We start from the raw sequence: 71,575 nt of genomic DNA on the forward strand, positions 1-71,575 counted from the left end.
AAGTTATTCTAAGTCGATCGGTATACTTTAAGGTGGGTGTTAGACTAATATTTTTGGGCGTTACAAACATCTGCACAAACGCATAATACCCTCCCCACTATGGTGGTGTAGGGTATAAAAAACGTAAGCCACATATCTTAAAGTGTGCTTTGAAAAAAATAGTTATTTTTTCATAAAATATATTTTTAGTGTCATTGTAATTCAGATTTGAAAATTTTGTTTCAACATCTCAAGTAGTTTTTATTTATAACGTTTTTTGCTTCTCCTATAAACTTATGAAAAGTGTTGTTACGTTATTTTGCATTTTAGGTGACGATATACAAGTTTGTCATTCCGTCTGTAATTATTTTTAAAATTTAAAAAAAAAAAAATTTAAATTTTAAAAAAAATTTAAATAATTCGAAAAAAAAATTTTCCAAAAAATGAAAAAACAACTTTGGAAAAGAAAAAATTTTGTTTACCTAAAAATATTTAAATATTCGGCACAGCCGAATATACATACATATATCTCTTACTTGTTTTTTCATCTGTTTGTGCTTTGTATTTAATACTTAGGTTTAACTCACCAATGATGCTCAGTTAAACCGAGATTATATAGTAAATAAACAATAAGTGAGAAACACAATTTTTAGTTTAATTTAGGTTTAAACGAAGAATGTAGATTATCTTTATCCCAGAAACTAGCTCTAAGAAGAAGATAATTTTATCTGGCTGTGTGAGTTGAGAAAATAAGTTTGAAAAATCAAATTAAAAATCTTTTATCTCTTATGGAATGATAATTTTTGTTATGTTTTCCTACACAAATATTTTTCATCAGCTGTTTGAATGTACTTTCGGATTTATTAAAAAAAATATTGAACCGTCAATATTGGCCACTTAAACTAGGAAATAAAACAAAAAAACAACATTCGTAGGTTAAACATAATTTAATCGCCAATCTTAAAGTAAAAACCAGCATTTTGATATTTTTGGCTTTTAGTTTAAACTTCGTAGTATTGCCATAGACAACGCATTAAGTGTTTTGCAAGGGAGGATTTTTACAAAAATGAGTAGTGTAAATGAACATCAAAGCAAAAATTCATATTAATTTTGTTTTATTATAGTGTTAATTAATTTTTTTTTTTTTGGAAAGTTTTGTAAATAATTTAAAAAATTTTAAACAAACTTAGATTATTTAAGTTTCTTTTTAAAATTTTAATTTAATATAAATCCACTATAAGTTAAAAACAAATTTAATTAACCATTTAACCATTTTTTTTAATTTAAGAAATATATGTTACATTTTTTCTATTTTTAATTTAAACAAAACTTCAATTTACATGAAACAGAATTTAAAAAATATATAGTTTCTCAGAAATTGCTTACAATTTTGAAGCGAAAATGAAAAAAATAAATAAATTGAGTTAATTTTAAATGTATTATTTAAACAAAGAAAATCCTTATTTGGAGAACCTTATTAAATAAAATAAAAACAAACAAAAAATATAATTATAAATTAATTATTAATAAACAAAAATTTACCTAAAAATAAACTAATGATTTTATTAAACAATAATATTTGAGACTAGTTTTTAGTGGTCCAAATTTATTTAATGTTTAATTGCAAGGTACCTTAAGCCACTTACTTTGAATAAAATAAGTAAAGCGAAATGATGGCAAAAAAAGTAACGCGTGATGAATTAAGTGAAATGCAGACTAGCCTAAGACGAATTCAGTAAGGCATCTTGTAAAGCATATTTTGCCTATTTATACCCTACACCACCATAGTAGGGAGGGTATAATGCGTTTGTGTAGATGTTTGTAAAGCCCAAAAATATTAGTCTAAGACCCACCTTAAAGTATACCGATCGACTTAGAATCACTTTCTGAGTCGATTAAACGATGTCCGTCCGTCCGTCTGGTCGGCTGGCTGTCCATGTAAACCTTGTGCGCAAAGTACAGGTCGCAATTTTGAAGATATTTCGATCAAATTTTTTACATATTATTATTTTGGCCCAAGGACCAAGCCTATTGAAACTGCCTGAAATCGGTCCATTATTTCACCTAGCCCCCATACAAATGTCCTTCCGAAATTGGACTTTATCGGTCATAAATGTTTAATTTATAAATGTATCTCCACAATTTGCGCTCCAAATAAGTTTTATATATTATATAAATTCATGCCACCAAATTTTGTTACGATCGGTCCATAATTAGTCATAGCTCCCATATAGACCCGCTTCCGAAAATCACTTTAACGTGCATAAATCACTTAAAAATTTTGGTATACTCACAAAATTCAACATAGTAAACTTTCATATAGACACAAATCATACGACCTAATTTCATGGTGATCGGTCCATAATTGGTCATAGCCCCCATATAAGGCCCACTTCCACTCAAAAATATAAATTATTGAAATTTTAAAAGAAAAATGTTTTTGCTCTTTTACTTAGGGTAGGGTATTATATGGTCGGGCTTGACCATACTTTCTTACTTGTTTTTATTGTTTATATGTAGCAAGGATAATTTATACAATGTGGATAATTTATTCGAGCGTATTCATAAATTTTATATACATACAGTGAGTCACAATGCAATGGAAACTTTTTTTGAACACTTTACGTAATTTCAGTTTTCAAAAACATTTATCTTACTAATATCAATTCAAATGTACTACGTTTTCTCTTAAAATATAGTAAATGTCAGCATTAAATTCAAATATATCGATTTTAACGGCTGATTTAAAGTTGCATAATGCCATAGACTAACATAGATCCGAATCAGCTGTTTTTAGCAACATGGCGGAGGCAAACAAAAAAAATTTACGAAAAATTAACAAAAGAAAATGTATAATAAACCACGGTAGATTTAAAAGAGGGACAAACATATAAATTTATTTTTCTATATCTCGTCTCACACACTCATCGATTTTTTACTACATTTTATTTTTTCTCTCGCTCTAAGATCTGCCTTAATGGCGGAATTGAAAAAAAGTTTAAAAAAAATGTAAACAAAACCATACGGTTCGAAATTACTTGTTTGACAGCTGTCAATGGTCTCTTATCTGTAATAATCTGTGCATAATGCTTTCAAAGAGCAGTGCCTCTCAAACTGTAACATATCTGTGGGTATTATCAGTACACACTTAGATGGCAAATGAAATTTTAAAATTATACCAACAAGCATTAAAAATTGTACTTTTTTGAAACTGATTGTACCAAGGTGCATTTAATAAGGTGCCATCGGCAGCACAGCTGATTATAGAAATAGCTCGCACAAATGTCAAACTACATATATAAAAAATATTCGCCTGTATGTCAAACTCTATATATAAAAAATAAGTGAATTCGCCTGTATTTATTTCAATTCGCCACTGCTGTCACCTTGTTAAATACGCCTTGGATTGTACCAAATCACATTTTCGTAAATCTTAACAATAATTTTTTCACTAAAAATTAACCCCCATATGCATAAACAGTTTATAAATTTATCAAAGGTTTATTAAACAAAATTTCCATACAAAATGTGTTTTATAAACCTTTGATAAATTTATAAACTGTTTATGCATATGGGGGTAAATATTTAAATTAGAACAACGAAAAATTACCATTAGGTCTCTCTTTTTGGAACTTTTATACCTACAATCCTTGATTCTTATGTCACTCAGAAGGATATCAGCTAAATTTTATATCGATATGTTGAAGAGTACCAATTTCCATTTATCATCTTGAACAACCGTCAAGTTTGAAGACAAACTATTCTTTCAAAATGTAACAAACTGTTTACCCAGATTTAGTTCATTGTTGTATGACTGTATGAGTCAACGTTTAAAATTTTATCAAAATTGGCTTAATAGGTTTAAATTCTATTTATTTTCAGGCATTCTTCTCTTTTTGATATTTTTCCCCCATTGAGATAATTGTAAACAAATAAATTTTCATATTTAAAAAAAAAATATTTTATGGAAAAAGTACGAAATAATAATGAACATTTTTATTAAGTTTATTAATAATTTCGGGTTGACTGTAAATGATGTTTTTCGCTTTAAGTTTTTGTTTTGTTATATTTTTATTTAATTATACTTATAAAATATATTGTTTCCATTGACAAATTTTATGTTTCAGATGCCTAACAATATTATTGTTTAACAATGTACTGACAATGCTTTTTCTGACAACTTTGCAAGACAGAAATTGTAAGTTCACACAGTTCTTAGATATTTTCTGAACATTCTTCTGACAATATTGTAAGATCTGACAACCGTTTATACATATGTAGCTTAACATTAATAATAATAATCCACTGAAGTAATTCCTTTTCTATTTCAACAACTATTTCAAACATTGCTATAACTTTAAACAGCAAACTTATTAACATTTTATTCGTTAATGCAAGTTTTTACTAAGTCAATTTGTAATACATAAAAAAATAAAATTAATTTTTTAAGCTAAAAATAATTTTAAATTGTACCAAATGAGGGATTGGTGTACCATGGTACTTTTCATCTTCGAATTGGACCAAAACAAAGTACCAACTTTGCCATCCCTGGCTTAAACAGATGTTTTCTATATTTACATCGTATTGCCAACCTACTCAATAAAAATGTAAATAAACCAACGAATGAGAACCAAGCACATGTTTAGTAATTCATAAAAATATTTAAAAAAAAAATAATTTCTACCAAAAAAAAGGATATCGTTAAAAATGCCCAAAGAACGCACTGAGAAAAAGTCACGCATACACAATGAAGTGCAAAAACAAGGTAATTTCTTTTAAATATCGTTAATTGTGTACATTACTTACAAAAGTCTATCTGTTTTAGGTATTGTTTTCAATAAGGATTTCGGCCAACACATATTGAAAAATCCCTTGGTTATTACAAGCATGTTGGAAAAAGCTGCATTGCGACCAACAGATGTGGTGTTGGAAATTGGTCCTGGTACCGGTAACATGACAGTACGAATGTTGGAGAAATGCAAGAAAGTTGTGGCTTGTGAAATTGATACCCGCTTAGCCGCTGAATTACAAAAACGTGTACAAGGTACACCCCTACAACCTAAACTACAAATGCTTATTGGTGATTTCCTTAAAGCAGAACTTCCATTCTTTGATTTGTGCATTGCCAACGTGCCCTATCAGATCAGTTCTCCCTTAATTTTCAAGTTATTGCTGCACAGACCTCTTTTCCGTTGTGCCGTTCTTATGTTCCAGCGTGAATTCGCACAACGCCTGGTGGCAAAGCCTGGTGATAAACTCTACTGTCGCTTAAGTATAAATACCCAACTTTTAGCTCGTGTCGACATGCTAATGAAAGTTGGTAGAAATAATTTTAAACCTCCACCAAAGGTCGAATCAAGTGTGGTGCGTTTAGAACCAAAAAATCCCCCACCACCAGTTAACTTCACCGAATGGGATGGTTTGACACGTATTGCATTTTTGCGTAAGAATAAAACATTGGCTGCTGCCTTCAAAACAAATTCGGTCATGGAAATGTTAGAAAAGAATTATAAATTACACTTGTCATTAAGAAATATGGTATGTTGTCCATTTGATGTTGATATATTTGCTGTTTAAATCTAATTTTGTTTCTTTTCCCAGCCCTTAGATGAGAATTTCTCTATGCAAGATAAAGTTATTGCTATTTTAACTAATTTAAACATGGATAGTTCTCGTGCACGTTCTATGGATTTGGATGATTTTATGCGTCTTCTATTGGCCTTTAATTCGGAGGGTATACATTTTAATTAGAAGTTCTTCAATTAGAAGTTTTGTAAATAGGTTTAAGTCTGAATTTAGTTAAGAGTTGTTTGAAATAGATTCAGAATTATATCGTTTACGTATTTAAACGTAAACAAAATTATAAATGCATAAAAATTGTGTTTAGCGTATAGTTTATTTAATAAAGTCTTTATATAAAAAATATTTTAAACCTGTTTTAATTTAAAAGAAAACCAATGTAGTACAAATCATATTTTAAAAAGCTTTAAAATATGAACAGCTTGACAAAGTTCATATTTTAGAGTACCCTATGGAAGTAAAACGTATTCATATTTTGGTGTAATTTGCGACCCCATAAAATATATGCGCTTACAAAAAGAACTGTGTATGTGTAACTTTTCAAAAGATTGTTTATTCCACAATCTGAAAGCCTTATTTATCGTGCATTTACTCACTAAACCGTTTTAGAATATCTCTATTGGTTTAGGAGTTAACAAAAAAAGATCATGCTGTAAACCATACAGAAACAAATCTAAAAATGTTTAATAAATGCCTGTCTTTTATCAAAAAATAATTAAATCGTTTATGGTATTAATGTTGTGTTAAATAACAATGTTTTTTCACGTTATTATCAAATATGCCTTAAATAAATGTCGCTTCAAAAATAAATTTTGAAAAAAATTAGAAGAAACGATTTTTTACATTATTTGATACAAATTAGAACATCTAATCAACTTAGTAAAGTGACAATCTCTGCAGAATTTCAATAAAATCAGCAGAAAAACCTTTTGGCATAAAAGGTGTAATAATTGAATAGTGTATGCCGATGGACGTGATATTATCGCTTTATATACTTTATTATCTCCCAGTATATTGTAGAGAGTATAATTATATTGATTGGAATATGAGATTGTCAGAAAGAATCTATAAAATGGTTAGTAAAAATTAAGTTAAAGTTAATATAGGAAATGATATGCTATACTTGCTTATATGCTTAAAACTTGCTGTTGTACACGCCACTCAAATAACCCAACAAATAAGATACAATAGACTCTATTCTGCAGACATTGAACAGTTATTAGCTGAAAAAAGAAGAGTTCGTCGAGAGTGGCAACTCTACAGATCCCCTCAACTTAAAACGGAGCTTAGAAAATGTCGCAAACGCCTTAGTATGCTTCTTCACAAACGCAAAACTGACTCAATTAATAAATATCTGGAGAACTTAGATGCAACCCAGTACTCAAATTACTCTATGGCGAGCTACAAAAAAATTAGCAGACCTCCTCTACGTAATTCTAGTGGAGGCTGGGCGAGAAACGATACTGAAAAAGGAAACCTGTTTGTTAGTCATCTAAAGAATGTATTTTCCCCAAACGAGTCAAACGACATAATAGAGTTACCACCTACATTACCCCATATTACTGCAGCTGAACCACTTCGTTTTGAGATTTCAGAGATTAACAAGGCTATTGTTGATTTAAACTCCAAAAAATCACCTGGTATTGATAAAATCAGTAACAAGATGCTCCTCGAGCTACCCCAAATTGCATTAAGAATAATCCTATTTATTTTTAATGCTATATTACGCCTTGAATATTATCCACTAGAATGGAAGGTTTCTTTAGTTACAATGATACCTAAGCCGGCAAAAGATCACAGTAAAGTAGAATCATATAGACCCATTAGCCTATTGTCAAATATATCTAAGCTATTCGAAAAACTGTTAATGCTGTTAACTCATCAATTCGGATTTCGAGAAAAACATAACACCATAGAACAAACTCACAGGTTGGTAGAAATCATATCCAAGAAATCATATCCAAATATTGTTCTGCACTCTTCTCGACGTTTCGCAAGCCTTCGACAAAGTATGGCATGAAGGATTATCGATAAAAATAAAACAATATTTACCAGTGAACACTAGGGTGGCCCTTAATAAACGAAAGTTGGATTTTGGCCATTCTCACCCTCCAGTTTGGTGAACATTAGTAAAAAAAATCATCCTGAAAAAATTTTAGGTAAATCGGTTGGGGATAAGACGTGCCGCAAGCCCTCTGAAGTTTTGAGATGCATTTACAAGGGGAAAAAATGAATTTTTTTCAGTTTTTGTAAAAATTTTGCCATTAAAAAATTACTTTTGTAATTTAATTTAAAAGAATCGAAATGTGTACGTAATTGTCGTTCTAATGAGACATAAAAAACAGATATCGGTCAAAAAATGTTAAAGTTATTAAAAATTCGGCAGGCCACTAGAACAAGAAATGTAGGAACAAAATTAACATATTTTGATAAATATTAAAATAAAAGCTCATTTTTACTTAAAATATGTCCATATATACTTGTATATGAGTTTTAGTCTTCGTAGGATGCCGTTAACCTATTCTTAAGTATGAACAAAAAAATAAAATTTTTTTAACGGAAGTTTCAAAACTCCATTTTCAAATTTTTAAAAATTTTGTTAAACTAATTTCAGAATTGATCATCTCATTGTGATTTATTAAGAATATAATAGGGAATAAAAATGTGAAAAAATTATGAAAATATCTCTTATAGTTTTTCCGTACCTGCGATTTAAATTTTGAAATTTTCGAGAAAAACCAATTATTTGGCAATTTTTACTCGAATGAGCTTTATTTCCTTACTCTTATGAATTTTAATCCAAATTTATTCAGAATATTATAGTCCTGATAATTCTAAATATACTCTGAAACTTCTACTAAAATCGGAAAACCTTTAAATCGTGAAGGTCAAAGGTCAAATTTTTCAATATTTGGAATTTCTCTTTCAGCTTATTGAAGCAGGCGTACCCCAAGGAAGTATACTGGGTCCCTTCCTATATTTGATATATGCCTACAAACAGTCGAACCCACATATCAACTTTTGCTGATGACGCAGCTATACTAGCCATTCATGAAAACCCCCAAGAAGCATCTGTACTTTTACAAGACCACAAAGGTGGTTAAAACAATGGAGAATAAAAGTAAACGAGCAAAAATGTATACATCTCACTTTCACATTGCGTAGAGAATCGTGCCCTCCAATCCTAATAAATAATCATATAATACCTCAACAAACTGAAGTTAAATATCTAGGTCTGCATCTAGACCGACGTCTTACCTGGAAAAAGCATATAGATACGAAATTGACTCAAATGAAGTTAAAATTACTACAAATTTACTGGCTAATTGGTAAAAACTCGAGATTGAGTTTAGATTGCAAACTTTTGCTGTACAGCTCAATAATAAAACCAATATGGTGCTATGGAATTCAATTATGGGGCACGGCCTCAGCTTCTAATATTGAAAAAATTCAAAGATTCCAAAATAAAATATTACGAATGATAACAGCAGCGCCTTGGTATGTGAGAAATAGTAACATTCATAAGGACCTAGGTGAAAAATGAAATAAAAAAACAAGCGGAGTCATATTTGAAAAATTAATGAGAAGTAATGGCTACATCCGACTAAGAAGAAGGAATCCAACAGACCTGCGCTGATGATAGGATCTATAAATTAAACATAATTGTTCGTCCAACTGTGGTGGGACGTAAATAAAAAATAAAATTTAGATTTAAGATTTGAACAAATTATTGATAGTTCACATTATTTTGTGAAGATACAATAAATAAAATATGAAAAAAAAGCTATACAAAATATTATAACTTCTGAAACAAACACGATTGATAGATACATCAATACATCGGCTTAGGTTATATTTGGGAAAATTGGAAAAAAACAAACACATTTTTTACCCTAAGATTAGTTAAGATCAAATATTAAACTCTTCATATGTAAGTAACTTGATTATTGTTTTTATTTATTTTTACAAATTCTAATTAAAATAATTAGTTTTGCCTAAAATCTTATGTAAATAATATGTGTATGCATGTATGTATTTGATTTGTTGTGTTGTGTTCAATTGCCAATAAATATTCAATATACAAATTACTTGTTAACCTTAATGCTTAAATACATTTTGCCCTGAATTGTCTGTTTAACAGGATTGATTTTCTTTAATATTTGCGTCATAGTCTCGACCAAACGATCACTGGATACACCGGTTTTCTTATTTTTGAACTTTGTTAATAGTTCTGTAGCCGTCATAGGTTTACGCATGAGATAACGACGTACAGCTTCTTCGGTGATGCCATAATCACTGTAACCACAAAAAAAGAATACATAAGAATATTTCAGTCTACATAATTATAAAATAAAATTTTCAATTGCTTACTCTTTGCTATTGGAAGAAACAACGCCCGAAAATGTAGATGGCAATGATGGTGTAGACATTTCAGATTTAGGTCTTTTTGCTGGAGTACTAACAGGACTATTACTATTCTCCGAAGCGGTAAGATCGCTTGGCATACTGTTCATTTTGCGTTTATTAGCATCATTGTTAAATGTAGGAGTGGCAGAACGAGAATTATGATTGCTCGTGGGTTTGGAGTTGTCTTTCTTCTTGGATTTGTTGTCATCTTCAGAATCACTGCTATCAGAACTAAAGTCACTTGAGGAATCTGCAAAAAATGTGTTAATTTGAAAATCTGTTTTATTATTAAAATATATACTGAATTACCTTTCTTTTCATCTTTGGCTTTAGTTTTAGATTTCTTTTTATCTTTGCTTTCATCCTTTGCTTTTTCTTTCCTTTTCTTTTCTTCATCATCCTTATCGGACTCATCTGATTTATTTTCTTCATCATCGTCTTCATCTGATGTTAATAGTTTACGCAAAGCATCTTCTTCAGCCACTGATTTCATGTCCTTGTCTAATTTGGCCTCCGGATCCGGCTCACTGCAAAGAGATAAAGTTTAATATTGCTCACAACAATTTCATTTTGACATACTCTTCACTAGATTCAGTATCGTAGTCCATTTCACGACCCTCTTCATCACCATCATCCGACTCCTCGAAAGCCTCATCGTCTACATCGCGTTTCTTTTTCTTTTTTTCTGGTCCCTTGCCTTTCTTACCCTTCTTTTTGCCCTCGTCGTCGCTGTCTTCCTCTTTTTTCTTTTTCTCCTCCCCCTCACTTTCCGAATCGGAGTCTTCATCTGAATCAATCCATTCATCCATTTCACTAATTTTGAGTTCCTTTGGCTTTTTACCAGCACCCTTAACTTTGACCTCTTCGGGGTCTTTTTCCTCCTCCTCATCACCCTTTAGACGTTTGCGCAACATAAGTGAAAAATAGTTCATCACCTTTTTGCGACGGCCGAATTCCTGTTCAGCTTCCTCGGCCGATAGGGACTTGTAACGTTGTATGGGTTGGAAATTATACCACTCATTTAAGGGATATGCCTCAATGGCACCATCTGGCGCATGAGTGAATACGTAAAATGCAGCATTTTCGCTAACCCCACCTTCTCGTATACCTTTAAACTTTTTCCCACTTTTTCCACCAACCTTCAAGATCCAAGGTTGCGCTTCCGGTCTATATTTCTTAGCTATTATACCGAACTTTTTGCGACGCACTTCCTCGCGCAAATCACGATTGTATTCTGAACCAGCTCCAAATTTGGGCATATCTTCTTCGGCCCCCCTAAACTCTTTCATATTATTTTCTCGCTCCAATTTCACATTACGCCATTGAGCGAAATCCACATTGAGTGTAGCATTGAAACGCATGACATGATGTCTTTTACGTAAATTTTTTGGTACACGTATATTGAATTCTTGCACATTGGCTGGAGCACTTGCTGCAGATGATGCTGGCGCGTTGGCATTTGACGAAGTCCCGGCACTTGTTGAAGGCTAGCATATGGATTAAAAGTTATTGCTATAAAACTTATTGAAATTTATGTATTTTTTAACTTACTGCAGCTTTGGAACCCGATGACATTGTTATTATTTCTATATGTAGATATTCTTAATAATTTAAGGCTAAAAAACAAGAAAAATTACGAGACAATTTATTTTTACTTTCGAATGCAATTACAAAACAAGTGTTGCCAAATCGCGAAGACATTTATACGAATCCAATATTTTGTTCATGGTGCATGTTGATAGCCAGAGATGGAAAAGCTAACGGGATCGTACTTTTCTTGATACTATTTCATTTCAAAATTACTATAGTACTATTGGCATACTCATTTGATTTTACACATATTGCTATAGATATTGTTTAAAAAAGTATTTTCTATAGAAAATATTGTGTATAACAGTATTTACAAATCAAGATCAGGTTCATATGATTTGTATTGCCGGCCTTTGGCCGTATGCTCTGTGGTATATCGGCCACAGGCTTCGCTACAATTAAATTTATAGTATACTGTCAACAGGCATCTATTATTCCCCTTTTCCCTGCGATGAAACAGCTGATTTTTTTTATTCAGTTTGAATTGTCAATTCACTTGTGGTTGTTGTGGCGAAAAATACAACAAACCCAAAAGCAAAAACAACAACAGGCAACTTTGACAGTTCACCTACTTTTTAACAAAAACAAAGTACCTGTTGTTTTTGTATTGTTGTAGTGATGCAGTCACCTTTCTAAGTGTGTCCTGAGGCAGACATATGAAGTTTGTTGGCGAGGGGTTGAAGAGGCAGAGCAAGGCGAATTTATAGAAGGTGACGACAGAACTACAACAAATACAACATATACAAAACCAACAGGTACTTTGTTTTTGTAAAAAGATAAGTGAACTGTCAAAGTTGCCTGTGGTTGTTTTTGCTTTTGGGTTTTTTGTATATTTCGCCACAACAAACACAAGTGAATTGACAGTTCACATAGTGCTTATCTTATCTACCCTTCAGGAGACTCGCGAACATAGCCTTATCTTGAACTTGTTTACGTTTTTAGTGCAAAATGAGTACAGTTTCTTGACATTGGGATAAGAACTGAATTTTTGTTAACTTTTTTTAAAAATTGTTTAGGAGGTAACCAAGGTTAAACCACCTATATGTCACTACTATTCTCTTATTCTAATACTATCGTCATTGTCTATATCTATTGAAGGGAATCACAATGGACCTCAAGGTCTCCGAGTGGAAGTGCACATAGTGTCAACCCCTTCCTAACCTAACTGAGATTTGGTTAGCAATGGCAGCACTGAAGAAATCGCTAGAACTTCCGCTAACAGCAAAAATACGTTTTTTCGCGCTACATTGGTATAAAAATTGCTGAAAAAATAGCTAGATTACCATCACTGCAGTTGACAGTGCCATTTTACATTGGTGGATTGAAATAATTTTCTACAGTATTTGATGGTTTTTTTTATTAGAAAATTAAGGAAAACTAAATAAAATTCTTTAAACAATACTCTAATGAATTCTTACGGTTTGTATAAAATTTGAAGAAACCTTTTTACCAACATTTATTTACGTTTTTTGCCCATAACCAACCAATTTATGCATAAAATATGCTGCCGCTAAAGCAATTTCTATCCTCGACCCAACAGACAAAAATCATCATGCTCATTTAATTTTTCTTAATTTTATTCATGTAAATATTGTCTATTTTTGTTAAAAACTTTATTTTTTATATTTTTAGTTTTTGTGTTACAAGTGTAAAATAAGACAAACAAACAAAAAAAACAAAACAAAAATCATACAATCATAAAGCAGTAGTTTGCCAAAGTAAAAATCTATCCAAAATAAATCAAACACCCCCTCAAAAACAAGGACAACATACAAATTCTTTATTACACAAAGCTCATTAGAATTTTGAATAAAAATCAGGAAAAAATATATAAATCAAACAAAAATTTAAACAACACCATTTTATTATAAGCCCAGTGAGCATTTACAAAAACAACAAGCAAACTGAAAGGGCGCAAGCAAACCCTTCCATGCAATATGGCCAAAATGTATGGAAAGGGTAAGAGTAAGTATAATTTAACACTAATATACTACATACATTAACTACGTATTGCTTAGAAATTGAAAAATAAATAAAATATTGTATTTATATTGTAGACTAAAGTAGAAAAAAAAGTACAGCTTAAATGAAAACAAAATTTGTATGATCAAAATTTTGGCCCGCTTTTTTGTATTAATTTTTGCTTTTCCTTTTAAACAAATCATTCATTAATACAACCTCCCTTTTGTTTCTTTGTCAACTATTTTGTTAATAAGTAATTTTTTCTCTCGTTTATAATGTGTAGCTGCCATAGAATCTGAGGAGCAACAGAAATTACGTTTCCAAGTGGAATTAGAATTTGTTCAATGTCTGGCCAATCCGAATTATTTGAATTGTAAGTAAATGTTTCTAATTTTTTGCTCTCCATCATCGTAAACTTCACTATAAACAATACCTAAACAATTTGGTATAATTTACCCCCACGTTGAAAATTAGTTTTAGATGGAGGGCAACAAAAACAAAAATGATAATATTTACAACAATTTGTAATTTATTTCTTTAGTCCTTGCTCAACGTGGCTACTTTAAAGACCAAGCGTTTATCAATTACCTCAAATATTTGCAATATTGGAAAGAGCCTGAGTATGCGAAATATTTAATGTATCCCATGTGCCTGTATTTCCTCGACTTATTACAATATGAACATTTTCGCCGGGAAATTGTCAATTCACAATGCTGCAAGTTCATCGATGACCAGGCCATACTGCAGTGGCAACATTATACGCGTAAACGCATTAAAATGTTTAATTCAGTTAATGGTAATACTCAAAATCAACTTAATGCTCCGCCCAACTCGGATAGCATGGCTGAGGCACAACAACCTTTAATGGGTGCTCAGCAACCGCAACAGCAACAGGGTCAAACAAATATCACTACTTGTAATATGCAAAATGGTTCAATGGCCAACACAAGCAATACTCAACAACAAACTCAACTTGCTGGCCAACAACAAACCCAACAACTGAATGGCAATTCTTCGTCGAATGTTAATCAAAGTAATGCCGGAGGTGCTCCTTTGATGCAGAAAATGTAAAGGAATTTATTTGATAGAGAGATGAAAAATAATTAGCATTTAAACAACTTATAATTAAAGTAATATTTAGTTTATAAAACAAATTAGAATGTGTAAGTTTAATTTAAATTTTTAATAATGTTTGTAAAAATAAAATTAGGAGTATTTATTTAAATATAGATTTTCTAAATAAGCTGAAAATTCAGTTCCTTTTTTCAATTCACAAAACAAACAAGTATGGCAATAACACTTTTCTTTTAAAATCTATGAAACCGACCTTTATTATTCATTATTTCATAAGTATTTATGATTTTGACGAAATTGCTAATAATTTTGTATCAATGACGCTACTAGCAGTAAAATTGCAAAATTCCTAATGTTGAAAAATATTAAAAAAAATTGAGTCAAACTTAAACTTTTGGTAAATTATTAAGGACCACTTGAAAATTTCAGAAAATTTTCATATTTTGTTCCACCAATTGTTATTAATAAAATTAGTCTAAAGGTAGGGTCACACATGGCAAATATTTGATCAAAAAAGCGTAACCACTTTTTTAGCAAAAATTTGTTTGACGTGTTTACCCTTACAAGTTATTTGTAAGATCAAACAGCATCAAATAAAATAAAACTAAATTTTTTGTTTAGCATCAACCTAAATAAAATAAGTTTTTCAAATAAATAAAAGAATTCAAATGTATTTTATTTAGTGGTTACGTCTTTTTCGTCAAATATTTGTCATGTGTGACCCTACCTTAAGACACGCAAAATACTGTGAAGGCGTTGTGGCAAATTAATATAATAAACTGGTAGAGTTTAAAAATTATTTAAATTTTTGTAGGCGGAAAATGAGATTAAGATCCTAAACCGATCGAAAATAATGATCGTTGATAAAAAACATCTCAGTATAATTTATTTTAAAGCTTAAATCGATCAGTGTTTAAGCTCATACTCGTCTAGATAAATTAAAAATAGTTTTTAAAACAGTTCATCTCTAAAAATTTGGGCTCCAACGGATTTTACACGCTGCTTTTCTTCATACACAAAAATATTAATTAAATTTCAATAAAATTGTGTTTTGTCCATAAACATACCTGTTGAATGTGCTTTATCCAAAATTTGGTTGAGTTATAGGTGGTAGTGCTAGAAAATATGTACCATATAACAACGGTTTTTTTATTACAGAATATGACCTCGTCTCAACAATTAACAAAAACTGCACCCGTCGAACAAATGAAATCACGTTTCTATGGTGTATATTTGTTATGCAGTCAAAGCCCTGAAAAGCGATATAATGGTAAATGTTACATAGGTTTTACTGTAAATCCGACACGTAGAATAAAACAACATAATCGTGGCAAGGACTTCGGAGGGGCTAAGAAAACTAGTAACAAAGGTCCCTGGAAAATGGTCATGGTAGTGCATGGTTTCCCAAACAATATAGCCGCGCTACAATTTGAATGGGCTTGGCAGCAGCCTACACTATCCTCACGACTAAAGGTATACCCAGAGTTGAAGAGAAAGTTGCCAAAGGAAACATATTTTCAGTATAATTTTCGAATATTAAGTCGCATGTTGAATGTGGGTCCTTGGCAAAGACTACCTTTAGTGGTACGTTGGTTAGAAACCGATTATGAATGTGAATTTGATGTGAGTGCTAAATGAAGTTACCCGTAATGTATTTCAAAATGATTTAATTTCTATTACATTTCAGGCCTTATTTGCTCCACCAAAACATATGAAAATTGTTAATGGCTCTGTTGCTCTTGAAAAGCCACAGAAAAAGAAACAGCAAACTACATTGCCTCGTGCCATATGGGCACCAGAATGTCATCTTTGCATGCAAACAATACAGAATGTTGAACAGTCACGTATTGGCTGCTTGAATAGCCTGTGTAAATTAACTTGTCATATAATATGTTTAGCTAATCATATGTTGTCGTCTGATCCATCTCAGAGAGGTCATTACATACCCATAGCCGGCGAATGTCCATTGTGCGAAACATCCTTGTTGTGGATTGAATTATTGCAGAGAAAACGTAAAATGCAAGGTGTATTAATGGAAGAGGATGAAGATGAGGATTGCCAAGATGACGAGGAAGAGAGCGACGAAGATGAGGAACTAAATAATATAAGTTTTACCCAAATTGAGGAAAATATGGAGGAACCTTCAGAATTAATGGATATTTATGAACTTAGTGATTGACTAATTTATAAAAACGAAAATCACCAAAAATCATAACCACTTACATATGTATATATAACGCTATGGCTAGGTATATTCGTTTATTTCATCTAATCTTATAAAATAATTATAGTAAAAAAAAAATCACTCCTTTAATTTTATAAACGAATATGAGATCTTTTAAAAATAAACTGTTAAATTCTATTAATTTAAGTTACGTAAAACATTTGGGCAAAATTATTATGCTGGAAACTGGATTCTTTTAAATTTGCAAATTCAATTGCTGACACGATAACCTCAACTAAACAGCTTTTTTTCTGTGGCAAACGTCAAACTGCATATATATAAAAAATTATTCGCCCGATTTCTTCGATCTGCAACAAATACACAGCAATATTTTAAATAATCACTCTTTTAATACACATACTGGTAATACGGTTTGGTATTAACTCAATCACTGCTTACGATATACTGGCTGGTACAGCAACTCGCTGTCAGAGGCATCTTCTAACGATTCCCAGGATGTTAGCAGTGACACTTCTAGAAAGATCATGCAGTGCAACATACAATATGCTGTCAAATAGAAGTCTACACTTATTAACTACGTGTATACGTGCGAATACTTATTCAAACGTTTTATTTTTGGGATTCTCTTATTCGATAAAATGTATAGAAATTTGTAATGATTACATTCGATAACGAGCTAGTCAGAGGGTAACGAGACATAATTGTCAAAAACCACTCTTGCTAATACATGTGCATGAGTATACAATGGTCAATTCACAAGGTATCTATCCCCTCAGCGTCAGGGTAATACGCTGTTGTAATGTAGTTGCCCAGTCCACGCACGCCGTCACTGCGTGGATGGTCCGTCTTTACGTGCCTACTCGTGGGAACAAAATAGATCCTAAAAATTCAAATACAACTACAGAGGAGACTTCCGATTTCAGGGAAACTAGGGAATCGGAAGGGGGGGTTTCGGACAGCACCCTAGAGGGTGAATTAACCCTGACAGACGTACATGCTCGGATTCTAGAGCATGAAGGACAGGTGAGTGAACTGGATGTGGATGGTCTTTTGGGACTGTCGAAAGACTCCTTTGGGGAAACTAGTGCCACTCAGAGGTTGGAGGAGTTGGCTCTGTTATCTGATGATGAGCATGAGATCACTATGATTGCTGCTCAGAATCAGATAACGGAAACATCCCCTCCCACTGCTAGTGACAAGGATAACCAAAGGAGCCGTTCGGCAGAAGATGATCCACATGGCGCTAAGGTCGCCAATCTTGTTCGGCAGGCCGCCGTGGAGGAGTTGCCTAATGCCACTCCACGAGACACTGATAAGCCAGGCCGAACGAAAGAGGATAGGGCAAAAAATGGCACTAGGAAATCTCTTGCCTTTCTGGCAAAGATGGGAAAGAGAGATCCTGGGTCATTAACTGCAAAGGAGAAGTACCTTCTCAAGAAGCACAGACAGGACGTCGCTAGATTTGAAAGAATCTACGGCCCTGTTAGTGTACTCTTGGGAGAGTATTCTCCTGTTGAGCAGCAAGTGGTAGCTGCTGTCGATCTGGCTGACACCCAAAAGGGTATAAGGTCGACAGCTCCAACCACTAGCAGTGCGGTAACAACTAAGGAGGGGGGCTCTTCTACCATCCTACAAATCGGTGCTTCGGCTAGAACTGTGGATGGTAACAAGAAGCCTCCCATAATGGGGTCAGGTGCGAAGGGAATGAAGAATCCTCCGGCCGATTCTCTTAAGGGTGCCCGTATGGGTAACATTAAGGGAAACGGATCCGGTGGTCCTCAAACCTCGTCATCGAAGGCACCAGGATGCAGCAAGGCTTCGGGGAATGCTGGTGTAACCCCATCTAGCACTCTTAAGGGTAACCAAAAGGAGACCATTAAGAGGGCTAGATCTGGGGACGACCAGCCTTCCTCGTCAACAAAGAAGCTAAAGAAGTCCCTGAGTCAGGACGTATATCTTCAGGCAGCGATTATTGATCGGAATGATCCGGATGGGAAGATCAGTACCGATCAATGGCAGCTGCTTGAGGCTAGACTCTTGGATGAGATGGCTTTCCATAGTGGTAGCTCTGAAGACGTATCTTTTAAAGGTGCTGACTGGGCTAAGGGAGTCAAGGTCATAAACTGCGGAAATAAAAATTCATTTGAATTTTTAAGGACCGTAGTTGGGAAACTTGGCGACCTTAATCCAGCCTTAAAACTTGAAGTGATACGCGCTTCAGAGTTACCATTAAGGTCAATAGTGACAGTATGGATTCCTCCACCCGTAAGACCGGTGGAAACCATATTGGCACTGTTGAAAAAACAGAATGTTGATCTCCCTATAGACCAATGGAAGGCGGTAGCCTCCATGGTGTGTAAGGAGAACAACGGGAGGGATTTCCGGTTCGCAGTGGATCGTAAATCCCTCGAGATTTTGGACAAGGTGAAAGGGGTTGTCAATTTTGGTTTTGGCACTGTCAGGTTTCGGTATTCGAAACATGACACTACCAAAGAGGCTGCTGGTGGTGCAGATAAACCTGCATCATTGTGAAGCGGCCTCAACAGAATTGGCAAACTTTCTCACCAAATCCCAGACCGATGTGGCCCTGATCCAAGAACCTTGGATTAACCAAAATAAGGTTTGCGGGTTAGGGATAGCGGGATACACGTTATTTATCCCGTCCACTGAGGACAAGGTAAGAACGTGTATCCTGGCAAGGAGAGAACTCAAACTAATAATTTCTCATTCTTTTAGGGGCGGTGACATCACTGTTGTGAATAGGGAAACCAGGGGTGAGCGGACGCTGACTTTGGCTTCGGTGTATATGCCGTATGATGCAGTGGATCCACCAGGCAATGAGGTGCAGGAGCTAACGGCGTATACAAAAAGGAGAGGTGCTATCCTGGTTATGGGATGTGATGCAAATGCTCATCACAGCCAATGGGGCAGTGCTGATATCAATAAAAGAGGTGAGTGCGTCTATGATTTCATAACTGTCAATAATCTAGTTATCTGTAACAAGGGCAATATGCCCACGTTTAGGAACAAAGATAGGCAGGCGGTTATAGACATGACCTTGACGAACCAAGATGATAATTTCGTTAGAGATTGGAGGGTATCCACGGACTGTTCCTTTTCGGATCATAGTAGGATCACCTTCACTTTGAATTTTAACTCGTCCTTAAGGGTACCATTTAGGGATCCTAGGCGGACAAATTGGGGAACCTTTTATGATAAGGTACGTACTGGGTTTGAGCAGTTTAATTTATGTGAACTGATACCACCCAATTTGGAAATAACGGTGAACAATTTCACCCGTTTATTAAATGAGAGCTATGAGTCATCATGCCCAATGAAATTTCCCGGTAGGCGTAAACAGCCAAAATGGTGGACTAAGGAACTTCAAGTTCAAAGGTCGACGGTTAGGAAATCTTTTAATAGGGCAAAGCTCACTGGATTACAAGGAGACTGGAACAACTACAAGGTGTGCTTCAATAAATACAAGGGAGATCTGAAAAGAGCGAAGCGGACTTCATGGAGGAATTTTTGTGAATCCGTTGATAGCGTCAATGAGATGTCAAGATTTCGGAGAATTTTATCCAAAGACCCAAAGGCCATAGGGTATATTCAAAGAGCTGATAACTCATGGACGGAATCTAGCTCGGAAACACTCTCCCTGCTTATGGAAACACACTTTCCTGGTTGTGAAAGTATAGGCACTAGGGCTGACGATCAGGGGGCTAACATGCCTGAGGGAACTAGTCATGACTCTAGACAAATTGAGGGAATAGTCACTAGGGAAAAACTAGCCTGGGCGGTAAAATCTTTCGACCCGTATAAATCACCGGGTCCGGATGGAGTATTTCCGGCGATGCTGTGTAATATCCCGGATACGGCATTATTCCTCTTGGTGGATATCTTCAAGGCCTGTCTCAGTAGAAGGTATCTGCCGCGTGGGTGGAGAGAGGTCAAGGTTGTTTTCATACCAAAGGCCGGTAAGGCCAGCCACTCGAAACCAAAGGATTTTAGACCTATTAGCCTATCGTCTTTTCTTTTGAAGACATTAGAACGACTGATAGATCTACATCTAAGGAGCAATATAGATACCCATCTCATTAGCAACGCTCAACATGCCTACCTCAAGGGTAAATCCGTTGAGAGTGCGCTTCATGAAGTGGTCGGTTGTATAGAGCACAGTCTGAAGCATAGGGAATATACTTTGGCTGCGTTTCTTGATATAGAAGGTGCCTTTAACAACATCAGGACAGAGGCAATTAGGAACTCGTTAGTAGAACTTGGGGTCGACGACTTTCTAGTGAGTTGGATAATCTTAATGCTGGAAAGCAGGATTATCAATTCAACCCTAGGGGACGATGTGATCAGAAGACGGGTTACCAGAGGTACACCACAAGGTGGAGTTCTTTCTCCTCTACTGTGGTTACTGGCGGTTAATCCTATTCTCAGGACCTTCGAATCTAAGGGTAGGAAGATAGTCGCCTATGCGGATGACGTGGTGATCCTGATTAAGGGAAAATTTCTCTCAACTATCAGTGACATCATGCAGGAGTCGCTTAGCGATCTCTCATCCTGGGCAAAGACTAACGGGCTGGGTGTAAACCCATCAAAGACAGAATTGGTGTTGTTTACTAGGAAGTATAAGGTAGAGAACTTCAAATTGCCGAAACTAGACGGCGTCGAGCTGAGTTTATCAGGGGGAGCCAAGTATTTAGGAACCTTCCTTGACAATAAACTGTCATGGAAAATAAATACGCAGGAAAGATTGAAAAGGGGCCTTAATGCCTACTATACATGTAGGAACTCAATTGGCAAAAACTGGGGCTTGCGACCTAGTATGGTTAATTGGATCTACACTTCTGTTGTTAGACCTATTATTACTTATGGCTGCACAGTGTGGTGGGAGGCAATGAGGAAACGTAGCTACAGGGCTATACTCAACAAGGCTCAAAGATGTGCATGTCTGGGTATCACAGGTGCCCTAGGCAGCACCCCGCAGGCGGCGTTGGATATAATCCTGAATCTACTACCCATTGAGATATATGTTGAAAGTGTGGCAGCAAGGAACTTACTCAGACTATCGGAGTCTTCCTTAGTGAAATCCTTGCGGATGGGACACACTATGATACTGTATGAAGCAGGTCTTGTTAGTCAGGGCATTACTCCATCTGGAATCTCTGACTATAAGGTCGCAACCTTCAGCTTTGGTGCTTCACCCCCAGTAGAATTCCCCACCAGGGATAAGTGGGCTGGATCCGATCAACTGTTTGATGGGTGCGCAGTTTTCACAGACGGTTCCAAAATGGATTCTGGTACGGGGGCCGGGGTATATTTGGTCGACCAAGACATCAAGCGCTCATATAGACTCCCTAACGAGTGTAGCGTCTTCCAAGCAGAGATCTTCGCGATCTGGAAAGCCACAGAGTTGATAGGGACACACATAAATAGGGGGTCTTCAGTGACAATATATGTAGACAGTCAGGCAGCACTGAAGGCCTTGGAATGTCATTTAATACACTCCAACCTAGTAGAGGACTGTAGGAGAGCTCTGGAGGAGCTATTGGCACATTACTCAGTGAGATTGTGTTGGGTGCCAGGGCACTGTGATATACAGGGTAACGAGGTAGCAGATGAACTTGCTAGACATGGTTCCGATTTGGACCATGACACTAGGGAACGGGCTGTTAGACCACCCATTTGTCACTACTACAGGGTAATCTACGAAAGATTCCGGGACTGCACGAATCGATCCTGGTGCAGTAGAACAGATTGCAAAGTGTCCAGGGCCTTATGGCCAAGACTGAATGCGAACGCGACTGGGACACTGTTAGAGTTGGATAGGTACAATCTCAGGATTCTAGTAGGAGTGATAACCGGTCACTGCTCAATTGGAGCCTTTAAGGGAAAGTGGGATACCGACACACAGGACTTCTGTAGAGTATGTGGGGATGCAGAGGAGATAGAGACAGTAGAGCACATTATGTGCAACTGCCCTATGCTACAGGGTCATAGACTTAAATGGCTAGGAAATAGATTTCTGGATGAACTTGGTAATGTTGCTGGCTGCAAACTAAGCAACATACTAGGTTTCATTAAGGGAATAGGGTGGCTATTTAAGGGACGTTCTACGGCAGGTCCAAATCCGTGAAAAGACTAATTTTTCCTTTCTTTCTTCTTCTTCTTATCAGACGGAATTTTGGACTTCTTTTTTGCTTATTCTAATGCTATTATCTTTATCTTTTTTCTATCTCTATCGAAGGGAATCACAATGGACCTCAAGGTCTCTGGGTGGAAGTACACTTTGTGTACATGTGTTTTGTTATTGTAACATAAATAAAATTTCCACTCAAAGCACTCGTTTGCTACAGAAAAACAGCACATTAATGTCGATTTTAAGTCCATAAAGTTGACTATTATTTTAAATTTCGTACCAACAAATTTCAAATATAATTTAAAATAGCTGTATTCATAATGTAGAGTACTTGGCCTAGTAAAAAAGCAGACAAGATATTTATTGACAAACATTTCAACTTCTAATGAATTTTGTTTTTAACACGAAGTCTGGTTACGTGTTAACTAATAGTTAAACTGACAGTTTTCATACAAAAATATGTTTAACCGACAGTATAACTATTAGTTAAGACATAGCCTGACTTCGTGTTAATGGGGGTAAGTGCCATAATTCTAGACAACAACCATTATTGTTTTATAGAATTAAAAACTAATAACTCAAATATGAAAAGGAAATTCGTCCGAAATCGTCTAACAGAATTGGGGCATTATAGCGATTAAGAATTTATTTATTTTACTTTCAAAATGACACGCTCAGATATCGTTTATTAAAAAAAATATTTAAAATTTATTTAATAATAATATTTATTAGCAAAATACAAATACATACAAGTATATTTTACAATAACTACATTAAAAATCTAAGGAATTTAAATGTTCCTTAATGGTCCTTACTGTATTTTCCATTTTCTTCAATTTTTTCATTAGTTCCATTTTTTCTGTAATATAATGCTCTTTAGGCATTTGCACATATTCTTCGCCCTTAAATATAAAAGTAGTTACATGTTCTACATCAATCAGTTGACCTCCATTTATTTCCTCTTTATTTGTTTCCCTGCTATTAATTGGAGATTGTTGAGTTTGTATTGAGTTTGTTGCATTTAGCTGGGGAGATATTAAATTTAACTTTTCAGTGGATTTCCGTAAAGGTTTTTGCAATGGAGAAGTTTTTAAAATTTTTGAAATTGATGAAGATGCCTGTGTTTGAAGAATCATATTGTACAGCTTTCTTTTCCTACTATTTGTAATAGTCATTTCATGAGCAGACTTTTCCTCGTCTGTAAAGATAATACATTCATCAGACTCGGGTTCATCCAAATTAATGGAAAAATTTTCATCATGAAAATCTTCTTGAAGCTCATTGATCATAGTTGTCGATTCCACATGTAAATCTTGTTCATCCTGAAACTGTTGCCTCTCGGAGCTTTCATTGTCCCTCTTCATTTCGTATAGATAGTAGTCCAAATTATTGCCAGAGTCTTCATAAGTTTCATCAACTTCGGATTCTACGTATGGATAAGGTAACGCATCTCCCACTAATACGGTTCGCACGTTGTTTATAGCAAAGAATTTTTTATCAAAATGTTCCGAACAAAAATAGTACATTGAGGCGGGTTGATTTGAAGGCACCTTTCCTAATTCCATCCATTTTTGTCGTCTTTCTGGATTCTTAGGGAAACTAAACAGTTTAATATCCTTGTTTATTGATCGATCTTTTAAATTAATATAGTTTTCACAATTTTTATAGATACAAGCCCGCAAAGTCATTTTGTTTAGATAAATATGAAAACAATGAAATGTAAACAAAAAAGTTTCTTAAAAATCAAAAATTGTTATTGTTAAAAATGGGCTATCATTCTGCAGTGAGTGTTCTACTGATTATGCTAGGCTTGCCAGTATTCGGGATTTGTCCCCAAAGATGGGGATTTTAAAAGTCTTTTGGGGACATTTCTAATAGTATGCCACATTGACTTTGTAGTAAAGTGAACCGTTAAGGAGGAGTTTGGTTACTAACACACGTACGTATAAAGATGTTTAGTTAATAAATTATACGCAATTTTTAAGTTATAGCAACAACACTTGTTGTGTTCAATTAATATTTTGTTTGTATTATATTTTGGAAGAAAAAGACACGACCGATGTTCGCCGCTAAAAAAGGGTTAAACAAAAACAAATAGAATCAAAATTAAAATTCTAATTCTAAAAACTGTACAAATGAGTTATAGTATTATCATGATACCACCAATAATGAAATTGTGTTTGCCATCCCTGGTAGAAACTAAGGCGAATTTGTATTCGGTGGCTTTTATAACTAAACAAACAATTACAGCTGATTTTTCATTCGAACGTCAAACTTCATACATAAAAATTAATACGCTAGTAATGCGAATGTCATACTTGATATATAAAAAATAAATTCATTCGCCTTGACTCCGACCTTATATTAGTTCGTCTTTCGGTGCATATTTTTGCAACAAAAAAATGAATATTCTATAAAACTCGTTTGTAACAATAATTAAAAATAGGAAAATAATTGTAATTTAAAAATTTAACAATTTAAATATTTAGAAGTTCTCAAAAAATTAACAAAATATGTTCAATGGCATGGTACAGACCATACGAAATAGTGTCGTAGGCACGTATCCCTCCTGTCATGTAAATTCTCGTCTGGATGAACGTAGAGCCAAGGCAAGAGCTTTGAGGGCAGAGCGTAGACGTAAGCCGGATAAGCCAGATGATTTTGTAACTTATGAAGATTCTGGTAGTGATGAAGAGACACCCCAACAACAAGAGGAAGTATTGAATACTTCATACAATATTTTCGACTTTATAAGAAGCAGGGAGAATGGATTAAGTGAGGTAAGGGATGACCTAAAAAATATATTTGGAAGCATATTTCACTTAACCTGAATTTCAGAGACGTAATTTCAATTTCGAGCAAACAAGTCGTTATGTTTTGACTCATGATATGTTAAGGGAGACCCAAATCAATTTGGGCTACATAAATAAGGTTTTTTGCTCCAAGTGGCTAAGTAATCGTCAAGTTATATTTGGTACCAAATGCAATAAGGTTTGTTTTTTATGCAGTTAAAAAAAATAAGATTCTTTGAAAATTTAATAAAAAAAGATCTTATATTCCTAGCTTCTTGTATATGATGTTAATATGCGTCGTGTGGACGCAATTCCTACTTTATCAACGAATCGTGCAAACCATGCTGAAGTTCAGGGAGGTCTACATGCGATAGAAATTAATCCGAGTCGTACTTATATGGCAACAGGAGCTCGAAATTCCGCTGATGTTGCCATTTATCGTTTGCCTACATTGGACCCGGTGTGTGTGGGCGAGAATGGCCATCGTGATCTAATCATGGGCATGTGCTGGTTAGATGATCAGTTTTTGGTGTCTGGTTCCAAAGATTCACGAATGGCCTTATGGCGTATAAATGAAGATCATATGGAATTTCCAGATGGTGGCAAAGAATCATGTCCCACATTTGCTACGATAAATCCATTGTGCGTACGAGATTGTCGTACTGCCCAAAGGGTAAGTTATATTATATTTCATTCACTATCCGAGTATCTGTGATTCACAGAACTAAAAGTTATTGTTGGGAGATAAGCTAGTTCCTATGTGCATTTCACTGGTTGCTTACGCCAGATCATCAGGAAACCTTTTCTGCGAATGAGGATTACAGATACTCAAGCTTTATTTGTAAACATATCAAAGCTTGGACAAAACATCAAGAATAAACAGTGATTTTATCTATTCTGCAATTGGTTTGTTTTTTGACGACTCGATCTGTAGTTTGTAAATTGGAAAATAAAAACCTAAAATAAAACAACATTTTTTCGCAAGAAAATCAAAAAACCTGCAAATTTATATGCTATATTATATTCCCAATTTCATTTTTGATAAATTCACCGAAATTTATTGTTGGTTTATAAGCTATTTCCTAAGCGCATTTCAATGGTAGCTTAGGCCAGATCATCAGAAACCCTTTTCCCAAAGTCTAGCGTTACCGTTACCTTTTAACCATTTCAAATCGGTAGCCAATATTGTACATTTGTTATGATTGCGTTAAGAAGTGTACTTCACGTCATTGAATAAACGGCAATACAATTGAGAAGCTAATTTCTTTTATTTCAGTTACGGAGGATTATTAATTTTATGAAATTGTGTCTTTTGCGGAATATGAAAATATACATTTTGTAGTTAAATATAATTATTAGCTATAATAATGTGATTTTTTTTTTTAAATTTACAATATTAACGCAAATTTATTAATATAAACAAAACGATCCAATGTAAGTCATTAATTGAAATATTGAAAATTTATTTTACAGATTCGTTCACTTTGTTTTAACAAAGAATTTCGTGAGATTGCTGCTCTATCCTTGAACGGTTACATTCATGTCTTCAATGCTGAAACATTCAAACAAAAACTATCACGCAAACTGCCAAATTGTCAAGACAATGTTAGTATAGCATACCATAGTGATGGTCTCTATGCTATAGGTTGTCGTTCATATACAATACTACTGGATACAAGAACATTACAGGTATTCAAACACTTTTAAAATTTGAACATATTTAAATGCACAATTTAACTTGCAGACAATAAAAAAGATTACCTCGCGATACAGTGGTTGTGGTATTAGGGCCACATCGTTTGAGGGCAACCTTTTAACGGTGGGTACCGGTCTGGGCATGCTATTGTTCTATGATATACGTGCTGGTAAATATTTGGAAAGTAGCGTTAACGCTTCACGTACGGTAACATTAAAATGTAGTAAAGGGATAGTGGTAAGTTTTTATTTATTTTTGAAATTAATACTAGAAATTACATTTTTATCTACAACTTGTTTGAAACTAGAGCTGTGCCTCTCTGAACTATTCGCTATTTTTAGTGATTCAGTAGTAGCAGCAGTTCCGCAACATTGTGCAACCGAAAAATAATTACAATTCTAAACGACATTTTTTTTATTTGCCGTATAATACAGAAAAACAATGGAACTGTTGTAGTTGTGTTAGAATTTCTACATTGTTTTAAACTGTATCACTAAAAGGCAGAGTTTAGAGAGGCATACCTTTGTTTGAAACTCTAAATTAATTTAGTTTGAAACAAATTCTTTTTATATTTGAACTTGTTAGTATCCAGAGGATGAAATGGATGGATTTAATGTTAAATATGTTCCCGCTATTTATACACACTGTTATGATAGTACTGGTATGCGTTTATTTGCAGCTGGTGGTCCCTTGCCAGCCACTTTAGTTGGAAATTATGCGGGTGTTTGGCAATAGTGTTAATTTTTCGTAGCTGCTTAGTTTAAAAAAGAAAACCGAAACAAATGTGAGAAATTAAAACTGACTAATTATTAAGTAATACTACTTTAGCAATATTTATTTAAAACAATTCAAAAAATTATAATAATGTAGCTGTATATGAAACAACATAATAGGGGTATAACTAAAATATCATAACTAAGACGTTACTACTTTTTAGAATGTTTTAAGATTAATATGATTATATTTATATATTATTTGCAATAAATCATGAAGAATAAATTATGTGAGAAATTTGGAAGAAATATAGAAGTAAAAAAGTTAATTCAAAACTACTAGATTTTTATTTCATAAAAAAAACTTTCAGTGAATTCGGCCTTACAGTCAGTAAATTAATATTGAAATAAATTAGCCTGAACAAAGTTTTTTCATCAACAAAATCTGCTTCACCATGAGTGGTAATGGTAGATATAGGTTTGTCATTCCGTTAGTAATTTTCATATTTTTCAGCGGAGTCGATATATTCATGTCCGTCAGTCCGACTGTCAACAAATACAAGTGAATTCGCCTTGCTACTTACTACCACTTCTAAAAACAAACAACAACAATATGTGGGCACAATCACAAATATTAAAAACAAACAAAACTATTTTATGTATAATTCATTGGTAATTTTTAATACTTCGATTATAATTAAAGTCAGATCACTAGTTTGATCTTGTTAGTTTGACGGTATTTTTAGGGTTTTTGTCAGTGTTTCTTAACTATTTTACATGTATTACAAATTCTCAATTAAAATTAAACTTTTTATTTTAACTGAAAAATTATTTGTGATTATTTTAAAATAAAATAAACAGCCAAATCATGAATAAAAATCCCGCGGAAGTTTGTATTGTAAAGTTATACCCTTAATATTTGACAAAAAAAACAACATTGAAGCGCTATTTATTCATAATTTATTGAATTAGGACAAATCAAACAATGAATATAATTTTTATTAAAAATGTCATTCAAATTAAATTGTAATTCTTATAAATATTTGCTATCATTATTATTTTAGCGGAATTCACTCTTCATACTAGACAGGTTTAGTAAAATGCTAAATTTGCTTAACGGCCAATTTAGTTTTGAAGTCACATAAAATTTCACTTCAAATAAAAAAGAAAAACAAAGCTTATACAATTTTGTGACAACAAAAAAAAAATATTTGTCTTAATTTTTGTATTTTTATAATTCTTTTTTTTAATGTTGTTAAACCATGCAAATTTGAAAAATTATTATGAAATATGGTTGAAAGAGACCTTGTAAATATGATTGTATACTGCGAAGAGTGAATAGCTGAAATCCTATAATTTTGATTTTGTACAACAAACAAAGGGTATGTATGCTCGTAAATACAGTAATCAGCCTTATCATGTAAGACGTAGTCGTTTTACGACAACGACAGTTTCGTACTAGATTAATGAAACAGGTTGAATAATGGGCCTTTTCGGAAATGCATCACTGCGCTGCATCTGATGCGCAGTACATTCTAAAATGCAAAAGTTGCCAACACTGCAAATGTCATGAGTTCTAAAAAGCAACAGTGAAACATATGATGCGCAAAAACCCATCAAACAAGCATCACAAAAATGGTTGATGCATTGTCTGCGCATCAGCATCAGCTGATTTGCATGAGCATCTCAAACTAATCACCAGGGAAACCGGAAATATGCTCTAAAAAAGCGTTTTAGGCGCTTTAAATATGCAGTAAAAACTTTAAAATATGCTCTCAAAATTTAAAAAATATGCTCTTAAAAAAACAAACTTTTACATAATTTTTAACCAAAACAATTTACTTAAATTTTCAAATAAAAATCGTTGTCTATTGGATCTGAAAACATTTTTATACATAGAAAATGTTCTTTCGACATCAACAGATGTTACAGGAGCAAATTTAAAAGACAATATTTCTTTAACACTTAGAACGGTTAAGTTTGAATTAGAACTAAAATTTGATATTTAGATGGAGCTATTATTAAAATAGTGCTTATTTTATATTAAAACAAGTAAGAGAGCTATATTCGGCTGTGCCGAATCTTATATACCCTTCACCTAATTATACTTCAAAATAAAAAATTTAAATATTTTTAGGTAAACAAAAATTTTTTTTCAGTTTTTTAATTTTTTGGAAAAAATTTTTTTTTTTTAGGTGAACATTTTTTTCAGTTTTTTCATTTTTTGGATAAAAAAATTTTTCGAATTGTTATTTTAAATTTTTAAAAAAAATTTCTGTTTTTTTAATTTTTTTTTTTGGTGAAAAGCCATCTATTTTTTAATTTTGAATTTTAAACAAAGGAAGTAAAAACCTGTAACACAACAGCGAAAAATAAGTAAGACAAAATTTGTTTTTGATAAACTCAAAATATGCTATTAAACAGTAAAATATGCTCTAAAAACGCAAAATATGACATAAATATGCTCTTATAACAAATATATGCAAAAATATGTATTTAAGGGTAAAATATGCAAAAATATGCACTAACAAATCGATGCCAAAATTCTTAAATAGTTCTGAAACGTGTAAATATCTTATCCATGTGCTCATTAGACTCACCAGAAAAAACATGCATTTGCATATTTTGGTTTCCCTGCTAATCACAGATGCGCATCAAATGCAGCGCAGTGGTGCATTTCCGAAAAGGCCCAATTTCTTTAATCTAGTACGAAACTGTCGTTGTCGTAAAACGACTACGCCTTACATGATAAGGCTGAATATTACATCACTGCAGTTTAATCAAACTTTAACGTTCGAAAAAAGCATATTTGGCAACTCAGCTTTATGTCAAACCTATTTTAATGCAAATTCTTGGCAGTGATGCCTAACATTTTTGCAACCAACACATCAATTTACTTCCAAAAGCAAAAAGTTGCAGTACCCTGCATCAGTGATGCACAAATTTATTGCATTGACCACTTTGTTTTTATGTTACGTCAAAATTCTTATTGCCAAAAATGCTCCGATGTACCGACAACTTTTTAAAAGGCATATTTGTTATTTGGTTTTGTCAGATTACGTTATTAAAAGTTTATTTTCTTAAGTTCTTGCTGTAAATTAAATTTTCAAAGATTTGTTTATGAAAAATATATGGTAGTAAAATTATGGAATTCATACACATAAGTAGAACACTATTTAAAAGATCATAAAAAAACGTATCTCAATGCAATTACGTATTTTCTCTATAAATTTAGAAACCTTTTTAAACATTTAAGCTATTTTTTAAGCCTCAAAATGTTAAAATTTCAAGATAAGAATAAATTACTGAGTGTTCCAGTACTAGTCAAATATGTAGTAGGTTTCAGTTTCACTGGTTTTAATCAAAGTAATTCAGTTTAAACTTGTTAAATCGTACTAGTACTGGAAAATAACCAATATTTGTGATTTTATTTAAGTGTAATTTAGTTTACAATTTTAAGATATATGACTTGTAGTTTTATTTGTATATTCTTTTATTTTTATCACTATTATTATTGTTTAAATAAAATTCAGAAACACAACCAGCTATATTATATTATTGAGTAGATTTATATTTTTATTACATTTTATATTCGTATAATACAAAATAAATATAAATTACATACATATTTGAATTTAAATTGGATAAAGTTATAAAATAATACAATATACTATATACATACAGCGTATATAAAACTTAATAAAATAAATTATACATAAATATCATAAAAATTCACAAAGAAATTAAAACTAAAAAAAAAATTTGGAATTTATTTGTTTCATTACTAATAGGTAGATTTTTATTTATATTATATTGTAGTACACTATAATAATAGTAGTATTTTTGGAATAATTAGAGAAAATAAAAAAGTCTAATTGAAACTTTAGTGACAAGAATTTACATTTTCAAAGGGCAGTTTTTTTAAAATTAAATTTTCTATAATACTAGTTATTATTACTATTATTGCCCCATGGCAAGAAATTGCCCCAGCCACCAGTACGGGGTGTGGTTTCAGTAACTATTTATAAAAATACAATGAAAATTAGTTTCAAAATAAATAATGATCTAATAATTAATTTATAAACATTACCTTTCTGCCCTTTAGCAACACAATTAAGCATTTCCGCTTCGGATCGATTTAATTTAAGTATCGTATTCAAAACAGGTACCAAGCGAGTTTTTTCATCAGCATTATTCAGTGTTAAAAACTGAAAATATAATTACGAAAACATGTATTTTATTTATTTATTTCATATAACATTATAAACGGGCCTGAAACTTCATTTATAGTTAAACAATTCAACGAAATAAATATAAAAAGGGTACAAATTATAAATAAAAATAATAAAAATTTAATTAATGTGCAAATTTTTTACAAAAAGGCAACAAAATAAAAACACCTATATACATGTATAATTCAAGCTTAAAATCAATTAACAATCACAAGATGAATGTAATATGCATATTTTTTCATTATTATTATACGGTGGCAAATATAAGTAACAGGGACAAGATCTCAATAAAAAATTGGTAATGTATTAAAATTAGTGCAATTCTCACATGGAATGATCTCTCCGAGATCGGGTTTAACCTTGGAATAATGATCTGACAATTGCGTCTCGAATGACTGAATGAAAAAAATAATTACCATTTAGTATATGAGACAACGGTGCCACGGACTATGGTAGGACGTGCGGGGACGAAAACTGTAAAGCACATTATTTTACCCTGGCCGGCGCTGGTTAGTGACTGGGTAAACAATCTCTTGATGTCCAAGATTGCAGTCGCCGCAGAATTATGCACTTCATATAGCTAATGATGTGTCAATGTGACTAATGAGGAGACCAGGATTCTGGCTGTCAAACAACACAACGTGTTGCTGATTAGACAGTTTCCGATGGCATGTCACCAGACATCACATTTTTTGTGGACTACCGACGTTACTCCAATGCCATCCATTACGCCATACCATCTGAAGAACATATTACAACAAATGGGGGTCACGGAAACCATTAAGGGATATAAATGTACAAAGAGTCTTCAATGAACATCCTTCTGCGATTTCGGATGGTAAGCGGCAATTAACGATGCAAACTAGTTCAATTCAGAATTAAGAGCCGGTTTGTATTTCAATCAAATTTGGTACATACATTTGTTTCAGCCCATGGACGAACCCAACAGAAACTGGATGAAATCGGTCCATTATTTCAAATAGCCCCCATACAAAGTGGACTTTATCGGTCATAACAGTTTAATTTATATAGGTATCTACACAAATTTCGCTGATTTTATGATGATCGATCCATAATTAGTCATAGCTACCATATAAAGACCACTTCCGGAAATCAGTTTATCGATTATAAATATCTTAAAAATGTTGGTATTGACATAGAAATAAGTTTAATTTAGACATAAACCAAACGACTTAATTTCATGGCGATCGGTCCATAATTAACCATAGCTCCTATATCAAGCCAACTTCCGAAAGTTGTTCACGAAAATAAATTAATGAAATTTAAATAAAAAATGTTTGCTCATTTACTAAGTATGGGGTATTATATGGTCGGGCTTGACCGGTGTTTAATGTTAACGTTAATTTGATTTTTTTTTTGGTAACTGTAGCCAACATTGATTCACTAAATAAATATACGAAATTTCTTACAGGCTTACCTTCATTATCACATTCTTAACATATTCCGAATTATGCATATGCTGCTCTCTTTCCACCGAACGTTCTTGCCTTCGCAACTCTTCTTTCAGCATATCGTTCATTTGTGTTAGCTTGGCCAGATCTTGCTCATTTTCCGCCAACAAAGCGGTTAAATGACGCACTCTGCTCTCTTGCTTTTGCAGGCGTTCTTTTGTGGAATTCAATTCCAACTGTAGGAAATCTGTAGTTGTATTTTCTACACTCATTGCATTATCCGTTACATAGTGGTGTTGTTGATGTTGCGAGTTTGTTATTAACGTTTCACTATTAATGGCATTTAAGGGAGTGTTCAACAACTCATCGAGTGGCATAAAATCGTGCAGGGAACGTTTGGCAGATGAGGAATCATTGGAAATTTTACGCGAAGCTGCTAAGTTAGCTAAAGTTTCGGCTGCTTCTTCAGAACCTTCGGCATCTTCTCGTTCCATGAGGAGAAAATCGAGTTTACCTTGATCGATAGAATGATAGTCGATGTGCGCATGAGGAGGCTGATTTGTTGATTTTATAGCTCCAACAGTGGTGGGTAAACGTATATGTTGTGAGAGTTCTATGCGTAATTGTTCCAATTGTCTCTGATGAGATGTGTTTAATGATTGTATTTGGTCCTTATGACAATTATCCATAGATTCGATATGTTGACGGTGTTGTTTCAATGTTTCATGTTGTTGTTGGACATTTTGTTGGATTTCTTGATTTAGGGCATCGTTTTGTGTTCGTATATCTTCGATAAGTGTCATTAGTTCCTTTGAGCGTTTTTGTATTCTTATATTATCATCGTTCAAAGAATCCTTTTGTTTTTCTAAAGTTTCTATTTTTGTAGTTAACGTTTGAATAGTGGCATTCAGGCGTGTCTCTGTAGCTCTCATAGTAACCAATTCCTCTTCCAGCTCTCTCTCCTTAGAAGAATCTCGGTTCTGATTTTTTCTTAGGACAGCCTGGGCTTTTACCTTGTAATCCAAATACTCAACGCGTAAATCTTCTGTGACTCTGTCAGCCTGCTTTAGTTTTTGTTCACAGTCTGAGAGGGCCTCCTGGGTTGTGGAGAGTTGCAATGAAAGCTGTTCCCTTTCATTGTTTAGAGACCTTAGGGCAGACTCTTGATTGCTGGTAGATTGTGCCAATTCTGAATTAACGTTTTCCAATTCCAGTTTTAAGTTTTCCAAATCTTGTTCCAAAATCTTTGATTTGTCATAAGCTTGCTGTTTGCTATGCATTTCATCTCTGAGTGTCTTGTGTAGATGATCAATTTGTTGTTTTAATTCTTGAGAGTGTTTAATTTCAGAAGCCTTTGACGATTCCAATAGATCAATTTCTTTTCTTAGTTGTAGAATAGTGGAATCTTTACTTTTTAACGATTCTTGGGCAGCTTCCAATTCCAAGGAGCGGGTGGCGAGTTTATTCGTTACGTCCGTCAATGATTTTTCTGCAGCTTCTATTTCCAAATTCAAAACATTCGCTTGTTTGCGTGATAATTTCAACTTTTGATTTTCTGCTTTGAGAGAGTCAATGTGTTTTTGTTTTTCATTCACTTGTTTTTGTAAAGAGTCCATATCGGAAATTTTGTTTTTTAACTCCACTAACTGAGCATTCAACTCATTTTCGTGGCTTTTAAAATCTTGTATTTCTTTTTCCAGTCTATGCTTTACTATCGTCTCTTCTTGCAGTTTTTTCTTTAATTTGGCTGCTAAACCTCGCAGTTTGTTGTATTTGTCTTCAAATGAATCCTCCACATCTTTAAGTCTCTGTAGCTCATCAGCTCTCGAAATAGTTGATGTTGAAAGGACATCACTTTGATTGTCCAATTCATTGGAGGTGGCAGCAGTATTCGACTTTATATTTTCCAATTCAATACTGAGTACTCGAACTTTTTCTTCATTCAATGAGCTGGTATGTTCTAAGGTTTCTACTTTTTGTTTGGTCATGCTTATTTCTTTTGTAATGGTTTCTAGTTCACTTTGTTTCTCTGTCAATTGTAGGTCTTTTTTGTCTATTTCTTGTTGAATATCTGCCAATTTTTCTGCATTAGTTTTGAGATCAGTTTTTAGAATTTGATGTTCTTCGTGTTGTCGCGATATTAGATCTCCCCTTGCCTTAAGAGCTTCATTCAATTCACGCATTTCATCGAGCAATTCACCATGTTCCATTTCTTTATTTTTGTACATTTGTTGGTATTCTTCCAACGACTGTTGAGCTGCTAACAGTTGTTCTTTTAAGCAAAACATGGCTTCAGTTTCACCAGCGGTTTTCTGTAATTCTTGTATTTTGTTATTTAAAGCCAGTTTTTCCTCGTTAACTTTGTGCAAATCAAGAGAAAGACTTTCAAAATATTGCTTATCTTTTAGCTGTTCTTGTTCTAAAGACTTTAGCTTTTCTGAGAGTTCTTGACACTCACTTTGTGATTTCTTTAAAGAATCTTCTAAAGATTTTTGAATAGATGCTTTTGAAACATCTTGCAATTGAGTTTTTAAATGATGGTTTTCTTCATTTATTTTAAACAACTCAGCTTTCATATTTTCTAATTCTTGGGTTTGATTTTCAAACCCATGTTTTTCTTGTTGTAATTGTTGTTCAGTTTGAGCATCTAGTAAAGACTTTTCAGTTTTTAACAGTTTTTCATTTCGATCTTCAGAGATTTCTGGTATTTCGTTTTTATTTTTTAGTTGTTCATAATCTTCTTTTAGTTTCTCCAATTCTAAACTTTGAATTTGATAGTCTTCACTGGCTTTTTGGGCCAAGGCTTGTAATTCTTGCAATTTTACAGCAATTTTATAACATTTTTCAAACTCTTTACTAGAGTCTAATTGATCATGATCCACTTTAGATTTAGCATTCTCTTTTAACATAACATTCTCTGCTCGAATTGCGTGATACTCTTGTAAAGCAGTTTTACTTAGCTGCCACATTTCATCAAGCCTTTTAACAGAACTTTCTAAAGTTACCGATGAAGATTCATTGGGTTTAATACCTAAATTTTCTTTTAGTTTTACATTTTCTTCTTGTAAATTGTGATAATCATGTTTGGCTTTTTCTGACAATTGCAACAACTCATTCAATTTATCGACACAAACAATTTTCTCTCCAACGTTTTCATTGCTTCGATCTCTGCCCAACTTTTGCAATAATTTTATATTTTCATCCCTTAAATTATTGAGCTCTTTGCATAGTACTTTTGAAGCTCTAATAATTTCATTTTGCCATTGCGATACAGAATCTGCATACTCATGCTGGGTTTCCAAAAGTATACGTTTGCATTCTTTAAGTTTTTTTAATTTTTTGTGCACCTCTATGAATCTGTCTTTAAGGGAATTAAATTTATGTCTTTGCTCTGTGTTGATATCCTTAATAAATTTATACTTTTCTTTCATTTCTTGTAATTCTTGAGACAACTCCTCATTTTTCAATTGTATTTCATGGCTTTTAGCTTCGGCTTCTTTTAATTGGACAATTTCTTTTTCCAGCAAAACTAAATTTTCTTTTTGCTCTTTTCCAAAACCACTTACTTGTTTGAGTTGTGCTTCCATGTTTTCTATGTCGGTCAAAAGAGATTCATTGTCATCGGTTAGACGCTGTAGTTGACGTTTTAAACTTTCATTTTCTATTGCAAATTTTTCCAAATTGTCTGTATCTAATTTGCGCTGCTTTTGTAATTCGGCAACCTGTGTTGTTAGTTGAAGTTTATTTTCAGTATAAACTTCTAGCATTTCTTTCATAGTCAATAAGGCTTTTTTATCGGCATCCTTTTGTGTTTCATGTTGTTGTAGCTGCTCTTTTAATTTACGATTTTCTTCGGAAATTTCTGAAAATAAAATTTAATGTGAGTAAAATTCCTATTCAAGGCGCGAAAGAAATTTATACAATTTATACAAATAAGTTAGATTACTATATTCAGTTGTGCCGAATCTTATTTAAATAATTAAGAATTAACGTAGAAAAATTATGGTTAAATTTAATTAAGCTTTTGTCTGGTACGGTTCAATATGACTTGTATATGGTTTAATTTGAACAGAAAAGTAAAATAATTTTAGGTGATGATAACGTTGCATCACCTAAAATTATTTTACACTTTACGCAACTACTGGGAAGATGTAAATGTGAAATTAATTTTAATTTGGAGGTTTATATATACAAAAATGGAATTAAGAACTATTCAAAAAGATAGAGAAATATAATTTTTTTCAAAATATTAAATTTCTTTTGCAGATGTGGGCTTGTTTGCATATGCCGCCTATGTCTAGATATTTAATTTTATGAGTTTTATGAGTTATATACGAAGTACAAGGTCCACAGGGGCTTATTTCTAATTGTATGAAATTTTATATGAAAACACCATTTTTTTTGTTTTGCTTCATTATTATTTACTAACTATACATGTATAATGAATTTTAAACAAAATTTTTATTTTATATCATTATTAATTGTTTATGAATTTTATAGGAGAAAAGCCTAAAAAAAATGTTGTGTAGATTGTCCCTCTTCCAACATATTTTGTTTGCAGGTGTAGCATCGAATGCCAATAGGCCCAAAAAGTAACTAAAATTCAAAGAACACGTTTGTGATATGTTCAAACAATAAAACAAGCCAAAAGAAAGTGCATTTATTAATGATTTCTTGAAATTTCAGTACAAGGTCCCAGTTACCTTTCTCAATAGAAACTAAACTATAGGTCAGATCGCCTTTTTTTCTAAACGATTCTAGACAAAAAATTTTTTTAATACATATGGGGGTTGGGTATACTTCCCATGCACCATCAATGAGTAATTTCAGTTTGAAAAAAGTTCCCCGGAAAATCTGAAAAAAGGATTACTGAGGGAGAACTCCAGTAATCCTTTTTTCAGATTTTCTTCAGAAAGTCGGGTTAAAATGTATTAATTTCAAAATTAGTACATTGTCTGTCACCATTTCTTAGTTACGTTATTGTCTATATACAGAATTTAGTATCCGAGATATAACAAAAACATTTGCAAATTTAAACAAATTTAAAATTTGTATTTTTGTTCTCACAATTATGAATGCTAACATTTTTATCGCGTTATGAAAAATTTCAATAGGACCGATTTTTTTATATCTGCCATTTTTGGACTGATTTGAGTGTTTTCTCAATATCCATTATTTTCGAGCTTCACATAGTTAATTTTTATATATAAGTTTTTGGTTAGTCATAGTTTTAGCTTATATCTCAGTCTTTTTGCTCTGTGCGAGAAGTCTTCCAAGGTGTTCGGGTGGCTTTGTAGTTTTATAATTTATTTTCATTCTTCAACTCATCCTTAACCAATGGTATGATCATGTTGTCTTTTTCGTATTAACACTGGTGCACCCGTTATGGTAGATGAATTTTCAATTGGGCACTCTGTAAAACACAATTACATTCCAATATACAACATGACTTTATAGTCAAGGATTATATTTTATTGGTCATCATTGACCAAGAGGCTTTTAATTTCATGTGAAGTCTCTTGGCTTCTATAAGAAGACACCAACTAAGTTAAATACCAAGGTAAGCAATAGTATCTTTCCCACGACAATTGGACCTGTTACAACAACAGTATCTGTCTTACTGCTGATAATACTTTATCAGTCAATATGTATGTTATTGCATTGGTGTAAATGTGAAAGTGAATTCTCCTAACTATAAAGATCTTAGAACAATTCAAAGATGTCTCTATTTGTTGTCAACTTTCCGAAGACAAGTTTTTGTTATACTTTGTTTTCCAAATTTAATAAACAAAACAAGTTTATTTACTTATTTTTATGCAACTCGATTCGAAGATGAACATTTTGGTACATATATTTTTGTATGTTAAATAGCTTATAACATGAAAGAGTATAAAAAATTAAATCTTATAAGCACTTTCTTTTTTTAGCTAAAAAGTTTTATCGCAATTGAATCAAATAATCTTCACTTAACTTACCATCTTTAGCTTGTTTTGCCTTCTTCGCTATTCCCAGGAGTCCTTTATATTTTTGAATAATTTCCTCTTTACTGAGTGATTCCAAAGACATTTTTTGCTGAAAATAATGGAATATTTTGTTACAAATTACACGTATTCATTTGTTTATTGTATGTGAGAAAAAAAGGTTTATGTTACCCCTTGTTGTGATGTATCCATCTTTTCTTCTTCCATTTAGTATTTGTCTAATGAAAAACAACGACCATGTCGTTTCTTATCACTTTTTATCTTTTACTTCGTATTTTCTTGTAACCAATATAGTATAAATTTTAATTGTTATTGAAAGAAGTGGAAATTGTTTTGTTTATTTTAGTATGATGTCGTAATTAAATAAAAAAAATGATTTTTATTTATATTTTTGCTAATTTTTTGGTTCTCCTTTACATCATTTTCTTGATGATTAAATTTTGACATTACAATTGAATAACCAATACACCCTGCTACCGATTACCTTAAAAATCAACACCAACGTTGTCAACTCATTGCTTTTGGCACCGTTTTAGTGATTTTCAAAATTATAAACGCAAGAAATAAATATCGGCTTTATTTGCTATAAAATTCTGAATAAAATAAAAAACTTGCCAACAGTTAACTAGTTCCTATAAATAATTACTCGCATTCAAATTTGGAACATGTGAAAAGGTCCTTGCGTTTTGTTTTATAGAAACAAATTTCTAATTTTTATATGATCCGGAAAGAGAACTACATGCATAAGGGTATAAAATAAAATTTGACTCATTTAAGTGGACAAAGCCCCTCCAGTCCTATACAAACTTAAACAATTTTGAAAAAAAATTTAAGTTTCATACATACAAATATTATTTACTATCACGCGGTAAATAACGCCACAGACATTATATCAGATAGACTCAATAAAGAAAGATACTGAAACAAAGAAGAAAATAAACGAAATGAGTTTTATTTTCTAATGGAAAGAAAAAACTCTTCAAATGAGTTTTATTTTATGCCGCAAAAAAAACTCCTCGAACGAGTTTTTGATAACCGTTAATAGGGTACTTTGTTTTTTCTTATATTGGATGCAAAATTTGTATACTTACATATTAAATGTAACTTATTAATTCAAAAATAGGTAGGTGCAATGCATTTTTGTCGCAGTAAAAACAACTAATATGTTACGAATTTGCATTAGCGATTTGAATTTAACGGTATGTAACGACTGCCTGCAACATTCATCATGTTTATAAACATGTCCATCAGAAGAAGCTTCTACTTATCAACAATGTTGCTAGCACGCAGTTATTAGCATTGTTTATTAGTATGGCGACACTAAATGTTAAAGCTGCAAACATTAATATGAAAGCTCGAATATTCTAGTTTTGTCCGTTACACATGATTTTAAGACTTCATGTTAAATTTGTAATATGTTAATGGTGAGTTATCGTACTCATGTCAATGTTAAGATATTTAATTATTTTTTAATTGTCAGCGAACCAAATATCATGTTAATGTTAATATTAAGCATTCTAGTTATAACGTAAATAACAAAGCAGCCTTTATAGCGAGTAATGGGTTATGTACATTTAATGTGATGACATTTGAACTTTGTAATGCTCTTGCCACATTCGAGCAAGTGTTGAATGGACTTCACTTGAATACATGCTTGGTCGATGACATAATTGTTATGGGAAAGCCTTTTGATGAACATCTGAAAAACCTTGAAGAAGTCCTTAAACGAATTTCAGCGGCTAGACACAAACTTAGTGTTAAGAAATGTGCATTGTTCGAGATAGAAATTAAGTATTTGGGTCATCGCGAATATAATCTGGCCTCGTTCGAAAAATCTTCACAAATTGCGCAGTTTGCACAAGCTTATATGAGTTAACAAAGAAGACCCTACCATTCTAGTGGAGGGAATACAAGAACAAGCATTCCAACATTTAATGGAACTGTTGCGTACGGCACCAATTTTGTCATATCCCATCCATGAAGCGAAGTTTGTACTAGATAGCGATGCGAGCGGATACGGAATAGGAAAAAGTCATAGGATAGTACAACCGAATACTTTCGAAGCCTGAGAGAAACTACAGCCTGACGCGAAGTAAACTCCTGGCAGTATTATAGTGTTTGGAGCACTATCACGAGTATCTGGCTCAAAGCTATGACACTAGCATCGAGCACCGGAAATTTTTGAAACATGGCCCCGCAACGTGGAATGCTATCATTGTACAACAGTCGAAGAATAGGAATGTGTCATCAATATTCAAATTATGTATATAGAGTCTAGTCTGTGGCGCAAAGAAGTGAACCCATACAGGAAAACGCAACCCGCAATGAAATATCCACTGATGAGATCATATTAGACCCTATGGAATAGTCTACAGTTGTTAAATAGCTCAAACGGTGACAAATCTAATTGTGGTGCCGTCCTCTAAAATAAACGAAGTAATGAAAATGATCCATGACGGTCGCAGTGGTTGTCATCTTGGTGTGAAAACACTAGAAAAGTAGGAGCAATGTTTTTATAGGGTTATAGGTTATACAAATCGCATAGTCGATATCAAAACATAGTAACCCATTTTAGATGGCCCAATATGTTCTTAATTGTTTTGTAAAAAGTTCCGATAACACCGATCCTGGTATGGATATTATAGCCAAAAAATTAAAATATCCCATTTTTGGGACTTTTCAAAACCTTTTTGGGAGTTTCGGGATTCCTGATAAAAAATTTCAAAATTAGTTTTTCAATAGTTCAATAGCGTAATCTATATAACTGTAAAATTTCATTAAAAAATTAAAAAATTTCAATTTGAATTTTTTAATTGTCAAAAGTTATATACATTTTTGAAGAATAGATAAAATCTCCTATCCATTGGAATATATCCTGTGTACCTTATGTTTTTACTTGGTAAATTCATTAGGGAAAACTTAACATCTCGCAGAGAATTTACCCAGCACTTTTATTTTCATTCTTTGTGATATATTAATTTTTCTGGGTGAGCCCATGACCCAAGTGATAAATAAAGATTATAATTCATATAAATATGTGCATATATGTATTTAATTTGTACATTATTAAGAACAATATATATATTAAATATTGAATTACATTTATGAATTGTGGTAATTATAAAAACAATTTTTGTCAGTTGTTAAACACAAATTTAGTTTACATTTGGTACAGTACATCCGAGTTTGTCCTACGCTACCAGGATACTTCCATCTTCCCTTCTTATCCATGGTTGGCCAGTGGTATATTTTGTCCATTCCGGTGTCCTGTGGTAGTGCAGTATGAGCATTTGGTTTTTTACGTTTTTCTTGAATATATGTTTAAATAGGTGGACGACCGACCTCTTTGATGGGGTTGTTGGGTATTAAAGGCGAAAAGGGCATCAGCAATTTCCAATTTAAAATCTATTAAACGCATAGCCTTAAATCCTGCTTTGTTTTTATTGATTCATTTATATAATTGCCAGCAGTTGACAGCCGTCATATCCGAAAGGTGATAAAATACTCTGTTGTCCTTTTTCGACTTTTCATATGTATTTTGTACCGACCCATTGCGCTATCCATTAAATCGACCCCTCCCATGTCGCAATTGTAGTCCATAATAATTTGAGGGCATGAAATTATCTTATGCGTTCTTTCTTTTTTATCAATTCTTTTTACAGTTGGTGATTGCAATGTATTATTTCCTACGCATTCTGATATTGGTTTTGTGCCAATATAACTTGAGATTAAATTCACAATTCGGTTATCTTTCCATGACAGTGAAGCTACCTCTATTACATGTATACAGTGCCGGACTTAAATATTCACACAGCATACATATTTATCTTTAATCTTCCATATTTTTTAAACGAAGGCCACAACTTTCGTACTGGTTTCAAAAAAATATTTATTTACGTATAACTTATTGAAATATATGGAAAAACTAAAAATAAGTTTCATCGACGGTTCAATGGACAAAACAGAGTACCTTAATATTTTAAAAGAAAACCTACTGCAATGCGCTCTAAAGTTAAAGCTTGGGAACGTTTCTATATTCAACAGTACAATGACCCCAAACACACAGCCCATGACGTCCGAATATGAATAATGCATCATGTTCCCCACATTCTCCCGACTTCTCCGCAAGCACCTGACATGAATCCCATAGAACATCTGTGGGATAAATTTGCCGAACGTGTAGGAAAGCACCATATTATTAGTAAGACTCAACTTAATGAAGTCCTGTTACAATAATCGCAAAATATTGGAGCTGACGTCACCATAAATTGGTCGATTCAATGCCAAGACGATTAAAATAAGTCATTCAAAAGATTGGCTACTCCACAAAATATTAAACTATAAAAAAAACTATTTTCTTATTAAAAATTAGAAACTGTGTGAATATTTTTGTCCCCTTAAAATCGAACTTCGAAACATTAGTTAAATTTTTTTTCTGAAATGTGCCAACTTATTTTTAGTTTTTCCATATATTTCAATAAGTTATACGTAAATAAATATTTTTTTGAAACCAGTACGAAAGTTGTGGCCTTCGTTTAAAAAATATGGAAGATTAAAGATAAATCTGTATGCTGTGTGAATATTTAAGTCCGGCACTGTATGTGCCACATATTCTTCGCTAGTTCACGATACAATTTTAGCATTACCTTTTCATCAGGACGTTTGCATTTTTTTATTCAATTTCGGCGAATAGTACCAACAGACAGGATACCCTAAGTTCGCAAAAATACTACTTAGTGCCATTAGTGTAATAATTGTCAAAATAAACTATGTAGTTTTGATAACGGGGTACTTCTCGTAGCAATCTTATCACTATATTTGCGGATGATTGAAGATCCCTGTGCTGGAACATCGGGATTGCAATCACATAAAATTGAAATGGTATGTAAATTTAGATTAGGAAGTGAAGAAGAATGTTCAGATTCAAGTAAATCTAAGTGACTTGATTCCACTTCAATCAAATCTCCCGTATTTGTATCATCATTGATCATGTTGAGAAAGTAGTCCTGATAAATTGAGGTCAATATCACTCTGATTCATATCTTCTTCATCTGCAATAAGTTGCATACGACCTGGCTTTTCATTCAATATGTCACCTTGGTCCTCACAATTATCGCTTTCGTCCTCTATGTCATCAATGCTGTCGTCATTTATGCCTTCGCCATTACAAAGTAATTTACAAACGTCGTCGTCGATCATTATTTTTCTACCATATTTATTAAAATTTCTCAATACGGTAATGAATTACATAAAAAACTTAAAACTTTTTTATTTTTATGTAAGTTTTTTATAGCCTAGATCAAACAGAATTCAAATTATTTTTTTTTCATTTATGGCCTGTTATATAATAAACAATATAAAGTAGACGTTAAGCTATTTTAATCGAAACTGAATATGTGGTAATTTTTTGAATAGTTGTATCTTTAAAGATACCAGGGGCATTAAAGGGTTAAAGACTAGCTGACCCGGTGCGCTTCGTCACCCCATTTAGAAGAAAGAAATAGTACTATTAAGTCTCCCTTTGTGAATCTAATTGTAAATGTCTAATTTCATATTTCTGGGTCCATTATTATAAAAAAGGCAAAAGAATGTTACCACTAAAAAGTCACCTTTTTTGAATTCAAATTCATTCAGAAGTCCTTTAAGGAAAGCTGACGGCACCTGGGCTCGCAGCACGGAGGAAAAGGCTAAAATATTTGCCGATCACTTAAGTGCAGTCTTTCAACCAAACTCGCCAACAACTGTTTTTGAACTTGAAGAGCCACCTGTGTCAACATTATCTAATGATGACATATTAGCTATAAGCCCAGAAGACATCAACGAAGTAATCAAGGATAATATAATATTAAGAAAATCACCTGGAAATGATTCTGTTACACCTACTATGATTAAACACCTACCGAGTTTGGCAATAATTGTGCTGTCTACAATATTTAATGCGATCTTTAAACATGGAGTTTTTCCGACAAATTGGAAAACTTCTCAGATAATACTGATACCAAAGCCAGGTAAAGACTTAACCGTACCATCCTCCTATAGACCAATAAGCTTGCTTCCTTGCTTATCAAAACTGTTCGAAAAAGTGTTCCAAAAGAAAATCATACCATTTTTAAATGAGAAAAATATAATCCCAGTTCATCAATTTGGTTTCCGGGAACGCCACGGAACAATCGAACAAGTCAATCGTATAACCGTAGATATAAGAAAATCCTTTGAATTAAAGAGATATTGTTCAGCAATATTTTTGGATGTCGCTCAAGCCTTCGACAAAGTATGGCACAAAGGCCTGGTATATAAAATAAAATGTTTGCTGCCACCATCTACTCATAAACTATTGGAATCGTATCTATCGGACCGTATATTTACAGTTAAGTACAACGATTACGTGACAAGAGAATATAGGATTGGAGCAGGAGTACCACAAGGAAGTGTTCTTGGACCTACCCTCTATTTGATTTACACCTCTGATTTGCCTACGAGCGATGAATTGACTATTTCTACATTTGCTGATGACACCGCAATTATTAGCTCGCATGAAAACCCATATATAGCATCTAGTATACTAGATGGCTACTTAAGATGTGTGGAAACATGGTTAAACAAATGGAGAATACGTGTAAATGAGTTAAAAAGCAAACATGTTACGTTCACACTGAGGAGGGGATGCTGTCCACCTGTCACACATAACAATGTTAATATACCTCAGTCCGATTATGTTACATATCTTGGTATTCACTTAGATAGAAGACTTACTTGGCGCTGTCATATAGAAACCAAGAGACTTCACATGAAGTTAAAAGCATCTAGCGTTCACTGGTTAATAAGTGACCAATCAAAGTTAAGCCTGGACTATAAAGTCACCCTGTATAAAATCATTTTAAAACCAATTTGGACATATGGAATCCAATTGTGGGGAACGGCCAGTAATTCCAGTATTGAGCTTATACAGAGGGCCCAGTCGGAAATTCTTAGGACCATGTCGGGTGCACCATGGTACATAAGAAATGAAAACATCCACAGGGACTTGGAAGTGCCACTAGTGAAGGATGAGTTTAAGAAAGTTCGCGATAAATATATACTGAAATGCTCTCTTTAGAGAGCAATTAGTTTTAATTTTAGTTATAAGATTAAATCACTTATTGTTAGGCCTAATGATATTGGCAGATTCAATAAATAAATAAAAAGATAAAAAAAAAAAATTCAGAATCATGTGTGCCTAATTTTAAATTTTTTAGGTTTATTATTATAAAATATTCAAAAAGTACCATTGCAATAAATAAATAGTACCATTGATTATCACTTTTGAATTCGCATTCACTAAACCATAACGTCAAGTTTGAATTTTAAATTTGTATAGCATTTCCTATATTATCAACTAATTTTGTTTCTATAACACTTAATATTTAATAAATTATCACAAAACCGAAACCGTGGTTTTGAAATTCTTCGGTTTTTTGGAAACTCTAGGTCCATTATTATCGGTTTTCAATTTTTTAAAACCGAAATCGCGGTTTTGAAATTTAAAAAAGTATCATTAGAATATATAAAAAGTACCAAAAAGCACCCACCTGTGGTTTCCCACTCTCTCGGGTCCATATAAGCTTAATTTCATGTTTTTAGGTTAACTGGTTAAGAAATTACAAAAAGTACCATTCGAATAAAGAAAAAGTACCAAAAAGTCTCCCTCTAGAATCCTAACTCACAAAAAGCCTTCTCACTCACTTTGGACCATATATGCTTAATTTAATGTTTCTAAATCCATTGTTATAGAAAATTCAAAAAGTACCATTAGAAGAATAAAAAAAGTACCTATAGTTCAGTTCTCACATTTTGGTACCTAAATATTATCAGTTAACTTTAATGTCGATTAGTGAAATAATTTAAAATATTAAAAAAGTACCATTTTCCCTTTTCCTCCTTCAAGTTTGAAATTTAAAAATATTCCATTTTGCCAAAATTGTTTATGCTACAGACATGTCTCAAACGATTCAAATTTGTGTTAATGTGCCCAGGAAAAAACAGTGTTACGTTTTAACCTTTTCAAAACGCTTGGTTTATTTCCTTTAAATAAACCGGATACTTTTGATTGCAAATAAAAGCCGTTTAGTAGTTTAAAAAATGTAACAACTCTTTATTTATTTAAAATGTACAACAACCACAGAATTAAATAGTCACTTAATGTTCGAATAGCGTCTCTGATAAACTCACTCACGATTGCAACCTCTGCCACTATTTATAACACTGCATTACCATCTAGAAAGCTCCATTTCTACAATGTTCTTTAACTGAATATACGGTCGCAGCAAACAGCGTTGCCATACTTACGATCAATGGTCAACTAAAAGCTTTTATTCAATGTTAATAATGCCAACAGATATGTTAAAGTTTGGGCACTGCTATTTGAAAGCATTATGCAACTTTAAATCAGCCGTTAAAATCGTTATATTTGAATTCAAGTACAATTTCGTAACATTATAACGATTTAAATTTCTATAATTCCTAAACTAATAGAGAGCAGGCACACATTTTAACGTTTTTGTACTTATAATTACGAGAGCTATCAACACAAAAAAAAGTTATTAAAATGCAAGCTGTTTCGACGATCTTGATTTATACCAAAAATTTTTAATATTTTTCAAACCAAAAACATGAGGCTTGTTTCCTTTTTATTGATTGATATAACGTATAATACAACTGTAATTCAATAGATTGACACTGTAGTCAAGGGAGGAATTACACTTGTTTTCAACTTGAATTCCAGCAGCAAAAATTTTTACAATATTTACCAAGACCTTAAATTGTTTTTCTTACTTTTTCACTTTTTTTATTTCATTTCATTTATTGTAATATTTCTCATACATATAAGCAAGTCTCAGAAACAGTCTACCAACAAAAAAAATTTTAAATGAATCAAACTTGGAATTCTTTATATATAAACAAAATGTATTTTGATGGTCATTCATACAAAAATGATTATCAAATCCAACCTTAAATTGTTTTTCTTACTTTTTCACTTTTTTTATTTCATTTCATTTATTGTAATATTTCTCATACATATAAGCAAGTCTCAGAAACAGTCTACCAACAAAAAAAATTTTAAATGAATCAAACTTGGAATTCTTTATATATAAACAAAATGTATTTTGATGGTCATTCATACAAAAATGATTATCAAATCCAACACTAGGTCAGATATCTTAATTTTATAAATAAAAATGAATTTTTTAATGTGTTTTTATAATTACTGAAATGTTAACAAGATGGTTCGACTTTTTGTAACGTGCTTCACAAAATTTTGCGATCAATTATTTCGCAAGAAATGGCAATTAAAAGGAAATGTCTTATGCCATTTGGAATTGCACTTAAATCTCACTATAGCGTATAGTATACGTTGGAGGTATCTTATTTGAAAAACCAAAAAATGTTCATATTTAAATATGAAAACGTGTACGAATGAAACGTTCATCACGCAGGATTAGCCCATATAATAAAAATATCGCTTGAATTACGCCAACAGCAAAAACACTTTCCCTATTTAAATTTGGTTTTTAAAACGCTCGTTGAGGGAAAAATCGCTAAATTGCCGTCATTGGGGAAATGTCAATTGGAAAACATTTTTAATCGAGGCGACGAATAATGCACGAAAAGGACACGCGTTACAACGCAGATAATAATTTATTTTTCATAAAAAAATGAAAATTATCAGTTCAATTTGCGTAATAATTATTTGTCCATAACAATGCTGCAAAAATTAAAAATATTTTACAATAAATACACAACGTAAACACGTGAAAAACAAGTAGACAAAACAGTGATGGAACATAATCACGAAAACGACGAATATAAAAGCAAGAACGCAAAAAAACGAATAGAAAAATAAGTGAAGAAAACGAATAAAAAAAATGTTTTATTATCGAGCAGCAGACATAGCAGCCGCGTTTATTATCGCTTTTGCTGTATCTTAAATTAATGGAAAACTAATCTGTGCTCGGTCGAAGATAGAAAGATTAAAAGTTCAAAGGATTTTTTATTGTATTTTACTAAAAAGTTTTAGTTAAGTGATACATATATACATAAATAAGCGAGTTTGGGGGGTTAAACCCTAACTAACTCTCCCTCTAGTGTAAAGTAGTTTTAAGATAAGAACAAGTGCTTTTCGTTGGAAGCATAGTAGTAGTTGATTTTAAGAAGAAACGAGTAATTGAATTTAGTGATAGTGATCATCACGGAGCATTAGCTGTGTGTACAGTTATTACTGCACGCGCGCGCGCTCTCAATGAACAAACGCGATATGTCCGAGAACAAAAATGGACAAGGAGCGCAGTGGTCGAAAGGTGCAGTAGCAGCGGTAACGGCAGCGGCAGCAGCAGCTGCTGCAGCCCAAAAACAACAACATCATCATCAGCAGCAGCAACAACATTTGCAACATACACCTATTTACAATGCAACAGCGTTGAGTTTAACATCTCCAGCTGCTGGCTCTGCATCAGCCTTATATGGGGGTACTGGGCATTTAGATACACATCAGGCGTCATCTGACGTAGCAACATATGCAGCTGCCCGTTTTCAAGCACCGCCAATTGATCATCGATCTGCATCCTCTTCGTCTTCCCATATTATACCCCCCGCACCAACACCAACACCATCTTCCACTACCAATGTACCTGTACCTAGTGGTTTTATACCGCCACCATTTCCACATGCTGCAGCAGCTGCTACATCTGTATTGACTCCCAATCCGTATGCAGTGGCCTCGCTCACCGCTTCAGGAGCGACACATACAAGTGCAAATCATCCAAATCCACATTCACATGCGCATTCACATCCGCCTCCGAATCAACAATTTTCGGGGCCTCATCCCATGCCTTCGTCTCATCATGCCCACTTTGGAATGGAGCAGTTTCAACATTTAAATGTCCAGCAACAATATGAGCTTAGCAAATTAATGGCAGCTTCCTTTAATACAACCCAACAGACAGTGGGCTCTAGTGGACCAACAAATCTTTCAGCGAACACAACATCATTGTCATCATCTGCGTCATTGGTGACAACAAATGCAGCGCTAGGGGGGACGTCAGCTTCAACAGGTCGACATCCACCGTCAACACTAACGTCTACCGAAGGTTCTACGTCCGGTGGTATAAACACACAAATTGCTGACCAAGTCATTAGTGCAATAAGCACTGGCACTACGGCCACAAAATTGGCAACCACACCCATACATGGACGCCTCATGGGCCTGGGGGTGCATGCACCAGATGAAGAGAAACTACGACGTATACAACAAGTTGTAGAGTCCGGTATAGGGTGTGTATTCAAGCATAACAAACATTTATACGTTTTTATTTTTAATACCTATTCTTTTGTTTTGTTTTATACCTAAACAATTTACTTTATATTGATGGTTTCTTTCTTTGCATTTATTTGTTTTCGTTTAAAATCATTAGCGATCATGCCAAACAACAAATAGTTCAAATATTGGATCGTATTTCGACTTTGAGACCAGTAGAAAAATTATTTCTTTATTTACGTTTGCCTGGCGAACAACCAGAAACAGGTTAATATACGAATATAGATATTTTATACAATGACATGCAATGTTCATTTTAACATTTTTATAATTTTTGGCTATTGTTTTTATTATTTAGATCCCCTGCGTCAGCCTCAAAACCCTTTGGGAACACGTTCAGAGATTAATCATACTATAAATTGGGTTCGTACTCATTTGGAACAAGATCCTCAGGTGTCCATACCAAAACAAGATGTCTATAATGATTATTTGTAAGTGAATAGTTTATGAAAAATTACATATACTATGTTAAATAAGCAATTCTACGTAAAATTAATAACGCTTATTTTGTATGGATTTTAACCGATTTTACCATTTTTATTTATTTTTTCTCTTACTCTTAGAGTTTATTGTGAACGATTGGATATCAAACCATTATCTACCGCGGATTTTGGTAAAGTAATGAAACAAGTTTTTCCCGGCATACGACCCAGGCGTTTAGGAACAAGAGGTCACTCTCGTTATTGTTATGCTGCTATGCGAAAAACAAGTAAATTACCAGCTCCCCACCTACCCACATTGGCAACAGTGAAGACAACAAAAAGTGGCGAAAAAGATGGCAGCATAGATTTATCTACGAATATTATTGATAGCACTGAAGAACAAGAAGAATCATGGGGTGTTGTAAAGCAATGGGCCGAGACGATGCTGCATGTTAAAATAGACAATATCAGTGATTTGGCAACGCATATTAAAACAAATGGACCCTTACCGTTGACAGGTGGAACGCATACACCGTATACTGGAGCCGGCCGTGGGAGTAGTAGTGGTGTGACGCACAAAAAACATACGCAAAGAGAACCCAAAGAAAAAAGGGTCATGGCGGTAAGTATTGGAAAAGTAGCTAGAGTGAGTGAAGTTGAAACATTTTATTCTAGAAGAGGTCGTGAGTTTTAAAATGTGAATTTTGTTTTTAGTTTTAATAAATAAAGTTCTGCAGTAGGTTGCTAAAAATATTAATTATTAAATTTTGATATTTTTGATTTATTTGTTATTATTATCTTGCCTTTCTGAATAATGCGGCTGCAAGGAATTTGTGCAATTCATATTGTACTCTATTATTTAGAAATAGCGTTGTGCAGCTACAGCACAAATTATTTTATTTTAAACTAGCTTGACCCGGTGTGCTTCGCTAAAAATATAAAATATAAAAAAATAAATGAATATAATTAAAACAGGAATTTCTTTAGTGAAAAGCAGGCAGTGTTGTTAGTTCTTCAGTTTCTTCAAAAAATGTCTCTTATTAAGAAAAATGGGAAGTGAAAAGGAGTTCTTTTGAGTTTTCCTAAAATTTTCTCATACTTAAAAAATTAGAAGTGAAAAGAAGGCATTGTTGTTAGTTCTTCAAGAAAAGGAGGCAATATATTAAAAACCAGAGACCGAAAATAACGGGTTCACTTTCATTTCAATGGTAAATTCTCATTCGCAGCCATTAGAAAATAATTTTTTGTGATATATCACTGAGAGAGTGATTTATTCGAGAATATTTTAGGTTTCGGGTTGAGTGAAACAGAAAAGAAACAAACACAAATAATCTGGATGAGTGATTTATAATTTATTTTTATCGTAAAAGTCAGCTTGTGAATTTTATGCGAACATGAAAAATAAATGGCAAAATGCATTTGATGCAAATCAACGCTTAAATATATAAAATTTATCAAAAGATTAATAACAATTTAAAAACAAATTCTCATTTCTGTTACTCAGACTTCATTACTTCATACTTATCATATTATTTCCATAATTTTTTAAAAATTACTAATATGTTATTGTATGTAAATAAAAGAGAAAGTAACAGTTATTAACAACAAGAACAAATGAATTGTTTATCTCACACCAAACCATTAAAAAACAACAAAAACGAATAAAGGTCATACCAAACTATTTAAATAAAAATCATTTTATAACTGTTATTTTCAGTGATTTATTTTTATCACAAAAATATAAATCACAATTTGGGTTTTTTGGTTTATGGACGAGTTATTTTCGATCTCTGTTAAAAACATAAAATTTCCGAGTTTTACCAGGAATTTTTTAATTTTTAATTTTTTTTCTTTACAAAGCCTCTCCTGAAAATTTCGAATCGAATAAAAAAAATAAGCCAAATCGATCCAGTCGTTCTCACGTGAAGCGATTACATACGTTTTTTTTTATATATGTATATAGACAAAACAAAAAATATTTTGAAAATTAATCGATGTAATGTTTTGCATTTTTTTAACTGATCCGTCCATATCCATCACATGTTCCATTTTTGATCATTGTTATTAAATAACAAGAATATATATTTAATTTTTCAAAGTTTCTTTATTGGTTCCATGAAGTTCTTTCGGAATTGCTTTGTGTTGTATAGAACTAGTCTAGAAACAATGTAACTACATAGTTCTTATTAAACTCTATAAAATTGCATAAGAATCTTAACATTGTTTTTCAGAACGAGTTCTGTTTGTTATAAATTAGCACACGATATTTGGAAAGGTTCTGGAACCAGTTTTTGAATCATTGATTTTTTTGAAATTGTCGGAACTAGATTTAGATAGGCTTTACGAAGGAAACACAAATACTTAGAAACAGTTCCTGAACTAGTTCTCCCGTCTTGTTCTTCTTTATTTACAATTCATAATTCACAATTACATAAATTAAACTTAAATGTAATCGGCAATTATTGGTCGAATAAAAAATATATTTTTCCTCGATTATTTGAATCTTTTTTATTGTTAGGTTTTTACTGGCAACGTTCCAATTCTCGTTATTCATTGTCTATGGGTAATTGAAATACAGAAACTATTTTGAATTGCATATATTTATTATTATTTTTTAATAGTATTGCTAATTTTTCCCAAAACTAGAGTGGTCAAACGGTTTTTTTTAATCGGAGTTATTCGACAAACCTGGTTTTTTGTTTCGAATTCGACATAATCGAATATTTTTTTTATTTATTTTAAGATTATGCGAATACTTTTAATAATTAGCGATTACTTTAAACAACACGATTCTTCTAAATGTGTATTATCATGTTGAATGCCATTAACAAGTTACACATCAAGACCAAGTCGCAGTCGCAAAGTAGGTCTGGGTTGAATAGGAACTCGGGATTTTTTGCCTTCGACAATTTTGCGTCTCGTTCTGGAGCGTGTGTGATGTATCGTTTTCACTAACCGGGTGTCTTTTAATTTAGATAAATCCTTAAAATTCATTGATACTGGCGGAGTACCATTGCTCAAATCACAAATTGGTGTAGTACCATTTATTACCACTCATGATTTTAATAACAAGGTTTAAGCGTTCCAGTTTCCTATACGACGAGGGACTTACTTGAATCGACTTGGGTAACCTGGCAATTTGTATTATATTTACAGATGCTTGTTGACAGGAGCTGTGTTGCTCTTTCACTTAAGAGGCGGGAAATTCAAAAAGTTACGGACTTATTGACTCCCCTCGTATATAATTTTGCGATATTTTCGATTATAATTATTGTAGTTGAGTAGAATCAAAAGACCCAAGTTAAAAACTAGTGTTTTTTCTGTGCTCTTTGGTAGAATTTATGATACATACATATATATGAAACATATAAATATAAACAAATAAAGTTAATATGAGGTCTTCGGAAAAATTCATTGAACAGAAATCACAGCTATTGATTAATACTTTACTATGTCAAACTTTGTATTCATGCTAATGATTACTTTATTTTGTTCAGGATATGGGACCTTTAAAGAAACGGCGTAAAAAGAAACGAAAGGGCTCATCTTCATCGGAGTCCAGTTGCCATCAAAATATAATGAATACCGGCGATCAACAGCAACAAATGCAACCACAATTATCTCCAGCTAACAGCTCGAAAAGTGGTAGTCATCATGCTGTTCTTTCTCCTGCAATGGAAGATGGGCAAAAAGTGAAAATCAAACAAGAATTAATCGATTCTCCCGGTTATCCACCATCCGTAGGTAGTTTGTCCACACACTCACAGTCCACAGATTCGGCTAATATAAGCCAATATCAGACAACAACAGCAACAAATACCCTGCAAATGACGCAACATCAGGTGATGCCCATGAATTTGGCTGCCGAGACAAGAGGTGGAATATCAAATGTTTTAGCTAGAGCTCCACCAATGACCGCATCCCTATCGGCAAGTGCTTTTGAACATGTACGTCCAACAGGAGTGACAACACCCACAACAACAGTAGCAGCCGCTGTAAAGAATTTAACACCAAAAATCATGGAACTGTCTACAGAGAATCAAGCGATTTCTTCGCCACCACCACAAACTGTTATTAAGCAAGAGATTGGTGCCGAAGATTACAACACTTCGAATATTTTCTGCAAAAAAGTTCGTAAAGCACAACAAACTAAAGGTTTTTGGGCAAATTCCCCCACATCAAATCGAAGCGGAACTGTGGCAACAACCACAAATTATCCCATTATAACAACAACTGCTTCGACGCCTCCGCCTGCGTCGGCTAGTGTTATAGCAGCTCCACCAAATAGTACAGATTCCGTTGTGGTTTACAACATGGGACCACCCACACAAATGGCTCCGTCCACGAGCCCAAATAGTCAAACACTGAACGATGATGTTACAACGCTGGGACAGCCAAAGGTACTTTCACGTAATCTGCAACAGTTGAAGGCAAAGAAAATATTGGCTGCTGCAGCGGCAGCTGGTTGTGATCCTCCTGATTTGAATGCAGCCAAAGATGCGGCTGATTTGCCGGCAAATTTGGGTTTGCCGCGAGAGCGAGTTATCAGCATTTGTAACATGGATAAGCATGAGCTAGATGATTACTTTTTGCCCGTAGAGGAGGAAAATTCGGAAGATCAAGAAACTGAGTTGCTTCAATATTTTCAGATGGGAGACGCTGAGGAAAAATTAACCAAAAATTCTTCCTCTGATGCTAAACGGAACAGTAATTCAACAGTAAATCAATTGACGTCAGCCTCAACATCCATACCTAAATTGACAACAACAACATCAACAACTATAGGATCATTGGTACTGACCTCAAATTCGTCAATGACAACATCAAAGACATCTACTGGTATAATGATGATGAGCACATATAAATCTAGTAACAATACACCGTCAATAAACGATATAACAATAGCAAATAGTCAATTACAAAATGGTAAAACATTTTCAAATTCAAATTCAACAACAACAAATTCTACTCTAATTAAATTGCCCTTAATAACATCATGTTTACCAGCCACTATATCATCGTCATCATCATGTTCAAATACTGTTGGTACTGCCTCAGCGTCTCTAGCACAATTAACACAAAAGCATCAACAACAAATGCAACAACAACAACTTCAGCAACAATCTATAAATCAACACCAACAACAAACTCAACCTCAAGCATATTCAAAGGTTTCTATTAAACGTAAAATAAATTTAAATACAATATCTACTACATCGGACATAACAGCAGCAAGAAAAAATTACAGTTTTCTACCGATATCACCCAATATCAATACGACCACCTCATCTTGCAACAACAACAACAACACTTCATTGTCTCTCAATAACAGCAACAATAATAACAATATTAATACCTCAAATACAGGATTTTTTGCCAGCCCTGGCTTATCGCGTTTACTGACCAAACAACAGTCTTTAGATTGTGACACCTCCTCAGATCCCATGATTGGGGCAACGCGACGTCAGCGGTCGTATAATTCGATGATGACGTCCGCATCTGCGCCACCAAGTCCCTCGGTGTTGAAACAACAACATGAACAGCAATTGTTTGGTCACATGTCACACAATATCTTAATGGACCAGTGGACTCATTCCACAGGCCCCTTTAATAACCCCTCAACATCGGTAAATGTTGCCAACTCGTTAATGGTTGATCAAAATTCTTTGGATTTAGATTTATTTGGAGAAGCGGCTGCAGCAGCAGCTTCAACAGCTACCAACACCACATTTGGTAGTCGAAATAATTTCAATATGAACATAAACAACAACTCTGTGGGAATAATGGGTAACAACAGCACTGACAATTCGACTGGGCAAATGAACGATGTCACACAGCGATCTCAGTCTGTGCCATTGTCACAACTGCAACGTTCTCATTCGCCCACATTTAATCGCAGTTTTCATTGTGGTACAAATAATCCTGCGGCCATATCGGCCTGCAATTCATTGGCTCAAACACCAGTGCCCTCCGAATTTATTGATTCGGTTACAATGCTCTCGGAAAACAGTTGTAGCCAACAGAGTGCCACCATAAAACTCGAAGAAGTGGCACATGTTGTGGCTTCCGATTCAACGGCCATATTAGATGAGGTGGATGTGAGTGAAATTTTGTCGTCTCCCGATTTTGTAGCGAAATTTTCCAGTCTGAACCAGACGGGCACAACAAAAACAACCTGTTCTTCGGCAGGCTCGTCATCGGGCTATAGTAGTGCTGGCCATTTCTCTCTATCGTCGGGTAGCTACAGTGTGGGAGGAGGCGGTAATGCTTGTGGCAGTGGGGCAATGTCTTCATCAATATCACGCTCCGTACCTTCGACACCTTTGCCACATCAAAATCCCCAAAGTCTTTTTGGCAACGGCAACAACTTCTACAGAAGACGATTCGTTAATAATTGTCAATCATTGAATGGTGGCGGTGCAGGCGGTGTTTTGGATAACCTTAATTCATTTTCTCACAACTTTTCGTCTACTAGCAAATACGGTTATGGCAACATCTCATCGTCGTTATCCCGTTCAGCGTGCGATATCTCCAAGTCAATGCCTTCTACACCCATAACAACTACACCCAGCAGTTTTCGTTATAGTCCGTCGGAATTTACACGCGATTTCCTTATCAACGGCAACACCATAGATGATAGTATTACATCATCGTTTGGTGCGGTCGGCAGTGATAATCTTATGGGGTCTGATGTGGTGGGTGTGGATGCACCTTTAAGTTCAGAATCGTTACTCAACGAAGAAGATACTCTGATAAACGGTTCGACGTCCATAGGTCAAGTTGATGACGTCGTATTAACGCCTGATTTTGCGGTACAATCTGATACATCGGCCCCTGGTTTGGGCGGAGTTGTAGGTGAGTCATCTGTTGTTATTGGCGTGGGTTCGGATTTATTAGATAATTTGTAGAATTTGTCTGAAGAGCAAGTTAAAAGAAAACGATTAAAGCATAAACAAAAGTCCCATGATTCTATATTAGAAGAACCTACGCAACTCTGCAGCATACCAAATGAAAACGAACCAGACCATGAAGAGGTTAATAATTGTGCTGTTGGTCTTTTGTTGGCCGAAGTGGGTAAATTATAAATTAACAAAAACAAACTTTAACTTGCTCTTCAGTACAAATACTAGTAATTAGAGTAAAACTAATCTAATATATAATTGAAGTTGTTACATTATTGTTTAATACTATTTTTTAACTTTTTCTAGTTTTTAGTTTTTGTTTCCCCTTTTCTACCTATAAGTATACTATACAAAATTTTACTATTCTATTCTACTATATTCTATTCTATTGTTTGTTTTATATTCGCTTTAACAATTTGAAAAAAATAAAATTAAATAAATCAAGTCCAGTGAAGACTATAAAATATGCTTTTAAAAGCATAAATAAGAAGAATTATAACAAAACGTCTGAGACGTTTTCCATTTTTGTAAAATTTCTTTTTAATATATATTTTTTTTAATTCTGTTTGATTTATATTTAGAATTATTATGTATGTTTTTATTATTTTTATTAAACTTGGCTTTATTATTTTATATAGTTTTGATTTTGTGTATTTTGTTTTGGATTAAAATGTTTATGTTTATTATATTTTGCTTTATTAATAAATTAATAAAAATTAATGGTAAATATAAATTACTGATGTTTACAAAGTACATAGGTACATATTTCTGCAGAAAAATAAAAATTGCACTGAATAAAATCATTTTTTTTTGCCTTTAAATCAGAGACCGAAAATAACGGGTTCACTTTCATTTCAATGGTGAATTCTCATTCGCAGCCATTTAAAAATAATTGTTTGTGATATATCACTGAAAGAGTGATTTATTCGAGAACATTTTAGGTTTTGGGTTGAGAGAAACAGAAAAGAGACAAACACAAATAATCTGGATGAGTGATTTATAATTTATTTTTTTCATAAAGGTCAGCTTGTGACTTTTATTTGCAAACATGAAAAATAAATCGCAAAAATGCATTTGATGAAAATCAACGTTTAAATATATAAAATGTATCAAAAGATTAATAACAATTTAAAAAAAATTGTCATTTCTATTACTTCATTACTTCATACTTATCATGTTATTTCCATAATTTGTTAAAAATTACTAATAATATGTTATTGTATGTAAATAAAAGAGAATGTAACAGTTATTAAGAACAAGAACAAATGAATTGTTTATCTCACACCAAACCATTAAAAAATAACAAAAACGAATAAAGGTCATACCAAACCATTTAAATAAAAATCATTTTATAACTGTTATTTTCAGTGATTTATTTTTATCACAAAAATATAAATCACAATTTGGGTTTTTTGGTATATGGACGAGTTATTTTCGATCTCTGCTTTAAATACATTGGTCACAAATTTTAATGTAAATTTTTAAAATTTAGGAAAAGTAGTCGTGTAAAATTTGGATATGAACGATACTAAAATCCAAACATTAAAACGAAATTAAATCTTAAATTTATAATAATTGTGTTCTCATGTCATTACGTCAGCTACATACATATTTACTTTTTTTAATCGAATTTAAATTACAAAGTCATTTTCAAATCGAGTTATAGATTAACTTTGAGAGATAGTTATTCAAAATTGAGAAATTATAATAAAATTTTAAATATTCATTCAACATTTTTGTTACGAACAAAAAGATACATATTTCCTATTGTTTTGCATATCGCACACCCAGTTCAAAGGTGACACAACTCAAAATTAATTTGTCGGGTTATATAAACCCGAAAAATTAATTTTACGCTTAAACTATGCACAATACGCTTGTTTATCTATACAAAAGATATCAATGTATTATGTTGTTGTTAACTGTGGCTAAAAAAAAACACTAATGACTTTCATTATGCTTCAATTGGTATATATTTATTTTCGATTTCTGAAAAATTTAAATTTTGGGTGAGTCTCTTTTGAACTGGGTGTGCGATATGTTGATAAGATAATTTAAGTATTTCTGTTTGAAAACAGAATGTTTAATGAATCCTCTGAACAAACACTCTCATGGGATACGAGTTAATAATTCGGATTTTGTGGATGTATTTAGACTACAATTTGAAGTCTACACGGTTTCTATGGAACCACCCAGTACTCTTGATAAATGTCAATCTGGTCCTGAAAATGTCACCTACCTAAGTCTGTATTCTTGTAGAAGAAGTTATTATAGGTAATACAAATACATGCAATCCATTTCCTACCAAATTAATGATAGCAGAGTAGTAAAAACATTCTATCGTCTAACTTTGAGAACCCAGAAAGAGAAATGCATAATGCTCTTACTAAACTGTTAATGACGGTAACACGCATAATTTGTAACACCACAGGATTGGAGTCCCATATTGTTTTGATTCTTATTTTATCACTAAAAATTATTTTTTATCTACCTAAGTTTAAAAATTTAAAAGCTATCAGAAAAAAATATAATTAAAAACAAATACATACAATTATTGGGACCGATGAAGATTCTATACAAATATCAACTTTTTGTTTTCCATCTATTTCTTGTATTATTTAAATTTATTCAATCGTAGCCGAATATTTTGTTATTTTACGGCACATACATATGTTTATGAGTTCATCGGCAAATTATACCGAGTTTTACTATAAAATGGACACCAGAGTCTTAATCCATAGCACATATTATAAAGTAAATTTTGGCAATAATTTTTTTTATCGCTACTCAGGAAATAAACTATATATTCCCGGAATTTTCTTTTCTTCTAAATGTTAACGTATTATTTCTGCACATATCAATTTTGTTGCCAATCGAATGATAGATTTTTTCGATTCTAGTAACAGAATGTAAGTTGGAAAAAATGAATTGCGATTAAACATGAAAATCGATTAATAAGACTGAATCATTCGAATAGCAATCAATTCGAATATCTTAAACAAAACTGAGAAGGAATTATCGCATTCGATATCGCGAAAAATTATGGCATTTGATATCGAGCAAGAACATTTTATCTCCAAGAACATTTTATCTCCATGTGAAAAACAGAAACATTTTTTTAACAGGAACATTTACATATATTGACATTTTAAGTTCTTAAAAGAATTAATAAGGTTCTTAACATTATTAAAAATTCTAAGGATGTTCATATTTAGACAAAAAATAAAAATAATATCGTAACCAACCAGCAGAGACCTGCCCAGAACGCCTAAGAGTCGGTTAAGCCGAGCCGCCGAGTCGTGAAATATTAGAACATTATCAGCCCAATTATGAATAAAAAATTCCGCGGCAGTTTGTTCCCCGGGAGTTTTTTCCCATTGAATTTGAATAGGAAAAATGAGAAAAGGGAAAAAACTCCCGTGGAATTTTTATTCATAATTGGGCTGTATGACATTATAGGATACCATGTGAATCGACCATATATGTATGTATTTGTGTGTGATATTTTGAAGCAAAGATATTGAATTTTCGATCAGTGAATGAAAGAGATACAGTGAACAGTGCTATTGTAAACATCTGTATAATATGTCATTATGCCTTTGATTTAAATCCGTATCATAGATAATAGTTTATCAGTTTGTATCAGTAATATTGTTTTGTTGTAACTAGCTGTTTATATTATTACTTATCATTATTAAAATATAGAATAAATTTTGAAATTGAGAATTTCAATTTTAGTTAAAAGAATGAATAAAAAAGTGCTGTTTATTGTAAATCAATTATTTTGTTATTAGATTAACTCAAACAAAAAAAAAAACACTACAATACAACTGATAAAAATCTTACAAATTTTTTGTCTTAACAAATTTAAAACAAATGTATACATAAATATTTTACTTGTTTTATTTTATTTGTAATATTTTTCAAAAAGTTTTCTTTTTTAAAAAGAGTTCACTCACGTATTGTTTCAATCTAAAACTGAAATAAAAAAAGGAAATTTCTGAAAAATTTTATAAATTAAAATACAAATATTTTATATCTAATAGTTTATAGAATTATTGTAATAATATACAATTCATTAAATTAAATAAACAAACAAACAAATCAATATTGTTTTATAATTATAAAACTAACATACATACATATACAAAACATAGATAAATAATATTAAAACAATTACAAACAAATTCACCAGAAATGAAGCAAAGAATTTTTGTCGAAAAATAACTAAATAATAATAAAAACAATTATTTAAAAACAAATAAATTCTGTGTAAAGTGTATTTTTTAAAAAGTACTTTAAATGTAAAATGAAAGAATGTTAAAATGTTAAATATGTGCCTCAGGCTTATTGTAAAACAAAAACCATAAAAATAAACAAAAAATCAATTTAAAAAAAAAAAAATAAAAAACAACAACAACAGAAATATATACATACATTAAATTAAACTAAATGAATAAACAAACAAATTATTCTTATATAAATATTTACTATAAATATATTCTTATATATTTATATATTAATAAAAATACAAATACAAAAGTAATTAAATAATAATTAAAATAATTCTTTATATAAAATTTTTTACATCATACATACTCGTACATCAAACATACTTACTATACATACTTAGATACATACATAAATATTGTAGTTAATGCGAACGAAATTTTTTACCATCTATAGGCTTTTATTTATATTTTTCATTTATTTTTTTCATTTGTATACATAGAGTATGTAATTCAGAAGATTTTATTTATTGTGTAAAGAAATTATAAAACTTGTAGGTCTGTTAACTTTTTTAAATTAAATAATAGTTAAGGTTTAACCACACATTTTTTGCATGCTGAAGTTGTGTCTTTGGTCAAACAACTATCGTTTAAATCAGAGACCGTAACTGTTATGAGTTTTACAAAAACAAATAAAATTTTTAAAATTATAAATATTTTATTGCTTAAAAAAATAAAGTATTTTCATAACAATGATTGAGGATTTTTTCATAGATGACAACTCGATATTTAACTGAGGACCAACTGAAACGAGACATTCCGTATTGTTAAACAAAAATACAACAAATCATATGTCTATTACAACAACAAAATTCATTGAGTAACATGTATTTTATTGTTTTATTTTATTTTTTGACAACAGACTTAGGTTTTTGACAATTACGTGTCGTCTCTCTGTTACCCTATGGCCAAAAACCAATGTATGTATGTCTGTTGTCAAAAACCTAATTCATGAGAATAAATTGCCATGTATTTTGTTATATTCATAAACATTTTAAACAGCATTTAAAGACATTTTTAAGCTAAATTCCTTGAAGTTGTATTCATAAACGTATTTTAGCTTAAAATACCTACAGTGCCGAACTTAAGTATTGGCACAGGATGCTCATTGTACTTTAAGGTCGATTTAAAGGCCATATTGTAGACATTTTTAATAAAAATATATATTTATCAGATAGATTGATGAATTTCCTACAAAATACCTCCAACTTCATTTCAACAATTTTGCAATATTATTTAAAAATAATAAAAAGACGAAAAATTCCACAATTCCGTAGAACAAAACTATTGGCACACTTAACCAGATTTTTCAAATTTTATCGATCTATCCACTTTTTTTCTTTGAAAATGCGATTTTATCTTCTTTTATTTAACAGTTTTCGTTTCTAAAACTGTTAATGTCAATTTGTAAAAACTGAGCACAATAATTATCAATTTTGCTGAAAATGGCTAACAAAAAAAGGAAACAACAGAATCTGAGCGCAAAATCATCCTTCACTTGCACAATCAAGGAAAATCATATGCTGAGATTGTAGAGATTATGGAAAGAAGCCGTTTTACAATTTGGAGTATCGTGCAACGTTTTAAGGTAACATCAACACTTGAAAGTGCTAAACATGCAGTTCGTCCTAGATTCTGAAGTGAGCGTAAATACAGCCATATAATAAAAAGGTCAAGTTATGTCCAAAAATATCTTCAACACTGGTTGCTGCAGAGATTAACGAAGAGTTTGGGAATGAAGTTCACGCAGCAATAGCCAGAAGAGTGCTCCAGAAGACAAACTATAGTTGTCGTATTGCTAGGCGTAAACCATTTATTTCATCTGTGAACCAAAAGAATCGTTTAGAATATGCCGTTTAGGAATTTACGTAAGCCACATGATTTTTAGCACCAAGTGCTATTCTCTGATGCAAACAAATTTAAAATTTTTCGATCTGATGGCCGTCAAAAGGTATAAAAAAAAACCAATAAAGAGCTGGAAAAACAAAATATTGCTTCAATAGTAAAACATGGTGCTGGAGAGGTAATTGTGTGGGGTTGTATGTCCGCTTCAGGGGTTGGAGAGCTGGTGTTCATTGACGAAATAATGGACAAAGTGAAATATACGAATACACCTCAGGAAAAGTGAAGAAAAGTTAAATTTACCATTTTCTTTCACTTTTCAACATGACAATGATCCCAAACATTCGGCCTATACTGGACGTATGTGGCTTCCATACAATATTTAGCATGTCCTACCACACCCTCCACAATCTCCTGATCTCAACCCAATAGAGCATCTGTGGGAAGAGCTAGATAAGCGAGTGAAAAAGGCATTAGTTGAAGAATGGCAAAGTAATGGGTCAGATATCACAAACAGTTGGTGGATTCATGCCTAAGCTACTCGAGGCAGTTATAAAGCAAAAATCACTTGCAACTATATATTAAATTTTGCAATATTGCTTCCTAAATGAAATGTTTTTTTTAGCTTTTAATGAAGTGTGCCAATAATTTTGTTTATTGAAATTAAGTATTTTTATGTAGTTTTGTTATTAATAAATAGTGGTATTAAATTGTTGAAATGAAGTTGTTTATATTTTGTAGGAAATTCATCAGTCTATCTGGTAAATATATTTTTTTATTAAAAATCTCTACAATACGGCCTTTAAATAGTTCTTAAAGTACAATGAGCATCCTGTGCCAATACTTAAGTTCGGCACTGTACATATTTCAAATGTTGTTTTAAATAAACGAATTTTAAAATTGCTTCGACACTATTTTAAACCTATTTTAAATTGTTCTTTTAGCATTTTATCTTAAAAAAGGAATTATAAAGATAAATATGTTTGGATAAAAGACGAAATGCGCAAGATAATTTTGATTTTAGACTTATGGATTCTTGGGGAAACTTTCTTAGAATTTTCCGTAGAATGCGTTTCTGCTATACGATTTTTCGTGAAAAAAAAATCGACCCACCCTAATGTACATAGTATATGTATGTATGTGTGAAAGGAGAGCAATCTGTTTGATTTTTTTCTTACCATTTTCAACACAAATTGTTCTTTCTGCAATATGTTTAAAGAAAATTGCAAAAAAGTTTTGAAAAATATCAACTTTTTTGACCGATTTTACCCATTTTCAATACGAAACAGGGCCTTCCCTGCAGGCCCTATTGTGGCTACAACAGATGACCGGATATTGCTAGATCGTCTTAGAATAATCAGGCATGTCACAAAATATTTCATAATTCTGTGTTTCTGATTTTAATTTGACAGCGTTTACATATTAAAACAAATGTGAAGGTTTTGGAACAGAAATTGATTAAAAATTTTAGAAAAACAAATAATTACAATCAAATATCAATTCCACTTTAAAAATTGAAAGTGGTTTCATTTCGAATGAAATTTTTGTATAACTTTTTCTGAAATTCGGAATTAATTTTACTTTCGATCGGAATGGAATTCTGTGACAGGCCTGTATATTTCATCTTTTAGATGGTGGGTATTAGGGTATTCAATTAATCGGGTTTCTGGATTAATCGGTTAATCGGGAAAATAATTAATCGGGGTTTAGATTTAATCGGTTAATATTAAATTATTCGATTAACCGAATAAATTTTTTTTAATTTTAAATTGAAAAGAAAAACACGATTTTTGTATACTTATATAAGCATTTTGTCAATAAAAAGAACAAAAACTTAAAAAACAAACAAAACATAATAATTCAACAAAACAATAAATAAATATATACACATGTGAGTTCTTTTTTCGATTTTAGGGAGATCTTCTGAAATAATCTTTTAAAAAAAGAATGTAATTTAAATGCTTCCATTTTAAACGTTTTTTTTAGTTTTAATTAAACTTTTTTCTAACCATGTTTTTTAGATTTCTAATACTTCAATGGTTTTGTTAAGTTCTGATTAAAGACTCGTTTCAGTAATGTCTTTAGTTTTGTCTATTACCATGTCGTCCTTCGACTCATTAGGACAAAATTCATCATAGAATATTCTAGAATAACGTCATTTCCAAATTCCTTAGTTTCAGTTTTCATACTATACTTCAAAAAACTAGTGCTAGAAGAGAATGTTCACGAGTTAAGAAATAGAATTTAATAAATATTTTTGTATAAAGTGCAAAAAAAGACATTTAGGTTAATCGATTAATCGACACAAATTAATCGGTTTATTCGTTATTTGAAAATCGTCAATTTTAAATTATTCGAACAGTTAACCGACAAAAGTTAATCGGTTATCCGATTAACGGTTAATTGATTGAATACCCTAGTGGGTATACAAATCGGAAAATGATTTTTAAAATAAAAATCAGAATTTTTTTTTTCAATTAAAATATTAAAATCATTATATGATTTTTATTATATATAAATTTTATTTTAAATAGAGGAAAAATAAAAATTAAAAACTGAACAAAAATATGTATTTAGCGTATATGTATTTACAATTATTTTAATTGTGTTAATTAGTATTTAGCACACATATTTCTTAATTAGTTTGTTTAACAAAAAGAACAAATGTTTTTATCTATAAGAAAAATAATCTTTAACGTGAATATAGTGTATTGATTATGTTATTTAACAGCTTAATGGAAAACTACCAACTAACTAATACATAGTCGAATATGGTTATAACGAACACAATGGGACTGAAAATGTTTGTCCGTCACAAGTTTGCTAATAATACAATTTTATTAGGACATTTTTTAACCCAACCCATATTACTTACTATTGGCTTTGTTCCATAATCAAAATTTCAATATATTTCGGTGTTTTCCTGAACTAAAATAGAACAAATATTTTCAAATATTGGTGACAAAATATAGAGAAATATATATAGAGCGGAAGGAGAGAGAAATTTCAATGGAAAAAATGCTATCTTTTCACACATACGAGTGATACAATAACAAAATACATGCAATACATTCTCATGAATTAGGTTTTTGACAACAGGCTTAGGTTTTTGGATCTCAGTTACCTATCAAGTTGTCATCTATGGTTATAAACATGAATATATGGGGCATTTCACGTATAGTGAACCAACTTTTGAAATCGATGTCTTCCGATCGCGATGAAATTTGCACCAATGTTAGTTCTATTGGATAGTAATTCGGACACCATTTTTCAACAAGATCGGTCAAGAACTCTCTGAGTTATAGGAGGTCAAAATTTGACATTTTGGCCAAACAGGTGTTTTTTTTTATACATATAACTTATTACCTATTGTTCTTAGCAAAATGTGTCCCAAATAGTTTAGATAGCTATTTATGCAATCTTTCGAAAAAAAAAATTAAAAAAATTTAATAAAATATTTTTGATTTTTTTTTTTAAAATCAAAAATATTTTTGACTTTTTTTTTTCAAAATGGGCCCTTTTTATTTTTTTTAAGAAAGCTTAGGTCTTTTCCTAAGCGACCTATATGTATCTAGTTTCTCTGCGTAAGTTTAATTTTTAAGGTTTACACACAAATATGAAAAAAATTAAAATAGTGCAAATTTAAAAATCTTTGTCTTGAGTAACAAAACATTTATTTTGATAGATATCCCACTCGCATCCCACTAAGCGACCAAAAAGGTTTTAAAGGAAAAGACCTAAGCTTTCTTTTGAGAAAAAAAATTAATAAAAAAAGAGTCCATTTTGGAAAAAAAAGTCAAAAAAGTTTTTGATTTTTCAAAAAAAAGTAAAAAATTGTATGTCTTGAGTTACAAAACATTTTTTTTATAGATATCCCACTCGCATCCCACTAAGCGACAAAAAGGGTGTTAAAGGAAAACACATAAGCTTTCTTCTGAGCAAAAAAAAAAATAAAAAATGGGTCCATTTTTTTAAAAAAAGTCAACAAAGTTTTTGATTTTGCAAAAAAATTCAAAAATTTTAAATCTTGAGTTACAAAATATTTTTTTTGATAGATATCCCACTCGCATCCCACTAAGCGACCATATAGGTCGCTTAGGAAAAGACCTAAGCTTTCTTAAAAAAAATAAAAAAAAAATAAAAAGGGCCCATTTTGAAAAAAAAAGTCAAATATATTTTTGATTTAAAAAAAAAAATCAAAAATATTTTATTAAATTTTTTTTTTCGAAAGATTGCATAAATAGCTATCTAAACTATTTGGGACACATTTTGCTAAGAACAATAGGTAATAAGTTATATGGATAAAAAAACACCTGTTTGGCCAAAATGTCAAATTTTGACCTCCTATAACTCAGAGAGTTCTTGACCGATCTTGTTGAAAAATGGTGTCCGAATTACTATCCAATAGAACTAACATTGGTGCAAATTTCATCGCGATCGGAAGACATCGATTTCAAAAGTTGGTTCACTTGACGTGAAATGCCCCATATGTATTTGTATGAACTTTTCCAAAAATATATTCGTTTACATGTGTATATAAATCTACACCATTTCCAATTGTATTTCTGAAATTTATAATTGTATTTAAGAAATTTCTAAGTATATTTCAGAAAATTCCATTTGAATTTCAGAAATTTCCAATTCTGAAATATAATTGGAAATTTCTGAAATTCAATTGGAATTTTCTGAAATACAATTAGAAATTTGTGAAATACAATTGGAAATGGTGTAGTAATTTGTATGTAAAATTTAAATATGTACAATCAATGGGACCGCAAACAAGTGTTCACTACGATTATAGTTTGTTATAATCGTGTTCGACGATCTTAGTTATGAGTAGAAGCTAAAGATTAAATTATTTATCGATTCTTTTCAATTCTTTTTGTAGTTAGTTTAATAATGAAGTGATACTATTTGAAAATATGTAACTACCTAGTGTTATCATAAGTTCTGGTACAATTATTGTTTCTATTGTTAGAAAAGTAGTGATTATACTCGAATCATCTTTAGAGTTTTCATTTTCGCATTAAAAGAAGTTGGCTGCGTTTTTTACAATCATGGAATGGAGATACATATATTTAAAACCGTATTGTAATTTTTGTTCTAAACAAATTGATATGGAAATATGTGACATTTTTCGAACGTTGCTAATTTTGTGGTGTATTGTGCCGTTAAATTGTTTGTAGACACTGGAGGAGTGTTGGATCGCCCTAGATTTATCGAAATTACACGCCACCTTGGGTCTCACATTTTTTTAAAAAATCGCCAAAAATCTATTTATGAACCGAATGAGCTGATATTTAAAATATAAATAGATCTGCAAAATTTAGATGCGTGTAACTTTTTTAGGAACGAGATAACTGTTAGCAAGTTGTTTTTATAGTGTTCGAAATTTACCATAGATATTTAAAAAAAAAATTTAGAACCTCCGTAGGCCAGCCATATCTAAGAAACCAAAAAAATATCGATCAGAATTAATAAAAAAAAAATAAATAAACCTAAATAACTCTTGACATAAAGTGATAACCTACATATGTATGTTTTTTGTAGATCTTCTCTAGGACAATTTATATTTTAAATATCAACTCATTCGGATAATAAATAGATTTTTGGCGATTTTTTAAAAAAATGTGAGACCCAAGGTGGCGTGTAATTTCGCTAATTAAGCGTAAAGAGCTTTATTTACAACTTTGGTATTTTATGTGACCCCCACTGAAAATTTCCGGCAAACATTTTCGTAGAATTTACCCCTAAAGAGAGGAGCTAGAGAGTTAAGATCTTACACAAAAATGATCCCCATAAAATTCCACAATATTACACTGACAATAAGAATTCTCTTAGACATTTACTTACAAGATTTTTTTCAGTTTGTGTAATGCTCCCTTCGATCAAAAAATTAAAACTTTGACCCACTGTAAAAAAAATTCAGACTTTAATTTTATTCTACAAAAATTATCTACTCAACATCCCCTTTCAGAATTATATTCTGTTCCAATCAAAAAGTCTCAATTTGTTGCACAGTGCAATTAATACATGTTTAAAATATAAAGTTAAATCATGCTCACCCTTTGAACCAGTACTTTGATTAATCCACTTCCACGAACGGTCATGAAAAAAATATTTAAAAGAGGAGCAAAAAATCTCTGATACTATAAAAGAAACTCTCTAGCAATTGTTTTTTTTTTCTGAAATTGTACGAAGAAATCAAATTTTCAATTGTTCTTTTCTAAATTTTAAATGGAAAAATCTCATTTTCGAATGGTCTTTTCTGAATTATGAATGGAAAGGGAAAACCTCATTTTTATTTTGGCCTTTTCTAAAATACAATTGAAAAGTTTCATTCCGAAATTTAAAAATTTCGAACGTTGTTTTCTGAATTTTTAATGAAAAATCTTATTGTCATTAGTTCTTTTCTGAATATGAGGTGTAATTTTTACTTTTAAAATTGAAAAACGTTTAAAAACACAGATACAAATGTATGTGCTGTTTTTATAATACAAGCGAGTACTTTGAATGGAAATTTTACATGTGTTTTGTTATTAGTTGTGTTCGCGTACCTGATAATTTGTACAAATTATCACCGGATGTTACGGGATTCCGTTCGTTAACTTTTAAAAACTTGTAACGAGAGAGCAAGAGAGTGTTAAAAGTGACAGTTCGTAGATAGAGAACATGATATTTTTTACTGGTCATTTTTTGTCCAATAAAAAATATCAACATAAAAATATGTTTAAAACATATGGTTGCAAACAAAGTATAACAAGTAGTCCAACTCTTTGACCTAACTATAAGCATGTATTAGTGAAAAAGTACCTAACTCTATATATGTGTTAGTAACAAAATTACACATATGTTGGTACCTTTTAAATTTTCTCCATTCAACAGAGTTCTATAAAAATGTTTTAAATTTTAATTTGTATGAATTTTCAATACCAAAAATTGGAACTCTGTCTTATAATTTAAATTCTACAATAACAAAAAATTACATGTCAGAAATTCCAAAAATATTTTATTTTGAC

General features: G+C 32.3%; 8 protein-coding genes across 10 annotated transcripts; 5 read left to right on the forward strand and 3 right to left on the reverse strand.

Annotated features, from left to right (window-relative positions):
* The first annotated feature begins 4,607 nt into the window (after positions 1 to 4,607).
* LOC135949099 (probable dimethyladenosine transferase) lies at positions 4,608 to 5,904 on the forward strand. Its single transcript, XM_065498559.1, has 3 exons — positions 4,608 to 4,744; positions 4,805 to 5,517; positions 5,581 to 5,904. Exons 1-3 carry the CDS (start codon positions 4,687 to 4,689, stop codon positions 5,728 to 5,730), a joined length of 921 nt encoding a protein of 306 aa, XP_065354631.1. The 5' UTR covers positions 4,608 to 4,686; the 3' UTR covers positions 5,731 to 5,904.
* Positions 5,905 to 9,489: 3,585 nt separating this feature from the next.
* TfIIFalpha (transcription factor IIFalpha) lies at positions 9,490 to 11,672 on the reverse strand. Its single transcript, XM_065513901.1, has 5 exons — positions 11,518 to 11,672; positions 10,546 to 11,453; positions 10,276 to 10,493; positions 9,931 to 10,216; positions 9,490 to 9,855 (listed from the first exon to the last, which is right to left on the reverse strand). Exons 1-5 carry the CDS (start codon positions 11,539 to 11,541, stop codon positions 9,645 to 9,647), a joined length of 1,647 nt encoding a protein of 548 aa, XP_065369973.1. The 5' UTR covers positions 11,542 to 11,672; the 3' UTR covers positions 9,490 to 9,644.
* A 1,171-nt stretch (positions 11,673 to 12,843) lies between these two features.
* Positions 12,844 to 16,958, forward strand: MED31 (mediator complex subunit 31). 3 transcript variants are annotated; one of them, XM_065513920.1, is made up of 4 exons: positions 12,844 to 12,975; positions 13,189 to 13,521; positions 13,802 to 13,891; positions 14,060 to 14,773. In XM_065513920.1, exons 2-4 carry the CDS (start codon positions 13,494 to 13,496, stop codon positions 14,587 to 14,589), a joined length of 648 nt encoding a protein of 215 aa, XP_065369992.1. In that variant the 5' UTR covers positions 12,844 to 12,975; positions 13,189 to 13,493; the 3' UTR covers positions 14,590 to 14,773. The 3 variants fall into 3 exon arrangements, with proteins under 3 accessions (XP_065369992.1, XP_065369984.1, XP_065370000.1); XM_065513912.1 differs by lacking the exons at positions 13,189 to 13,521; positions 13,802 to 13,891; positions 14,060 to 14,773 and adding exons at positions 15,751 to 16,215; positions 16,280 to 16,958 and having other exon boundaries at positions 12,845 to 12,975; XM_065513928.1 differs by lacking the exon at positions 13,189 to 13,521 and having other exon boundaries at positions 12,847 to 12,975.
* A 563-nt stretch (positions 16,959 to 17,521) lies between these two features.
* Positions 17,522 to 19,725, forward strand: LOC135964318 (uncharacterized). The gene is made up of 2 exons (XM_065516550.1): positions 17,522 to 19,454; positions 19,514 to 19,725. Exon 1 carries the CDS (start codon positions 17,522 to 17,524, stop codon positions 19,307 to 19,309), a length of 1,788 nt encoding a protein of 595 aa, XP_065372622.1. The 3' UTR covers positions 19,310 to 19,454; positions 19,514 to 19,725.
* A 3,881-nt stretch (positions 19,726 to 23,606) lies between these two features.
* Dlip2 (Dorsal interacting protein 2) lies at positions 23,607 to 24,622 on the reverse strand. Its single transcript, XM_065498560.1, has one exon. The coding sequence runs from the start codon at positions 24,611 to 24,613 to the stop codon at positions 23,699 to 23,701; it is 915 nt and encodes a 304-aa protein (XP_065354632.1). The 5' UTR covers positions 24,614 to 24,622; the 3' UTR covers positions 23,607 to 23,698.
* Positions 24,623 to 25,312: 690 nt separating this feature from the next.
* Positions 25,313 to 28,462, forward strand: DCAF12 (DDB1 and CUL4 associated factor 12-like protein). The gene is made up of 6 exons (XM_065513947.1): positions 25,313 to 25,705; positions 25,764 to 25,916; positions 25,989 to 26,390; positions 27,191 to 27,406; positions 27,462 to 27,650; positions 27,999 to 28,462. The coding sequence occupies exons 1-6, from the start codon at positions 25,439 to 25,441 to the stop codon at positions 28,146 to 28,148; spliced, it is 1,377 nt and encodes a 458-aa protein (XP_065370019.1). The 5' UTR covers positions 25,313 to 25,438; the 3' UTR covers positions 28,149 to 28,462.
* A 3,210-nt stretch (positions 28,463 to 31,672) lies between these two features.
* Positions 31,673 to 40,142, reverse strand: GCC185 (GRIP and coiled-coil domain containing 185 kDa). Its single transcript, XM_065513936.1, has 5 exons — positions 39,923 to 40,142; positions 39,746 to 39,842; positions 33,797 to 37,632; positions 32,217 to 32,334; positions 31,673 to 32,144 (listed from the first exon to the last, which is right to left on the reverse strand). The coding sequence occupies exons 1-5, from the start codon at positions 39,956 to 39,958 to the stop codon at positions 32,071 to 32,073; spliced, it is 4,161 nt and encodes a 1,386-aa protein (XP_065370008.1). The 5' UTR covers positions 39,959 to 40,142; the 3' UTR covers positions 31,673 to 32,070.
* A 9,213-nt stretch (positions 40,143 to 49,355) lies between these two features.
* On the forward strand, positions 49,356 to 59,228 carry LOC135962180 (mucin-3B). Its single transcript, XM_065513960.1, has 5 exons — positions 49,356 to 51,058; positions 51,199 to 51,308; positions 51,400 to 51,532; positions 51,665 to 52,145; positions 55,021 to 59,228. Exons 1-5 carry the CDS (start codon positions 50,028 to 50,030, stop codon positions 58,429 to 58,431), a joined length of 5,166 nt encoding a protein of 1,721 aa, XP_065370032.1. The 5' UTR covers positions 49,356 to 50,027; the 3' UTR covers positions 58,432 to 59,228.
* Positions 59,229 to 71,575: the final 12,347 nt, after the last annotated feature.

The sequence above is a fragment of the Calliphora vicina genome, chromosome 1, assembly GCF_958450345.1.
Source record: "Calliphora vicina chromosome 1, idCalVici1.1, whole genome shotgun sequence".
NCBI lineage: Eukaryota > Metazoa > Arthropoda > Insecta > Diptera > Calliphoridae > Calliphora > Calliphora vicina.

Coding starts and splice junctions, on each gene's coding strand:
- TfIIFalpha (XM_065513901.1), bottom strand. CDS start 11,541: ATGTCATCGGGTTCCAAAGCTGCA. Junction 11,454..11,517: donor CATCGGGTTCCAAAGCTGCA/GTAAGTTAAAAA, acceptor TCCATATGCTAG/CCTTCAACAAGTGCCGGGAC. Junction 10,217..10,275: donor AGCCAAAGATGAAAAGAAAG/GTAATTCAGTAT, acceptor CATTTTTTGCAG/ATTCCTCAAGTGACTTTAGT.
- DCAF12 (XM_065513947.1), top strand. CDS start 25,439: ATGTTCAATGGCATGGTACAGACCATACGAAATAGTGTCGTAGGCACG. Junction 25,917..25,988: donor TTGGTACCAAATGCAATAAG/GTTTGTTTTTTA, acceptor TTATATTCCTAG/CTTCTTGTATATGATGTTAA. Junction 26,391..27,190: donor ATTGTCGTACTGCCCAAAGG/GTAAGTTATATT, acceptor TTTATTTTACAG/ATTCGTTCACTTTGTTTTAA.
- GCC185 (XM_065513936.1), bottom strand. CDS start 39,958: ATGGAAGAAGAAAAGATGGATACATCACAACAAGGG. Junction 37,633..39,745: donor GGCAAAACAAGCTAAAGATG/GTAAGTTAAGTG, acceptor TTTTATTTTCAG/AAATTTCCGAAGAAAATCGT. Junction 32,335..33,796: donor TTAAGAATGTGATAATGAAG/GTAAGCCTGTAA, acceptor TTATATTTTCAG/TTTTTAACACTGAATAATGC.
- Dlip2 (XM_065498560.1), bottom strand. CDS start 24,613: ATGACTTTGCGGGCTTGTATCTATAAAAATTGTGAAAACTATATTAAT.
- LOC135962180 (XM_065513960.1), top strand. CDS start 50,028: ATGAACAAACGCGATATGTCCGAGAACAAAAATGGACAAGGAGCGCAG. Junction 51,059..51,198: donor GTTGTAGAGTCCGGTATAGG/GTGTGTATTCAA, acceptor TAAAATCATTAG/CGATCATGCCAAACAACAAA. Junction 52,146..55,020: donor AAGAAAAAAGGGTCATGGCG/GTAAGTATTGGA, acceptor TATTTTGTTCAG/GATATGGGACCTTTAAAGAA.
- MED31 (XM_065513912.1), top strand. CDS start 15,754: ATGACCTCGTCTCAACAATTAACAAAAACTGCACCCGTCGAACAAATG. Junction 16,216..16,279: donor ATTATGAATGTGAATTTGAT/GTGAGTGCTAAA, acceptor ATTACATTTCAG/GCCTTATTTGCTCCACCAAA.
- LOC135949099 (XM_065498559.1), top strand. CDS start 4,687: ATGCCCAAAGAACGCACTGAGAAAAAGTCACGCATACACAATGAAGTG. Junction 4,745..4,804: donor CAATGAAGTGCAAAAACAAG/GTAATTTCTTTT, acceptor TATCTGTTTTAG/GTATTGTTTTCAATAAGGAT. Junction 5,518..5,580: donor ACTTGTCATTAAGAAATATG/GTATGTTGTCCA, acceptor TTCTTTTCCCAG/CCCTTAGATGAGAATTTCTC.
- LOC135964318 (XM_065516550.1), top strand. CDS start 17,522: ATGGTCAATTCACAAGGTATCTATCCCCTCAGCGTCAGGGTAATACGC.